Source organism: Pseudorasbora parva, chromosome 14 (assembly GCF_024679245.1).
Source record: "Pseudorasbora parva isolate DD20220531a chromosome 14, ASM2467924v1, whole genome shotgun sequence".
Taxonomy (NCBI): Eukaryota; Metazoa; Chordata; class Actinopteri; order Cypriniformes; family Gobionidae; genus Pseudorasbora; species Pseudorasbora parva.
In genome coordinates this window covers 10,606,664-10,678,752 of record NC_090185.1, presented here as the reverse complement: position 1 = coordinate 10,678,752, position 72,089 = coordinate 10,606,664, and the positions used below count along the sequence as shown (strand labels likewise).

At 40.4% G+C, this 72,089-nt stretch overlaps 2 protein-coding genes and 2 long non-coding RNA genes across 7 annotated transcripts in view; 1 reads left to right on the top strand and 3 right to left on the bottom strand.

Annotated features, from left to right (window-relative positions):
- Positions 1–10,492, bottom strand: part of LOC137040087 (uncharacterized) — a 16,917-nt gene extending 6,425 nt beyond the window's left edge. Inside the window, exon 1 of the long non-coding RNA XR_010897835.1 lies at positions 10,191–10,492. This is a non-coding gene — a long non-coding RNA (uncharacterized lncRNA). The remainder of the gene's footprint in view (positions 1–10,190) is intronic.
- An 11,613-nt stretch (positions 10,493–22,105) lies between these two features.
- Positions 22,106–30,134, bottom strand: LOC137040091 (uncharacterized). The gene is made up of 4 exons (XR_010897838.1): positions 29,905–30,134; positions 29,697–29,810; positions 23,654–23,715; positions 22,106–22,503 (listed from the first exon to the last, which is right to left on the bottom strand). It is a non-coding gene; the product is annotated as an uncharacterized lncRNA (long non-coding RNA).
- Positions 30,135–43,569: 13,435 nt separating this feature from the next.
- LOC137040079 (uncharacterized) lies at positions 43,570–58,618 on the top strand. Of its 4 annotated transcripts, none has more exons than XM_067415496.1 (5): positions 43,570–43,738; positions 46,820–46,962; positions 54,926–54,998; positions 55,526–55,855; positions 56,415–58,618. In XM_067415496.1, exons 3-5 carry the CDS (start codon positions 54,950–54,952, stop codon positions 56,849–56,851), a joined length of 816 nt encoding a protein of 271 aa, XP_067271597.1. In that variant the 5' UTR covers positions 43,570–43,738; positions 46,820–46,962; positions 54,926–54,949; the 3' UTR covers positions 56,852–58,618. The 4 variants fall into 4 exon arrangements, with proteins under 4 accessions (XP_067271597.1, XP_067271596.1, XP_067271598.1 ...); XM_067415495.1 differs by having other exon boundaries at positions 43,570–43,758; XM_067415497.1 differs by lacking the exon at positions 43,570–43,738 and adding an exon at positions 45,124–45,567.
- Positions 44,038–49,558, bottom strand: LOC137039714 (CD48 antigen-like). The gene is made up of 6 exons (XM_067414988.1): positions 49,536–49,558; positions 48,584–48,960; positions 47,010–47,297; positions 46,797–46,919; positions 46,646–46,707; positions 44,038–45,109 (listed from the first exon to the last, which is right to left on the bottom strand). The coding sequence occupies exons 1-6, from the start codon at positions 49,556–49,558 to the stop codon at positions 45,062–45,064; spliced, it is 921 nt and encodes a 306-aa protein (XP_067271089.1). The 3' UTR covers positions 44,038–45,061.
- Positions 58,619–72,089: the final 13,471 nt, after the last annotated feature.

Below are 72,089 nucleotides of genomic sequence, written 5' to 3'. Positions count from 1 at the left end.
CAAACAGAATAAAAAAAACATTGTTTAAAAAAAACGTTAAAAAAAAGTTAAGCTCTTCATCGAAATGTCTGATCTGATTAGACTGTCTAGCTAAATGACTCAATCTGCTTCACAATCTGGTGTGTGAATCTTTTGACCCTCCTACTTGCATACCATACACATGCTCTGAGCAGGTTTTGAACATGGGACTATTTATATCCATATATATATGACCACATGAACTGATATGACTTTCTTATTTTTTTTGCTATTGACTAAATTTGTTGAAAGATATAATTCTGTTCAATATGTAAAACTAGAATAATATTGTGTGAGATCGAGAATATCTCCTAGTGATTTAAAAATGGTTGCATATATTCAGTTTATTTAGTTGTGTGGGAAAACCAACAAAGTTAAAAAAAAAAATATCTGCCATCTCACAGTACCAGTTTTGCTGAAGTTCAGTTTTTGAGTCATACCTGAAACCTCTGCGGTCGTCTTGTCATTTGATCTTTTGTTGGACAAACTTGTTTGTGAGAAACAATGGTATTTTGAGCATGTGTCTAGTTTGGTGAGGGCCTCTTCCTGCTTCTGCACAGCTCTGACTCTTTACAGAAGCTTTGAACAAAGATGAAAAACTATTGTTGACAAAGACAAGCAGGTATCGATTCAGCCTGGAAACAGCTCAGTGGGAGGGGCTTGTGCTCCAAGTGGGAGGGGCTATAGCAGCTGCAAGTAGACGGAAATCTCCAAAAGGTTAACTACACTAAAAAATAAATGTGTTGGTTTAACTTAAAAAAGTAAGTAACCTGGTTGCCTTAAAATTTTGAGTTCATTGAAATTAAAAATTTCAGTTGATACAATGAAGTAAATTGGTTTAATAAATAGAAACTCAAAATATTATTGTATCTGAACCACAAAAAAAATTGATAAATCATAGAAATAGCACAATTTGGCTTGTTTCACTGCACCATCACAAATAAAACACTCCCAGTTACCCAATATGCTTATAAAATCTTTTAATAATATTTGAATAAAAGTTGTCAATTCTCAAAAATGTTAAGGCAAACAGGTAACTTATTTTTTAAATAATTTGTTACAGTGTATATGCAGTGATTGTCACGGTTGGTTGAAGACGAGGAGGAGTAGGAAGAGTGCAACAAAGGAGATGAGGGTTCAACACAGACTTTACTTCAAACATTAACCATACGTACAAACAATAACCTTAACCGCAACAATAACAATAACCGACGAAGGACAGAACAGAATGGGGAGTATAAATACACAAGGGAGATGAGGGAACTAGTTAGACACAGGTGGGGAAGATAAACTAGTCAGTGACAAACGAGCACAGGTGAAGACGGAATAGAATATAATTGTGACATTACGCCCCCCTCGAAAAGCCGCGTCCTCGCGCCGTGAAGAAGAAGATTATACAACAAAAGGGGCGGAGGCTTCGGTGGAGGGCGTGAAGCTGGTGATGGGCAGAGTTCTGGAGCAGGCGGGCACGAATACCATGTTGGCGCTGATGGTGGGAGGATCCAGGGCGGAGTCCTGACCGTCAGGGTGGATGGAACCCTTGGACCAATCGGCGGAGGTGGAACCATGGTGAGGTGAGGAACCGGCGAAACCGAGCGGCCGACTGACCAGGGCGACATTGTAGGCCTGGAAGCCTGGTGCCGAGCTGCTGGCTCACGTGACTGAGGCGGTGACGTGGATCCCGATGGCCAGATCGACGATGAGGCAAGCGAGGCTGATGGGGAGGCTGGTGGAAGGGAGGAGCCTGCTGACACCGGAGGGGTGCAGAGTGAGGGTGTAGCCTGAATCCCGAAAGTCAGAGGCTTAGGCTGAGCGTCGACCGCCGGAGGCCGACCTGGAGAGACAAGGGAGCCCAGTGGTGTTTCGGTGGAGTAGGAGTTGAAGCAGGGGTGAGTCCATCATCTTTACCTACTTGGAGGGTCGCTTATTCTGTCACGGTTGGTTGAAGACGAGGAGGAGTAGGAAGAGTGCAACAAAGGAGATGAGGGTTCAACACAGACTTTACTTCAAACATTAACCATACGTACAAACAATAACCTTAACAGCAACAATAACAATAACCGACGAAGGACAGAACAGAATAGGAGTATAAATACACAAGGGAGATGAGGGAACTAGGAAGGGAGGAGCCTGCTGACGCCGGAGGGGTGCAGGGTGAGGGCGCAGCCTGAATCCCGGAAGTCCGAGGCTTAGGCTGAGCGTCGACCGCCGGAGGCCGACCTGGAGAGACAAGGGAGCCCAGCGGCGTTTCTGGGCAGACGGGCCGCGGAGCCGATGAAGGAGCGGTGAGCTGAGGCGATGGTGATGGGCTGACAGGTCGAGATAGAGAGATGGGCCTGGAGGCCTGAGGTGTAGCCGGGGCCTCAACTGCTAACTGGGCTGGTGGCAGGAAAGCCAGAGACGCGAATGAGCCGCATGGGATGAGCGGCGGTGGCAGAGTCGAGGAGCCAGATGACACCAGTAGTGCCCACGGATCCAGGGGGCTGGCCACAGCCAGCGATGGAGATGGGATGAGGAGAGACGAGGATACAGGCAGAGGATTACCAGACGGGACTGGAGAAGAAGACGATGCTGATGATGATAGGGTGGGGACTAGGGTGGGAAAAGGATCCGCGGACCACCGATCTAACAGATCTATGTCCGCTCCCAGCTCTGAGTTGGACTGACTCGCCTACATCAAATCCGCGGCCTTCGTGTCCTCCCGCTCCTGACTAACCCCCATGGACACTTTGGGATCACTGGCTGCAGGCGAGAGGAATGGGGAGGAATGCAGTATGGGGAGTATAACTATACAAGGGAGATGAGGGAACTAGTTAGACACAGGTGGGGAAGATAAACTAATCAGTGACAAATGAGGACAAGTGAAGAAGGAATAGAACATAATTGTGACAGTTATAGAAAGACAACAAATTATGGCGGCACAATGAACAACGCCGCCATGATATCAAACCCCCCTTATGGAAGAAGAAAGCCATCATATTTACAGCTGTGACAATGAGAGCTTATCAGGATCAAAAAGTTGCTCAAAAGTATATATCCATCCATCCATTATCTTCCGCTTATTCGGGGCCGGGTCGCGGGGGCAACAGTCTAAGCAGAGACACCCAGACTTCCTTCTCTCTAGCCACTTCCTCCAGCTCCTCCAGGGGAACCCCGAGGTGTTCCCAGGCCAGCAGGGAGACATAATCCCTCCAGCGTGTCCTGGGTCTTCCCCGGGGCCTCCACCTGGTGGCACGTGCCCGGAACACCTCCCTGGGAGGCGTCCAGGAGGCATCCGAAATAGATGCTCGAGCCACCTCAGCTGGCTCCTCTCGATGTGAAGGAGCAACGGCTCTACTCTGAGCTCCTCCCAAGTGACCGAGCTTCTCATCCTATCTCTAAGGGAGTGCCCAGCCACCCTGCAGAGAAAGCTCATTTCAGCCGCCTGTATCCGGGATCTAGTCCTTTCGGTCATGACCCACAGCTCATGACAATAGGTGAGAGTAGGAACGTAGATTGACCTGTAAATCGTGAGCTTCGCCTTACGGCTCAGCTCGGTACATCGCCCGCATTACTGCAGATGCTGCACCGATCCGTCTGTCAAGCTCCCGTTCCATCCTTCCCTCACTTGTGAACAAGACCCCAAGATACTTAAACTCCTTCACTTGAGGCAAGAACTCTCCACCAACCTGAAGTGAGCAAGCTACCCTTTTCTGACTGAGAACCATGGCCTCGGACTTGGAGGTGCTGATTCTCATCCCAGCCGCTTCACACTCCGCTGCAAACCGTCCCAGTGCATGCTGAAGGTCCTGGTCTGATGTTTCCAACACGACAACATCATCTGCAAAGAGCAGTGATGAAATCGCTTGGTCCCCAAACCGGACACTCTCCGGCCCTTGGCTGCGTCTAGAAATTCTGTCCATATAAATTATGAACAGAACCGGTGACAAAGGGCAGCCCTGCCGGAGACCAACATGCACCGGGAACCAATTTGACTTACTGCCGGCAATACGAACCATGCTCTTGCTCTGGTCGTAAAGGGACCGAACAGCCATAGGCAGAGGGCCCCGGACCCCATACTCCCAGAGCACCCTCCACAGGGTGTCACGAGGAACACAGTTGAATGCCTTCTCCAAATTCACAAAGCACATGTGGACTGGTTGGGCAAACTCCCATGAACCCTCCAGCACCCTGGAAAGGATATAGAGCTGGTCCAGTGTTCCACGACCGGGACGAAAACCACACTGCTCCTCCTGAATCCGAGGTTTCACTATCGGCCGAATTCTTCTCTCCAGTACCCTGGCATAGACTTTCCCAGGGAGGCTGAGAAGTGTGATTCCCCCTGTAGTTGGAACACACTTTCTGGTCCCCCTTCTTGAAAAGAAGGACGACCACCCCAGTCTGCCTGTCCATAGGTACTGTCCCCAACCTCCATGCGATGCTGCAGAGGCGTGTGTGCCAAGACAGCCCCACAATATCCAGAGACTTAAGGTACTCAGGGCGAATCTCATCCACCCCGGCACCTTGCCACCGAGAAGCTTATTAACTACCTCGATGACAGCCAGGCCCGATAGGACTCCTTCTTCAGCTTGACGGCATTCCTTACTTCCGGTGTCCACCACCGGGTTCGGGGATTGCCACCTCGACAGGCCCCAGAGACCTTACGGCCAGGAGCTCTGAGTGGCCGCGTTGACAATGGAGGTGGAGAACATGGTCCATTCTGACTCAATATCTCCAGACTCCCTCGGGATCCGGTCGAAGCTCTGCCGGAGGTGGGAGTTGAAGATCTCTCTGACAGGGGGTTCAGCCAAATGTTCCCAACAGACCTTCACAGTACGTTTGGGTATGCCGAGTCTGTCCAGCTTCCTCCCCCTCCATCGGATCCAACTCACCACCAGGTAGTGATCGGTTGACATCTCCGCCCTCTCTCTTCACCCGATTGTCCAAGACATATGGCCAGAGGTCAGATGAGATGACCACAAAGTCGATCATCGACCTTCAGCCTAGGGTGTCCTGGTGCCATGTGCACTGATGGACCCCCTTATTCTTGAACATGGTGTTCGTTATGGACAAGCCATGGTTAGCACAGAAGTCCAATAACAGAACACCGCTCGGGTTCAGATCAGGGGGGCCGTTCCTCCCAATCACGCCCCTCCAGGTGTCTCTGTCACTGCCCACGTGGGCGTTGAAGTCCCCCAGTAGAACGATGGAGTCTCCAGTCGGAGCACTATCCAGCACCCCTCCTAGAGACCCCAAGAGGGCCGGGTACTCTGCACTCCCATTTGGCCCGTAGGCACAAATGACAGTGAGAGACCTATCCCCGAATCGAAGGCGCAGGGAAGCGACCCTCTCGTTCACCGGGCTGAACTCCAACACATGGCGGCTGAGCTGGGGGGCTATAAGCAAACCCACTCCAGCCCGCCGCCTCTCACCATGGGCAACTCCAGAGTGGTAGAGAGTCCAGCCTCTCTCTCCAGAAGTGTGGTTCCAGAGCCCAAGCTGTGTGTGGAGGTCAGCCCGACTATTTCTAGTCGGTATCTCTCAACCTCACACACAAGCTCAGGCTCCTTCCCCGCCAACGAGGTGACATTCCACATCCCTAGAGCCAGTTTCTGTGTCCAGAGATCGGGTCGTCAGGGGCCTCACCTTCGACTGTCGCCCGTTCCACTTTGCACCGGCCCCTTATGATCCCTCCTACAGGTGGTGAGCCCACGGGAGGGTCGAAATTCATGCCATAGATTATTTAAAAGACGTCCAAGAGTTTAGCTTGAGGCTCTGTGGCAAGCAGGGTGAGGCTGAGAGCCATGGGAATGGAGCATCACATGGCCTTGAGTTTCTCATGGAGGTGCAGGAGGATAAAAGAAGGAGCGATGACAGTGAAGGATGAGAGAGGACAAGGAATCCCATGTCTCTAGCTAGTAGCCTATTCTGTATTATGTAACTGTTACACTGAAAATACAGTGCATGCAGAAAAGTCCTCATCGTTTACGCGTCTTTTACCCTCATGCCATCCGAGATGTATACGACTTTATTTCTTCATATGAACACAGAAAAATAAATAATCTCTGCTAATGAAAACTCATTTGGGTTCCTTAAAGTTCAAACAGCATCATACAGCAATAAGTACACGACCCCAGTGGATGATTCAGTGCATTCTGAAGTGTAACGATAAGTGTTTCTAAGGAAAAAAACAATATTTTATATTTAAATGTATAAATTTAGACTATTGCTTCCGACAGGCAGTTGTCTGCGTATGCAATGTGCATGGGTTGAGTTCATGCTTGACATAACTTAAGGTGATGTGAGCGCGCCAAGAAACTCTGGTCACGTGGATGTTGGATGCTGTCGGTTTTAATTCTATAATGTTCACAACAGTATACAAATATGATATATGATAAAAGCAATGAGAAACAAACAAGACTAGAAGACAGAGACCAGTCTCACATGTGTTTCACATAAAACTGGCCAAAAATTAGTCAAACTGGTCAGCTAAAGGAAACACTGATCACCATAATGGTGATCAAAAAATTTCAATAAACATCAACATCTAAACCTCTGTTAATTCTCAATAAGAAGTTCTGTAGACATATGACAGATATAAAGTCAAAGGATTTAGTAATAAGTGAAGCTGGTAATGCTGTTTGTGGAGTTGTTTGATCCTCCTCTGCCGAGATCTTAGAATTTATGGATGGAAGTAGGCTAAGTTCTAGTTCTTGTTTCACTTTCCTTAAAGGGGTACTTCAGCGCTGGGAAGATGAATCTGTATTTAAACTGGGTCATCAATGCAGTAGAAATGTGAAATTATTTTTGAATTTGGTGTCTTCTAGACTGAGAAAAGACAGAAAATGTATTTTTGTCCCATGGGGATGAAAGACTACAATTCCCAGAATGCTTCGCTGCCCTGTGAGGCCATTTCCAATGCCAACAACTTCATTACTGTGACTGAGTTAGAGACACTACAATTAAAAACTGAACGTGTGTGTTCAATATAACGAATGAGTCACCGCGCGAGTATCACAGCACTGAGCACTAACTGCAGGAGTGATGAGAGCTGAGGTAATCGCGACTACACTCGCGGCATACATTCACAACGCGAGTTCAGTCTGGCGCGTTTCAGTTCATGCCTTTGCAAGCTTAACTTTCATAGAAATGAATTTGAGAAGTTAAAAGACTTACATTGCTCACCATAGCTCCGTTTAAATGATCCTGTCTGCAAGCTGAGCTCTCCCTGCAAGCTGAGTGTAATCTCCCATCCCCCATGCGTGGGTTCAAAACATGCGGAAATGGCTCCCTCTGCTGGCTGTAGTCTTTAGCCTCTGGGCAAACATTCCTCCTATGATGCAAAAATCGTCATTTTGCATCATAGGAGGAATTTTTCCAGAAATAAAATGCATAAATCTCTCGTCTCAGGGAGATATGAGAGGGGAAAGCACAATAATTTGAATATTCTCCAGGGTTTCTACTGATACAAAGCCATATGCTAATCGCTGAAGTAACCCTTTAAGTGAATTTGCTCATTATCATCAGTTTTCTTCAATAATGCTCAATCATCATTTAATTAATTACGTAATTATCTAATTAATTCTAACACTGCTTCAGTGTTACTTGTAACCCCCTACTAGTTCCCATATATACACAGAGCACAGACACTGATTTTGTGAACACAGGGGAAACAGTGCTATTATTAGAGAGATGATTTTTCTGCTTTGGACACTAGAGGGCGATGATGTGCTTGTTACATTTGCTGAAATATCCAGCAGAGCTTATCGTGTGTGATACTGTTACCATAACCAAGTCAATGAACTTTTTTCCCAATAACATTTAGCACAAAAAAAAGAGTCAATGACAGACAAAGGAGCACAGTGAAAGGTGTGGTAGGGTATATTTGATAATGAAAGTTGGGTCAAATACTGGTAAACCACTAAATTAAAACAGTTTGAGACATCACAATAACACCAAAATATATGATACAAAGAAAGGACAGAAACATCCTATTAGAAAATGCTGGTAAATAAAGCCAAAAGTTTGGCGTATATGATCTTGTATTAGCTCTAACATCCATTCTGGTAGATAAACACAGCATTTGATCACCGTCTTTTGGGGACATTCTCATACACAGCATCCATCTTCAATTTCTGAAAGGAAACACAAACCCAGTCAGCAAACCACTGATGCTCTGAACTACTTATGCTAAGTTTCTCTCTGAACAACTTTAGTCTTTTAATAACAACACCTTATTAATGCAAATCTTAATCTACTGACAAACTTGTTTTGAAAAACTACTACTACTAACAGATGCTAACATGGAGCAGCAAAAGGAAATGACATCAATCATGACTTTAAACCGTTAAATCATCAAACAGTTGAAGTTCTGAAGGTTTGTCACAACAGCTTCTGCTCTGAGAATGATTGCCTTTTGCAGCACGTCTACAAATCAACCAATGGCTGCTAAAGCTGCATTCAGCTCAGATACTCATGAACCGCAGAGACACTGCAGCTCCAGGACACACTTCAGCACGGGTGACATCTCTGTGTCCTACTTTCTGTCCAATGACAATCTACTGGTATAAAACTGACTTTTAATTTTGGGTTATTTATTTGGGTTAGCTAGGCCACAGACCACGGGCTGGCTAGTGTAAAGATCCTAATTTTTACATGTAGGCTAAGCTCTAACATACAATTCGTAACACCTATGTAAACTAACAACGTGTCATGATTCAACAACTCCACTGAATATTAAGATCTAGTTCAGTCAAATGATACACACACTCGGAGTAGTCAGGAGATCGACTGACCTCTTTTACCGTGACATTTTTAATACAGTATATTGTGTAATGATCGCTGCCGTTTGTTTTAATGTTTTGACTGTATGCACCTCTACTTTATCAGTATCTGGTCTGGCGACGGGTCACTGTATCCAATCTCATGGGTAGTCATCATTTCTTGTCGACTCCATTTGCATAAATTAGATTTTGTTGACAGTCATTCTACCCTGTAATGGTGGAATCCGGCCTACATCTTGTTCATATTAATGACGTCTTTTATCACTGATCATCGCGGTTAGATGCAAAAACCACATAAAAAGTAGAATATGCGTAACAAGACTGAATTTATTCTCATGTATTGGTTTTCATTGGTTCTCTTTTCTAGGCAGAGATCCGTGGAGTAGAGAGTCTACAGATAAATCCATTGTTTCTGCCCCTGATGTGAGAACTTATTTAGTTTTTTAAAATCACGATTAGATTAGTATCTAGATTAGAGTACAATCGAGCTTCCCTCGAACACAACCGTCTGCCATTTTCAATTGGTAACATTTGGCTTGGCTTATGTATGACTAAAGTAAAAAAATAAAGAGAAAAGTCAGAATATTAACAGCAGAAAGTCACCATATGGGAAGAAAAATGCAATGAATGGTGACTGAAGCTTTCAGATAACATCCAACCTAAAACATTTTTGGATGAACACTATAATAATTGATATATGATAAAATATTACCATTACTGAAAAAATGCAATCAGTTTAGCAGAAACATTTTGTGTGCTTCTAATTTTTGATTAGTGTTTTTTTTTTTTTTGTTCTGCAAAAATGAAAATAAACCAGCAAATCGGACAACACTGAGGTGCAAACAGTACATATTTTTAGTGTGAATAGCATTAAAAATGCTTAAACTGTCCTCTTTTTTTGTTTCTCCCTACTAAAGGTAATAATAATGACAGTTGGGTCGATAAACCTGGCCCCACGTCTGTTCACTGACCGTCTGTTCTGCAAACTTCAATCAGCACACTTCAATCAAACTGACTGACTGCAGCAACGTCTTGCAACATCTTACCTTTTTTCGTGTTTTTGGTTTACACAATGCTGAATCAGTTCTGTCGTCCACCCGGGTCTGAACTGCATTAACAATAATCAAAGACAACCAAATATATCAAAATGTGTCTTAAAAGATATTTATATACCGATTAATTTCTTGTTCTCCTGACCTGTTTTTCTACATTTCTTGCAGATGTAGAAGATCACAATGACTGCGACTACAATCATTAGAGATCCAGCGACAACGGCAGCAGAAGAGATCATCACTATCAGAGAGACTGAGACTGGAGGATCTGACGGAGAGCGTGTTGTGGTGATAAAGAAAGAGACATTAATGTAAGTGAATGAGTACATAAACACTAATATCAGCCGTGCTGCCGTACCTGTACATGTGTGACAGAGTTGAGTGATGTTGGGATGTCTGGTCTGGTTGCTGATGGGATTGTTCAGCACACAGCTGTAGGTGTTTTTATCCTGATATTCCACCTCCAGAGGTAGAGAGAGACTGATGCTGAGATCAGACACACTGATGCTGGACAATAAACTGTTTCCTTTGAACCAGGAGAGAGTCACATGACTCACATTCAACACCGAACACACCAGTGAACAATTTGAGGATGATGAAAAACATTTTGAAGAGTTACTGATGATGATAGGAACCGGCAGATGAGCTGGAAAATATAATATGAGCGATTAAAGATAAATGTACAATCTAGTGTTGTAGGTCATGATTGAACATTTCATTATGTAGGTAAAGAGACATTTAGATTTTAGTACAAATTAAGCTCAGTCAGCAACATTTGCGATGCATATTGATTACCACACAAAATGATTATGACTCGATAATGAATAAAGAATAAGAAATGTAGGTTACAATGAGGCACTACAATGGAAGTCAATGCAATGGGGTCAGTCAGTGAACACTAAAAGACTGCTTATGAACTGTGTAAAAGTTAAATTCCTAACTTTTGTCGCTTGACAGCTCAAATAGTTTTGAATTATTGTATGTGTTTTCATGAAATTCAGGGTCCCTGCACATTTTCCAATTAAAATTTCCAAACCTCGCTGTCGATTTTCAGACCATATTTAACATAAAATCGTTCATCTGGCATTATTTTCAGCTTTATATTTATAGCATATATCACATCTGTAAATATTTTATTGTATTTTTTTATTTTTATTGACTTGCTCGTAGTGTCAACATTCAAAGCCCCTTAAAAAAATAGACAGATTTTTGCATACATTCGAAACACTATTCAAATACGTACTGGAATTGTGTGCATGCTTATGCATTATAATTTCTAGTTTTATTTATACAACTTGTTTCCTTTGTGTGTTACTGCCTTCTTACTAGTATGAAAACATGGATACACATGAATTAATAGACCTTTTTTGTTAAAAATTTGGTTATATCAAGGCCTAATGTCTAATTTAATGCATTATCTGTGGCGGCGGAGAAACCATGACATGAAATGAGCACATGGCACAATTTGCCAAGTTCAAGGGTCTATAAAAAAGACTGGTGCAGTAAAAAAGTGTTTAAAAAGTGGCTTTTTGTATGTCATAGTTCAAGGACTTTGGTCTGCTTTAGCGCATACTCTGTGGCGGACAAGGAAAGAGCTGATGGGAGAATATGTGGCTCAGTGCGCATTGTCCTATATGTAAAGTTTAATGGTTTCTCATCTGCACACAAATATATATTTTTATTTCTCTTTACTTTCTATTTATAAGCTCTGTAATACAGTACTAAGAATATATTTACATCGTAATTTTTTTTTACCTTATTAACTTCCATTGTGAGCGGCTTGATTTTTTTCTTTTCTTTTCTTGACGAGTCAAAATCATTTTTTGTGTTAATCAACCTTACGCCACAAATGCTGTGGATTAATCTTAATTTGTTGAGCCAAAGATTATTTGAATAAAATAAGAATATGTGAGCATTTGAGCAAATGACTCACCATAGACAGAAACTCTGAATGTTTTTGATGATAGTCTTGCTCCAGATATCTGTAGTTTATAAACTCCAGCGTGTTCAGTTGAGATGTTTGTGATGGTCAGAGATCCAGTTTGATTGTCCAGCTTCAGTCTGTCTCTGAATCTCCCATCAGGACCGTTATATGTGGAGAAGAATCCATACTTTTTAACGATTTCAGCAATAGTGTACTTTTCAGCTCCATATACCCAATGTATATTATTGCCATCAAGTATTTCAGGAACATCATTGTGTAAATTGACAGAATCTCCCTCTGTCACTGACACTGAATGTATTTCATTTATTTCGGCCCCAAACACACCTGGAGAACATGAAGAGGTTTTCAGATTAATGCTCGTGTTGCTTTAGAAAGCCTGAGATCAGTTTGTAACCTTTAACAAAGATACCAAACATAAATAAAAGTATATCAACAGACATATGTTTGTGAATCAATAATTTGATATTTAATCTGCTTGTAGAGCTAAATAAATACGTCAAGTTGCAAGTTAATCACAGCCAAGTAAAACTGGTTTAAGTTTAATTCTGCTGGGCACTTTCATATCTGGCGCATTATAACGGACTCACTGAAAAAGGGCCTGAATCTTTTTTTCTGATTTAATGACAACTTTTTTTTTTAACTTAATTGACTTTCTGATAAAGATATAAATGAAGCTGTAAAAATGTATTCGTGACTTACCAATCAGATACCAACAGCACAAACTGAACACAACAAACGTGTGAAACATTTTCTCCAGCGTTCAGCGTTAACTCTGATCTAATAAGACGATCCTCTGAGAGCACTGAACATGGGGTGTGTGAATCCTCCCACGAACGAGTTTGACCACCCTATTAGTTCATATGCACACTCATTACACGTGTTATGATTTTATTTATATTCTTATATATGTTCTTCTGGCTCTTAAGACTTACCTTTTTAATAATCTAGAAAAAATGTTTAAAAAATGTAATATTAATTGTTTCTGAACGGTAGTTTCTGACTGTGTCAAATAAGAAAAAGTAGAATAGTTGAAAATTGTATTACTCAACCAATTCAATTTAAATAAAAAAAATAAATCTTATGGATTGTAAAATGGTTCATTCAATCATCAATCAAAAATCATTCAATTGTTGCAAAAGCCAAAAGCTATCCGCCATCTCACATTATTGGGGATGTGCATGATGCAGCTCATCTATTGAGTCAAACTGAAACCTGCTGCGGTCAGTTTCTTCAAAAGGTTTGATATTTCGGGTGGACGTGTAGCTTGTGCATAAGACAAAGGCTTTTATTTTATTTTTATTTTTTTGATGTGTGTTTAGTATGTAGGTGAAGAGTTTCTATAGTCTTGCTATTGACCCTCACAGTCACAGTCTAACTTCCCTCCTACAGCTTTAGTCAACTAAAATTAATCCTTGGGGTCAGATTTACTAAACAGCGCAAATTAGCGTGAGAGCATAATTCCAGAAAAGCACAAAGGAGAGTGGTCAGTTCTAGGTATAAACTACTGACAACACAGAAATGAATTAACGTTATGCCGAATTCTGACCTCTGACCTGAGCCGATCAGTTAGCGACTTTGGGGTTAATAATTTCATTTAAATTGCCTACTCTCCTCACATACATGTTGTGCCTGATAGGGAAACTCCTACAAATGCAAATGCAGGTCAGCCGCAAAAATAACCCCGTCCACACATTTTCAGCGCTATTTTATCACTGCGTGTCTTTAGTAAATCCTGATAGTGGTTTTGTAATGCCAAAAGAGGGTTTGTGTTGGCGAAATCTGTTAGTAAATCTAGCACATAATGTTTTAAAAATGTACCATTTAAACTATTTGTTAAGGGATGTGGCGGAGGGGGCGTGGTTCCGTGAGGTCTGTAGCGGGAGAGAGGGACTAGGACCGAGCGGGGAGAAAGTAGTCAAGTGCAAATGACTAACACCTGTGTCTGATTGCAGTTATTGGCGCGGAGAGACGGCTTTTAAAAGGCAGCAGAGAAAGAGGAGAGAGAGAGAGACCAGGACTGGGACTGCTACTGCTAAGCTTGACACGGGACACTGAGCAGTTAAATGAATGGAAGCTGACGAGCTGAGAAACGTTGCCTACCGAGTTTTGAGTACATGAAAGAGAAGCGCCCTTGTGCGTTGTTCATGTTAAAGAGTGTGATAAATAAAAGTGTGCAGTCCCAGTCTCGCCGACCCCATCTTCTTCCTTCCAACACATTCACGAACCTTGTTACGCTGGTGCTGAAACGCGGGAAGGAAGAAGATTGCCACCGCCATGCAGACCCCGCCAAAGACGCCACTTGCAGACATTGTTCAATCGCTCGCCAGTCTTCACCAGGAACATCATCAAGATCTGCTGGCCGTGAGGGAGGAGCAACAGAACCGCCGTTCTCCACCTCTCGAAGATGGGGCCGAGGATGATCCGGAGGCATTCATCGACCTCTTCGAGAGGTCCGCCAAGTCCCGGGGATGGCCCCAGTCAGATTTGCCGATGAGGCTCCTGGCATTGTTTTCCGGGGAGGCGCAGGTAGCTGCCCACCAACTGCCAGTCCACAATCTCCTGGTGTACGAAGATCTGAAGCGTGCTATTCTATAACGGGTCGGCCGGAGCCCAGAAAAACATCGTCAACGGTTCAGAACCCTGACCCTCGACGATTCCGGCCGGCCCTTCGCATTTGCGCACTAGCTCTGGGACTCCTGTCGCAAGTGGCTGATGGCCCATGGAAGCGACCTCGAGGATATCATCGACCGAGTGGTGCTGGAGCAGTTCATCGCGCAGCTTCCCCGAAAGACCGTGCAGTGGGTCCAGTGCCACCGCCCGACGTCGCTAAACCAGGCCATCCAGTTGGCGGAGGATCAGCTGGTGGCGTGCCACGGGGTCGGCGAACCCCTTCCATCTGCCTCTCTCTGGGATGCCGCCTAAACCAGCACTGAGATGGAGGATGGGCGGAGCCAGTGAGATCATGGGGTCAACCCGTCCGGCAACGAGGGATGGGGCCACCGCGGCAGACCCGTATTCCGCTGCTGCCGCTGCCGCACTCTCTCCGCGCCAATCGACTGACCTACTTCCAGCCACTAGGCCGCGGGGAAGCCTGGGCCGGCTTGTTGGCCTTGTTATTCACCAAAGCCTGATTCACTCTAAGGCATTGGGTAACAGCCGCACGGTTACGGTGAGGTGTGTGCACGGGGAAGTGGTGAACTATCCGTTAGTGCCAGTGGATATTCAATTGCCGGGACAAAAACAGTGTTGAGGTTGCAGTTAACCCCCACCTCCTGCATTCGCTGATCCTGAGTACCAATTGGCCAGTGTTTAATCAATTGTTGGGGCACTTATGTGCGGATGTCTCTTGGGGGAAAAGTGTGCAGCGGAAAGAGATGGTTGCTCAGGTGGGAGAGGTGGATTTGGGACCCCGGGAAGCTGTTCCCGCGGAATCGAGCGATCTGGAGATGCCCGTTCTCACAGATCGCGATGATTTTCCCCTGGAACAGTCCCAGAATGAATCGCGGAAAAATGCGTTTTCACAGGTCCGCTCCATCAACGGCCGCCTCCTTCCCCCTGACCAGCCTCGCTCTTATCTGTATTTTGCAGTGATAAAGGGTAGGTTGTATCCGGTGACCCAAGACGCCCAGACCATTAGAACGGTCTGCACGCGGGCATCGCTTTGCATAAGTGTTGGTAGACTATGCAACGCGATACCCGGAAGCAGTGCCGCTCCGCACTATTTCGGCGAAAAGTGTGGCAAGCGCGCTGTTTTTTCCTAATCTCCCGGGTGGGAATCCCGAAAGAGATTCTCACCGACCGAGACACGGGGTTCATGTGACGGACAAATCCGTGAATCATACGAATTGTTGGGCCTTAAATAGATTGGCACCAGCGTCTATCACCCACAAACAGACGGGCTGGTGGAACGTTTTAATCACACGTTGAAAACTATCATTCGTAAGTTCGTTCCCGAGGACGCCAAAAATTGGGATAACTGGCTAGAATCTCTGTTGTTCGCTGTACGCGAGGTCCCGCAAGCCTCCACGGGTTTTCCCCCTTCGAGCTTCTCTATGTCCGCCAGCCTCGGGGGGTGCTGGATGTCCTTAGAGAGGCTTGGGAGGACAGACCTTCCGTGGGTAATAATGAAATTCAGTATGTCCTGGACCTGAGAACAAAACTGCACACGTTGGGGCGGCTATCAATGGAGAATTTGTTACAGCCTCAGGACAGACAAAGACAGCTGTACAACAGAGTGGCTAGACTGTGTCAATTTGCACCAGGAGATAAAGTGCTGGGATTACTCCCCACTTACAGCTCGAAATTACTCGCAATGTGGCAAGGGCCTTTTGAGGTCACACGGCGAGTGGGTGAACTCAACTATGCGGTGGTGTGATCAGGTAGGGACGGAGCACGTCAAATCTACCGCCTAAACCTCTTAAAAAATGGTTAGAGGCAGAGTCGGTGATGCTGGCGACGGTGGTGAGTGGAGAGGAGGATCTCGGGCCAGAATCAGTTCAAAAGCCTCGATCCCTCGCTCTGGCCCCAGGGGGGATCTCCTCTCACCCTCGCAGCTCACCGACGTGAGAGTTTTACAAACAGATTTTGCGGACGTGATCTCGCCCCTACCGGGTCGTACCGACCTCATTCAGCACCACATTGAAACAGAGCCAGGCGTGGTTATTCGCAGCCGGCCGTACCGTTTGCCAGAACACAAGAAAAAAGTAGTTCAGGCGGAATTAGAGGCAATGATGGATATGGGGGTAATAGAGGAGTCCAACAGCGATTGGGCGATCCCGATAGTTTTGGTTACAAAACCTGATGGCTCAGTCCGGTTCTGTGTGGACTATCGAAAGGTGAACGCAGTGACGAATTTGATGCTAACCCAATGCCAAGGATTGAAGAGCTGCTTGATCGGCTAGGGACCGCTCGCTTTTATTCGACACTGGACTTAACAAAGGGATATTAGCAGATCCCCTTGTGTCCAATGTCCAAAGAGAAAACCGCTTTCACCACGCTGTTTGGATTACACCAATTCGTCACGCTTCCTTTCGGCTTGTTCGGGGCTCCCGCAACCTTCCAGCGTCTGATGGACAGAATTCCCCGGCCGCACAATGCGTATGCTGCTGCGTACTTGGATGATATAATCATCTACAGTGCGGATTGGCAGTGGCATATGCAGCACTTGCGGGCTGTCCTGAAGTCGCTGAGAAGGGCGGCGCTCACGGCAAACCCAAAGAAGTGTGCGATTGTGCGGGTGGAAGTAAGATATCTGGGCTTCCACTTGGGTCATGGGCAGGTGCGTCCCCAAATTGACAAAACGGCAGCAATTGCGACCTGTCCAAGACCTAAGGCCAAAAAGGAGGTTAGACAGTTCCTGGGGCTAGCGGGATATTACAGAAGGTTGGTGCCTAATTATTCGGACCTTGCTAGCCCGCTGACTGATTTAACTAAAAAGGAGGCACCAGATACAGTTCAGTGGACGGAGCGGTGTCAGCATGCTTTAACCCAGATAAAGGCCGCTCTGTGTGGTGGACCGCTCCTAATTTCTCTCTCCCCTTTTCTCTACATACTGACGCATCGGACAGGGGTTTGGGTGCCATCCTGTCCCAGGAGGTGGAGGCTGAGGAACGGCCGGTGCTGTACATCAGTCGGAAGCTCTCTAAGAGAGAGACGATGTACAGCGCCATAGAGAAGGAGTGTTTGGCCATTAGGTGGGCCGTCCTCACCCTTCGCTACTACCTCCTGGGGCGGGAGTTCACCCTCTGTTCTTACCTCTAGGGTGTATTTCTATGAGAGTAAAAAACACATAGACATACGAATCCATATTGAACACAATGGCTTGTGGCGACACACTGATGTCTTAAGACACAAAATGACCGGTTTCTGCGAGAAACCCAACAGTACTTGTGTTATTTTTTTAGGTCATTAGACGAATCTCATCTAGTATTCCCAATGCCGTTACTTCCGTAGAGTAAGATCAAAAACCTGTCTCGATCATGGATATACAGTCTTGTTCAAAATAATAGCAGTACAATGTGACTAACCAGAATAATCAAGGTTTTTAGTATATTTTTTTATTGCTACGTGGCAAACAAGTTACCAGTAGGTTCAGTAGATTCTCAGAAAACAAACAAGACCCAGCATTCATGATATGCACGCTCTTAAGGCTGTGCAATTGGGCAATTAGTTGAAAGGGGTGTGTTCAAAAAAATAGCAGTGTCTACCTTTGACTGTACAAACTCAAAACTATTTTGTACAAACATTTTTTTTTCTTCTGGGATTTAGCAATCCTGTGAATCACTAAACTAATATTTAGTTGTTTGACCACAGTTTTTTAAAACTGCTTGACATCTGTGTGGCATGGAGTCAACCAACTTGTGGCACCTCTCAGCTGTTATTCCACTCCATGATTCTTTAACAACATTCCACAATTCATTCACATTTCTTGGTTTTGCTTCAGAAACAGCATTTTTGATATCACCCCACAAGTTCTCAATTGGATTAAGGTCTGGAGATTGGGCTGGCCACTCCATAACATTAATTTTGTTGGTTTGGAACCAAGACTTTGCCCGTTTACTAGTGTGTTTTTGGGTCATTGTCTTGTTGAAACAACCGTTTCAGCATAGGGCAACATGACCTCTTCAAGTATTTTAACATATGCAAACTGATCCATGATCCCTGGTATGCGATAAATAGGCCCAACACCATAGTAGGAGAAACATGCCCATATCATGATGCTTGCACCTCCATGCTTCACTGTCTTCACTGTGTACTGTGGCTTGAATTCAGAGTTTGGGGGTCGTCTCACAAGCTGCCTGTGGCCCTTGGACCCAAAAAGAACAATTTTACTCTCATCAGTCCACAAAATGTTCCTCCATTTCTGTTTAGGCCAGTTGATGTGTTCTTTGGCAAATTGTAACCTCTTCTGCACATGCCTTTTTTTTAACAGAGGGACTTTGCGGGGGATTCTTGAAAATAGATTAGCTTCACACAGACGTCTTCTAACTGTCACAGTACTTACAGGTAACTCCAGACTGTCTTTGATCATCCTGGAGGTGATCATTGGCTGAGCCTTTGCCATTCTGGTTATTCTTCTATCCATTTTAATGGTTGTCTTCCGTTTTCTTCCACGTCTCTCTGGTTTTGCTCTCCATTTTAAGGCATTGGAGATCATTTTAGCTGAACAGCCTATCATTTTTTGCACCTCTTTATAGGTTTTCCCCTCTCTAATCAACTTTTTAATCAAAGTACGCTGTTCTTCTGAACAATGTCTTGAACGACCCATTTTCCTCAGCTTTCAAATGCATGTTCAACAAGTGTTGGCTTCATCCTTAAATAGGGGCCACCTGATTCACACCTGTTTCTTCACAAAATTGATGACCTCAGTGATTGAATGCCACACTGCTATTTTTTTTTAACACACCCCTTTCAACTAATTCAACTAATTGCCCAATTGCACAGCCTTAAGAGCGTGCATATCATGAATGCTGGGTCTCATTTCTTTTCTGAGAATCTACTGAACCTACTGGTAACTTGTTTGCCACGTAGCAATGAAAAAATATACGAAAAACCTTGATTATTCTGGTTAGTCACATTGTACTGCTATTATTTTGAACAAGACTGTATATGCTCGCATAAAGGATTATTAGGAACACCTGTTCAATTTCTCATTGATGCAATTATCTAATAAACCAAAGTTAAATTCAATCAACTGAATGTCAGAATGGGGAAGAAAGGTGATTTTAAGCAATTTTGAGCCTGTCATGGTTGTTGGTGCCAGACAGGCTGGTCTGAGTATTTCACAATCTGCTCAGTTACTGGGATTTTCACGCACAACCATTTCTAGGGTTTACAAAGAATGGAGTGAAAAGGGAAAAACATCCAGTATGCAGCAGTCCTGTGGGTGAAAATGCCTTGTTGATGCTAGAGGTCAAAGGAGAATGGGTCGACTGATTCAAGCTGATAGAAGAGCAACTTTGACTGAAATAACCACTCGTTACAACCGAGGTATGCAGCAAAGCATTTGTAAAGCCACAACATGCACAACCTTGAGGTAGATGGGCTACAACAACAGAAGACCCCACCGGGTACCACTCATCTTCACTACAAATAGGAAAAAGAGGCTACAATTTGCACAAGCGGACACTAAAATTGGACAGTTGAAGACTGGAAAAATGTTGCCTGGTCTGATGAGTCTCGATTTCTGTTGAGACATTCAGATGGTAGAGTCAGAATTTGGTGTAAACAGAATGAGAACATGGATCCATCATGCCTTGTTACCACTGTGCAGGCTGGTGGTGGTGGTGTAGGCCCCTTAGTGCCAATTGGGCATTGTTTAAATGCCACAGCCTACCTGAGCATTGTTTCTGACCATGTCCATCCCTTTATGACCACCATGTACCCATCCTCTAATGGCTACTTACAGCAGGATATTGCACCATGTCAAAGCTTGAATCATTTCAAATTGGTTTCTTGAACATGACAAGGAGTTGACTGTACTAAAATGGCCCCCACAGTCACCAGACCTCAACCCAATAGAGCATCTATGGGATGTGTGGAACGGGAGCTTCGTGCCCTGGATGTGCATCTCACAAATCTCCATCAACTGCAAGATGCTATCCTATCAATATGGGCCAACATTTCAAAAGAATGCTTTCAGCACCTTATTGAATCATTGCCACGTAGAATTAAGGCAGTTCTGGAGGTGAAAGGGGGTCAAACACAGTATTAGTATGGTGTTCCTAATAATCCTTTAAGTGAGTGTTTGTGTGTATATATATATATATATATATATATATATATATATATATATATATATATATATATATATATATATATATATATATATATATATATATATATATATAATCATGTTACAAAGATATCCGGCGACTGTAATTATTTAGTGAAGTTTGGTGCTTGATCCATGGTAATAATAAGGGCATGGGCATGGGTCAGAAACCACAGGCTGACTTTGATGAAGTATTTTATTTATTCTATATAAGACAATTGTAGAATTAATTTACTTAGAAGTGGTGTGAAGCCTCATGGCCTACAGGACACATGGGAAGTTACACGGGAAAGAATGGGATTCTATCTGAAGTTGCTTGCAGTTGCAATCTGCACCGATAGTTGCTCTTTGGGTCATTCCTGTTATACAGTGACTTTTCTGTCTCTATGATTTTCTTATAATTTTCTATAAAATATGTTTCTAATATAACATTTACATTATTAACATTTTGTGATAACTATGCATACCTTACGGGGTGGCATATCTTCATGGCCAGTGTCTGAACAATGAATCTATACCATAATTATTTCTTTAGTCCATGAGCTTGAAAAATAATAGTTAAACATGTATTTTAAACATGTTAAACGTGTATTTTGGTAGAACGTAATACAAAATGAAAATCATATATGATTTATATAAGTATAAATACTTTTTTTCCCAACACCAAAATGTACTGCATACCAGGAATGACCTCTTTAATGTTCAAAGAGAAAACGATAGCTGATGTAACTGTGACGAAAATGGGAGTATTTGGAAGATTCCCAGAAGAGAAAGGGAGACCTGCGTATGAGATCATTGTTGGTTATAGACTGTAAAAATGTGTGAGCTGCCAATGAGATGATCAGATGTTCAGCTGGCATCCCACTTTGTTGTTACTACAATAAAGTTAATATCTTCTGAAGCCTGGAACTTCGACTCTGAGAGATTTTCTTCAAATGCAAAACTGAAGGGACATTGAGACTTAGAATTTCCACAACAACTTCTGCTGACAAACCGCTTAAATAAACAGAGAAGGCGTTTGGATGATCCATGTTGTAAGTATTTTTGCTACAGCCGCTCATCGCCTGAACACTTTAACAGTGTGAAGCTGCAGACTCGATAAACCTACAGATGCCCTGAACAGCCATGGATAATATTTTTTTTTTTCTGTCTTGTCGTGATCAGGAGTTAATTTTCTCGGTATCACGAGTTCATTTTCTTGTGATCTCAAGACAACAAAAGTTGTTTTATTGTGTTATTATTTTCTAAGTTACACAACTGCGCCAACAGGTGGCAGTATAGAACCAACTAACTGATGGGATGCTCGCGACACCATTAAGAAAACACTTCTCCACTGGGTAGTTTTGCAGAGTTAGACATGGGACAGCAGGCGGCAGTTTCGCTGGATCATTTAATCACTTGATAGAAGACAAAAGATACAAAAAATAAGCTGCCTCTTTAAGAATGAATCACCATTCTCTCCCATTCAGTTACAATACAGAAGAGGACACATAGTAAACAACAATAATAATAATTTAAAAAAAAACATATGCAAGAAAATAGTACATAAACAAAATAAACATAAACAAATAAGCTGCCTCTTTGAGAATGGATCACTATTTTCTCTCCCATTTAGTAACAATGCAAAAGGGGAAGAAAAGGAGACATAGTACAATTTTTATTTTATTTTTACAAATCACATTATACAAGAACATTTTATAAAACAGAAAAAAAACATATCATTTTTTGTTAGAAAAATATCCATATTTAAACCTTCTTAAACGATAATCACTGGTCGTACGTGCGTACACAATTATGTTCGACTAAAAGAATAAAGTCCATTATAGGATCATTTTCATTTTTGGATGAACTATTCCTTTAACAGTCAAACATATTTTTTCCAATGGGTCAAACAATGCTGACTTCTCTCATGGCGACACATGAATGCTCCACATGACTCCCTTCTTCAACTCTCTGTAAAAACAACAACAAAAAACAAGATATAATACTAATACAATTATTATATAAAAAATATGGCATCCTGAAGATTGATTGAGAGTCATGTAAAATCATGTTTTTGATTTGTTAGTTTTTTACTAATAACAGTAATGGAATATTATTTGATAAAATATTTCACTTCTTATTACTACTAAGCTAATATGAAGCAGATTGAGATTGAGTTCTCACTAATTTTGCTTCAGGGTCGAATTTTGTGCCAATGCAAAATAGCAAAAAGTTTGGTCGGGCCAATCACATCGTATATAGAGTCGGTGGGCGGAGCTTAACATAATGACGGCCGAGTTGCGTTTGCGTGCTTCTAGTAAACACAGAAACTGGCGAACGACGGTCTTTCGAATCAGCTTTGTCCGCGACTCTGGAAGACTTGGAGTTAAGCTTTTCTCTGAGAAAAGAACAAAGAACGGCACTGAAGTCATTCTTAAAAAGGGAAGATGTGTTCGAGTATTGCCGACCGGATACGGCGAATGTTTAATCTTTCAACTTGCTCTGTTTCACCTTTCGTTGCTCTGGTTGGTGTAGCGCTATCCTATCGCGTGCAGAGGGAGTTTGAAAGACAACCGTTTATCCCGCCCCTCGGATTGAGCTGTCAATGGTGAGTTTCCAGACCAAACATCTTAATGTGGGTCTGGCTTGTCAGGCAAGTCTCACCGTACGTCTACACGTCTCCCAACAACGTCTTCGACATTTACTCCTGGTCTTGCACCGTGACCATCTCAACAATGTGGAAATATACAAAGTGGGCCATATTCTTTGCCTATCACCAGAACCAAAGGTTAACAAAGGTGCCCATGTTGTGGGCACCATCCCTTAGGAAGTGGAAGCAATGGCGCCTGAGTCAAACATGACGGCGCACTTTCATCGAAGACTTGCGCATCGTCCACCTACCATGAGATGAAGCAGAGACATTTGCAAATCACCGAGCAGACTGGAGGTCGCTTAGCACCCAATGTGCCACACTGCAGATGGATCTCATTTTCAGTACAAGACTTTTATACTATCTGACATGATTCTGTTGTGTGTAAGGTGTGTTTTACAGACAAAAACCCAAGCGCACACCACAATCTCACTCGCTGCTAAAATAATACAAAAACTAAAGGCATCTTACCTGTCTGCGTGCATTTCCCGTGTTGATATAAGTATATGTTACTTCAACATCAGAAGAATGATCTGTTCAAATAATAATGGTTAATTAAATATAATTTGACATTACAGTGTATGCAGTAATTATACTTAGAACAATATACTTAACACATCATTTTTTTTAAACTCAACAAATTAAATAGTCATCTTTACACATGTAAGATTGTGTTCGTAAACTAGAGAAAGCGATTTTATAATTGAAATAATGTAGCTAAGCATTTTACAGTCTGTTTTAATGCAGTTTAAGATTAAGACATGTAAAGAATGTAGTCCAGTGACATTATATGCACTCGTTCCTCACCCGTAAGACCTCGGTTCATCTTCAGACATAGTTTAAGATATTTTATATTTAGTCTGAAAGCGTATCCAAGTGTATGCACACTATACTGTCCATGTCCAGAAAGGGAATAAAAACATCATCAAAGTAGTCCATATGAGACATCAGTTAGTTAATTAAATGGACTGCATTTATGGTAAATGGACTGCATTTATATAGCACTTTTATCCAAAGCGCTTTACATTTTGCCTCACATTCACCCATTCATACACCGACGGCGATGTCAGCCATGTAAGGCACCATCAGCTCGTCGGGAGCAGCTGGGGTTAGGTGTCTTGCTCATGGACACTTCGACACTTGGTCAGGTGGAACCAGGTCTCGTTCCGCCACCACCAGGTGGAACCACCAACCTTCTGGTTTGTAGACAACCTACATGAACCACTGAGCCACTGCCGCCCCAGTAGGTAGGGTCATAAGTCATAATTAGAATCTCTTGGAGCATCGAAAATACATTTTGGTAAAAAAAATAACAAAAACTAAGACTTTATTCAGCATGGTCTTCTCTTCCGCGTTTGTTTTCAAACCTCAAATAAAGATTCAAACGGTTATGAATCAACGGATTGATTCATGATTCGGATCGCGTGTCAAACTGCCAAACTTTGTGGAACGACATTAGGGTGAGTCATTAAAGAGTTGATGGAGGGTGAAACACTCAGTTTCAGTCTATCTCATGTCAATCTTGATTACCTATAGAGTAGTATTGCATCCTTCATATCTCCGAAAAGTCCGAAAAGAAATATAGGCTGTACAGAGTCTTTCCGGAAAAACCCGAGCGCCTGGAGGCGTATCGTGTGGGTGGAGCTAAAGAATGACGAGCGAGCACAAAGCGGTGACGGCCTCAAGCGTGGAGGAACCCATCGCTATCTCAGCTAATACAGATTTAATCCAGAATCAGATTCGGAGGCTGAAATATATTGAACAGGAGAAACAGCAACAGCAGGACGTCCGTCTCTGTGGTATGTACTGTATTTAGTGGCCTGTCAACATTTGTGTGTGTTTACTCACAGTTTATGAGAACTGTGCTGAAGCGTTGAAGTCGCTTGATGTCACCCATAGGAATAAAGTGGAGCACGGCGCGGACTATAATGACAGAAGTGTTCACGGACGAGTGGATTTGCAGCTGAGAGAGTGTTTATGGGCGTGCATTACCTCTCTCGCTCTAGTCACGCGCGCGCGCACCCTACCGGGAGAAGAGCCCGTACGGCCCATACAAGGACCTCCCGCTCTATTAAAGTCAAGCCGAGCCATACTCGAAAACTCTCCGAAACTTGTGAGAAAAAAAAGTTAAAAAAAGTCTAAATGACACAATATGAACCATGGGCCATCGCTAGGACCTTTTTAAGGGGGGCTGCAGCTTCAATTTATGCCTCAGCCCCCCTAAAAAAATATGTGATTCGTTAACATTTAAAACATATGAAAGTGGCAGGAGGTTTCGGCCCGTCTGTGTGTGTTCTTCAATCTGCTGCGGCGCAGAGCAGAGCGCACGTCATAAACAGAGGTGTGTGTGTGTGTGTGTGTGTGTGTGTGTGTGTGTGTGTGTGTATAAATCCGTTCGCCGCTCGTCAATGTCAAAAAAATATTTGAGAAAACCAATCAAATCAGAGAAGGCGGGCTTTATGTTCACACAGAAACTGCTAAGGTTCAGCGCGAATTTTAGCAGCGCAACTCAACGATGTCAAGTGAGAGAAATGTAAGTGACTAAACTAAACATTCATGTTTGACCGCTGCTGCTTTAAGTCAGAAAACAAAAAGTTAAACAACAGACAAAAATATTCAGGCAAATTAACAAAACTTTTGTCTAATTTCATAATTTTGAGAGGAAAACATATAACCTAGCTAGGCCTTTATTAACAAGCAAGAAATATTAACAAAGCCATTTTCATCAGATTAGGCATATTGATAATGAATGTGTATATATTGTAAATTAATATAATTCCATTTGTAACCTTCAGTAAAAAAAAAAAAAAAAAAACATTCAGCCTGTATTGGGCATAAGATTGTGTTTATATTGTGCATTAATTTAATAAACTTAAACTTTAATAAACAGAATATAAACGTGTCTAAGAACATTATTCATAAAACATATACATATCAGTATGTTATGTAAACCATATGTTTATTTTATTCTCTGACGAAAATGGAAAAACTATATCAGTCAAAGCTCAGCGTTATGAGAGGAAGAGACAGGGCAAGATAAAAACAGAAAAAGAGAGATGTGGAGATAAGAAAGACAAATAATCTACTGCCCAGTGACATGGTATTCAAGCTATTGTTATTACATTTTTGGCCTTCAGAACATCTTAAAATGCACATAGCCTATGTAGATCATAGAAATAAAACATTTCTCGGGGAACCATGCCCCCCAACCACCCTAACATTTGGGATATCAGGTTATAAACATGTCAACATTATATGGTACGATTAATGCATGTAGGCTACAATATGGCCATGCAATAAGGTATTAATATTAGCTTTATACATAACAGCCAATAGCCTATGCACTGCAAAAAAAAATTATATATTCAATAACTTATGACAACATATGTTTTTATATTTTTTTAACTCATCAAAATAAGTTAAGAAATGTTAAACTTTTTTTTATTAGTTAAACAAGATGTAACTCATTTTTTAAAGTCAGTTTAACATAATTTAAGTTGAAATAGCTTAAACATCCAAGTCAATTGTACTGCAAAAGTTCAAAATTTGCCTTTTTTTACAATGTTGGTATGAATGTTACTAGTTAATAGCGCAATTTGGACCCTAAACTAAAGTGTGATGTTTTTTTTTTCTTCTTTTTTTTTTCCATAGGCTATACCCTCACTGGGGGCTAACCCCCTAAAATGAAAATCCGAGAAACGCCCCTGATATGAACAGCCATCAGCAGGGGCACTAATACGATCACTTATATACTGCTACGTGCAACAACAAAACAAAAAAACCCTGAGGAAGACGAGTCGGCCTACTAGCCAGTTTGTGATTGGTCCCCGGATTTCCGGAATCAAATCGCGGCAGAATGGCTAGCAGAAAACGTGAGGAGAAAGGTGGATGGGAAAAAGTTAAAGAAGAGAGGGCCATGTTTGTACAGTGTAGTACATAGTACAGTGTCTGTTGCGCACGGCTGGGGCGAATAGCCGGATGATGGGCCTATTTGGGAGAAAGTCCAGGGCTGTTTTTTAGCCCCAGTCCGTCCCTGGTTACATATCTATAGCAACATTAATGCCTGGCTCACACTACAGGAGTTTAAAAATCCTATCAGATTGTAAAATCTGGTTGCAGTACACACTTCAGGAGAATCTCAGCAGATTTTCTTAACTCAAATCTTAAACATGCTCACACTACAACAAGATATGAAAATCGAGGAGCATCACACATTACAAAATATTATTAAGATTATCGTGCCAGAGAAAGTGTGTCACGTGATCTACGCAGCAGATCGTAAGCATGAAAACAAAATGGATCAGCCTACTGTAGCATGAAAACTTGCTGTATCAATAATGATAATTTGTTGTGAAAAAACCCCAGAATAAACCAGTGTGGATTAGAAAATGGTTGGGGAGACAGGCTCAACTTGGATTTCTTCAGCGAGAAATGGAGGTAATTTTATTGACCTTATTTGATCCTGTCGTTCTGGCGCTCGTTGTGTGTGTGTGTGTGTGTTTGCAATGTATTTTCCCCCTCGGGGCTTGCCGTATAGAGGTAGTGCATGCGCACTTACTGTACTGGAGTGTAGCGGGTTTTTCAGGCTAGTTATTACGCGTGTGACCGAGAATAAAGTGAAGGAACGTTCAGACGACTGTCATTTATTGTTTTCTTATTTCTGAGTATTTTAGGCGAACCCTGCACGAACGCTATGTCACACTAATGTGCTAGAATGTTTACCGTTATGTTTACCGCTGCCTAGTTCAAAAGCGATCGTCACCTGTTACAGTGTAGAGTTGTTCTGTCAAATGAAAAACAAGAAATGCTGATACTCTAGAAATCTAGACGCACCCTAGCGGCAGCAAATTTAATCTGCCCGCGAGTGTCGTCTAGCAACTCTCAATATCCTTCTGAGCTGTAATCGCTTAACTCTGGTCAGGCCAATCACATCGTGTATAGAGTCGGTGGGCGGGGCTTAATATAATGATGGCCGAGTTCCGCTTGCGTGCTTCTAGTAAACACAGAAACTGGCAAACGGCGGTCTTTCGAATCAGCTTTGACCGCGACTCTGGAAGACTTGGAGTTAAAGGGGGGGTGAAACACTCAGTTTCAGTCAGTGTCATGTCAATCTTGAGTACCTATAGAGTAGCATTGCATCCTGCATATCTCCGAAAAGTCTTTATTTTTTTTATAATTATATAAGAAAGATGCGCTGTTCCAATCTTTCCGAAAAAAGCCGAGCGGGTGGGGGCGTGTCGTGTGAGCGGAGCTAAATAATGACGTGTGCAGCAGCGCGCTGTGTGTTGAGTCGAGTCCGTCATCCCTAACAGCGGGAAAAAAACTTTATTCAAAATAAAAATATGTCTTTTAATCAGATACAGCCATACATCTATGATCCGGAATCAGACCCAGAGGCTGCAGTTGAACAGGAGCAGCAGCAAAAACGACTAGAGCAGGACGTCTCTATGTGGTACAAGTTATACACTAACTATATAATATGCTTAGCGGCTTGTGTTATTTACATATTTATACTTGAATTATATCGTCGTATTTTTGTCTTTGAAGGTGTACATGTGGGAAGTGCAGTTGTGCACGTGTGTTTGTGTGTTTACGCGTGGTTTGTGTAGACAGTAAGCGGACTGGTTTTGCGCGGCAGGCTAAGTTAGTGTTTACATAGAAAGACACGGAATAGTAGCGCATTTGAATGAAGAAGCGCGCTTATTTAGTTCATTTTTTAGTTCAGTTCTTTTTTGGTGACATTGTTATGTGCACATCACCTGTGCCGCATCCTACAAGCCAGCGCTTTGATGGGCGTAGCCTGTTGCTTTCGCTCTCTCCCTCTCTCTCTCTCACGCGCTTCCGGTAGAATTGTCCGTACGGCCCATACAAGGAAATTCCGCCCCCATTAACGTCAAAGGGGACGCATGATCGCAAAAAACTTGCCGAAACTTATGACTAACCGGAAGTAGTATTTTTGACAAAGAAATACTCCCATCAAACGTCCACCTTAACTTTTGAAACTTTGTCTATGTTTAGTATGGGATTCCAAGTCTTTAACAGTGTAAAAAGATCAGTATGCATGAAACAGCATTTCACCCCCCCCTTTAAGCTTTTCTCTGAGAAAAGAACAAAGAACGGCACTGAAGTCATTCTTAAAAAGGGAAGATGTGTTCGGAGTTTAGCCGACCGGATACGGCGAATGTTTAATCTGTCAACAAGCTCTGCTTCACCTTCGTTGCTCTGGTTGGTTGTAGCGCTATCCTATCGCGTGCAGAGGGAGTTTAAAAGACAACCGTTTATCCCGCCCCTCGGATTGAGCTGTCAATGGTGAGTTTCCAGACCAGACATCTTGATGTGGGTCTGGCTTGTCAGGCTAAGTGCAAGTTGCTTTCAGTTAAAAAAGTTTAAACATGCATTTAAATCTGGATTATTTTAAGCCTTGACTGTGAAACCGGGGGAAATGCAATTCAATGATAATTAGGGCTATCAACTGATTAAAATATTTAGTTTAAAAGCTGTAGGTAACACTTGCCTTCTTGGACTTTTTTTCTTTGGTTTTTGCAGATGCAGAAGATCCCGACTGCAACAACAATCAACAGAGATCCAACAGCGGCAACGGAGATCAGCACTATCAGAGAGTCTGACACTGGACAAAGTGAAGGAGAGTGTTGTGATGTAAAAGAACGACAGTCATTAAGTGAATGAGTACATAAACACTAATATCAGCCGTGCTGCCGTACCTGCACATGTGTGGCAGAGTTGAGTGATGTCGGGATGTCTGGTCTGGTTGCTGATGGGATTGTTCAGCACACAGCTGTAGGTGTCTTTATCCTGATATTCCACCTCCAGAGGTAGAGAGAGACTGATGCTGAGATCAGACACACTGATGCTGGACAATAAACTGTTTCCTTTGAACCAGGAGAGAGTCACATGACTCACATTCAACACTGATGATGAACACACCAGTGAACATGAGGATGAGGATGATGATGAACAGTCTCTGCTGATGACAGGAACAGGCAGACGAGCTGGAGAACATGTGAGAAATCTGGATAAATCTAATCAACAATCATATTTTGGTTTTGTGTGTTGAGTAAGTGTTTAGTGTGTTGATAGTTAGTGTCTGATCAACAGTGGTGTAAAGTAACGAATTACAAATACTCTCCTTACTGTAATTGAGTAGTTTTTCTCAGGAATTGTACTTTTTAAAGTAGTTTAACAGTGTACTTTTACTTTTACTTGAGTAGGCTACATTTTAAGTGCTGTATCGGTACTTTTACTGCGCTATTTTCCCTAAACCTGCCGTCCTACATTATATTTATTTATTTTCCTGTCAACGTGATTGGCTAAGACGAATAATCAGTCATGTGTGTTCATGCGTCACGCGCGTGACTTTCGTCAAATTAACCATAGCGACCAGTGTGAGAGTGAGAGGCACGTGAGCTTTATGAAAGGGGTTAAGTGCAGGCTACTGTATGATGACTGCAATCGTCAAATTGCCTTAAACAATTACTACAAATGGACCTCAGAATATTACATTTTCTAATACATGCATAAATAGTCTGTATTCTAGCGCTGTACAAGCTCGCGTGCCATCTGCTGGAAACTCTTCATTTAGCTCGATTGTTTGCCAGTCTTCTTCAAAGTGCAAGGCATTAACTGATGGTCACTGCTAGATCTTTGTCCCTTACGTCAATTTCGTTTAACATGTAAACACAAACCTGCTTTCTGTCAGCTTACTGATGTGTAATGTAACAGTTAATGTGTTCTCACATGGCGATTTAAAATTGATGGCCATGCATATAGCAAATATCTTTTATGAAACATCAGATTTATATTTAAATCAGGTTTTTTTTTTTATTCCAAGCAAAAATAATCAGTGGTGAAAACCATTTACTCGATGTTACTCGATTCTGATTTCTATTGTTTTTACAGAGAAAACGTCCATTGAAATTAAAGCACGAATGCGTCTTGAAAAGAAAGATTTTTTTAATACATTTTTTAACGTGAAATTGTTAATGTACAAAGCTTTGCAACGTTTTTTAATTAACTGCAAGAAAACCTCTACAGAATGGTTGTCATAAATGTTACCAGATTATTGGTTGATTTCTAAAATATTACAAGGCTATATTCTTAGTGCCAACAGTCAAAAATAAAACTAAATATTTAAAAAAATATTGAAATATTTTTTGGTGACATCATGTTTTTGTTCTTACTGAGAATCTTCAATTAAAGAGTAGCTACATTTTTAATTAGCAGGGTATAAGGTGGACTAACATTCATAGCATAATACTCACTACTCTTGAGTACTTTTAAAACGGCTACTTTTTACTCCTACTTTGAGTAGTATTTAGTTCAGGTACTTTTACTCTACTTAAATTACATTTTTTGACAAGTAACAGTACTTCTACTTGAGTATGCTTTTTCAGTACTCTTTCCACCACTGCTGATCAATGATAAAACATTTCAATATGTAAATTGGTAATTAAAAGTGAATGTAGAGGGCAGGATCGGTGATACTCACCATAGACAGAAACACTGAAAGTTTTTATTAACAGTTTAGCTCCCAACATATGTACTTTATAATCTCCAGAGTCTTCAGTTCTGGTGTTTGTGATGGTCAGAGATCCAGTTTGATCGTCCAGCTTCAGTCGGTCTCTGAATCTCCCATCAGGACCATCATATGTGGGTAAGATTTGCTTCCTTTTTTTAATTTTAGCTATGATGGAGTTTTCAGCTACAAATTGCCATGTTATATCGTTGTTACGTATATCAGCAATATCAGTGTATAAAGTGACAGAATCTCCCTCCGTCACTGACACTGACTGTATTTCATTTGTTTCGGCTTCACACACATCTGAGAACATGAAGAGAGACCGATTAAGGCTCCTGTTTTACAAAGCCGGAAATCAGATGTAGATTAATTGTTTAAGTATAAACTGAAGAAAATCCAGAGCAGCAGCAAACACACAAACGCAGATTGAAAGGTAAAAAAATTGATCATAAGTACTTTTTAAACTCCACTAGCGAGTAAATATCAATGTGTGAAGTTACATAAATTCTTTAAAAACATGATAAATACAAAGTAAAAGTTTAATTCTGTTGGATATATTCAATACATTCTTTTTGAGAAATTGCTGTGAAGAACGTGCATTTGTTATCTTTGAGTTTACGATACTGAAAATCACAACAACAACAAAACGCGTGAGATTTGAAATTTGATTTCTGAGCGAGAGACGTTTATAGTCACGATAGAACGCCTGGGAATTTTCACCTAAAATTCCAATTAAACACAGAGACCAGAATTCAAAGTAAACCTATTGATCTGGTGCATATAAAAGTAGAAAATAAAGTCATCTGAACTGAAGCAACAGCTTTATTACCCAGAAACGGAGAGAAATGAAACCATAAAATGCTTTTTTTAACTTACCCATTTGACTCCAGCAACACAAACAGAATAAAAAAAACATTGTTTAAAAAAAACGTTAAAAAAAAGTTAAGCTCTTCATCGAAATGTCTGATCTGATTAGACTGTCTAGCTAAATGACTCAATCTGCTTCACAATCTGGTGTGTGAATCTTTTGACCCTCCTACTTGCATACCATACACATGCTCTGAGCAGGTTTTGAACATGGGACTATTTATATCCATATATATATGACCACATGAACTGATATGACTTTCTTATTTTTTTTGCTATTGACTAAATTTGTTGAAAGATATAATTCTGTTCAATACGTAAAACTAGAATAATATTGTGTGAGATCGAGAATATCTCCTAGTGATTTAAAAATGGTTGCATATATTCAGTTTATTTAGTTGTGTGGGAAAACCAACAAAGTTAAAAAATATCTGCCATCTCACAGTACCAGCTTTGCTGAAGTTCAGTTTTTGAGTCATACCTGAAACCTCTGCGGTCGTCTTGTCATTTGATCTTTTGTTGGACCAACGTGTTTGTGAGAAACAATGGTATTTTGAGCCTATTGAGGGCCTCTTCCTGCTTCTGCACAGCTCTGACTCTTTACTCTACAGAAGCACTGAACAAAGATGACGACCCAGGTGGAAAAGGCGCGATATTTAATGTATTAAAAATATACTTGAAATGCAGGTAGTATGCTTTTAATACATTTGTATTTCCAACATGCTTATTTGAAGTGCATTAAAAATATACTGAATTGCATTTTAATATATTTTAAAAATGTGTATTAAAAGTACATTGGTAATAAATATATGCTTAAATATACTTTAAAAAAAGTTGTAGTGTATTTATGCAATTTACAGCTCTGGAAAAAATAAAGAGACCACTTAACATTGATTTATCTTATTTTTTTTCTTAATAATACTTATACAATGCAATATTAAATATGTAGCATATGCATTTATCATTTTTATATTTTCAACATTGTTTTCAAAGTTGACAATATATATATATATATATATATATATATATATATATATATATATATATATATATATATATATATATATATGTGTGTGTGAAATTCCCACAAGGATTTTAACATCATATTATTAGAAATGCATCATAAGCACCGGTCTATACAGAGAACAGTGATCATAAATTATAAATCTTTAATAAAAATCCCTGTTTTCACTTGTGTTTAAATTCAAACCACACATAATTAAACCTGATTGATTCCAGGGCCTCTGATTGGTCCTCAGAGATTCTATTTATCAGATGCTGTGCGTTTGTGCGTGTTGCTTGAATGCGAAAATAAAAATCTAAATTTAAACGCGATGTCTCTTCAGAGGACTTGGAGGAAACCATGTGATTCATATGGATTACTTTGGCAATGTTTTTTAGTTGTTGTTGTTGTTTTTTGCAACAAGCTTTTTGAAAGTTTTCTTCAAGCATGTTGTCTTTCATCGAAAAGAGTAACGTAACGGTTACATCTCTCATTATTTTTTTGACTCCAGGTAAGATTGGTATTTACTTAACGTTACTTTTCGTGCCGGTTGTATTTCTGACACAATATGTAATTGTAACAGCACTTCTTTTTTGTTTTCAGCTAACGTTAATAGCTACATTCAATTTGACCATCAGAGCCAAGCTTTTCAAATCTACATTTAATCGAAGCAGACACGAAGAGTTGAAGATACTGCCCACAGGAGTTACTAGTAAGTTTTAGTTGCTTTTTAAATAAATAGCTCACTGTTCAGTGTTTTCCTAGGCTGCTATGCATTTGCTAGCTAACAGTGATAACAGTTAACATGATACCAGCCATAGACAGTAAAAGAAATGGACAGAGCTATCCCATTGACTTCAACGGTGGAAAAAAGAGGCCAATCAGAGGCACTCACTTCCTGATGGCTGGCTCAGACTGAGCTTGACGACGTAGATGTGACGTGAGCCTCCTGTCTTACCGTTGTAGGTCTTCTAGTAGTTGTGGAAAGTGAAATCTGAATCACTTCGTTTAAATGTTTTGTCCCGTTGCTTTTGGCTCACTATGGGCTTCTCTCCATTCTTCTCTCTTGACTTTATCAGACTTTAAGTTTCCACGTCCCCCCGACTGTCTTATAGACAGTAAAATATTGTTTCTGAGCGTCTCCTCAGGTCTATACGGTAATTTCTCAACTGTGCGACAGAGTCGCGTTGGTTATGACGCAATCGTTAGCCTATTTTTACAAAAACAGCTTCTGTGGGGTGATAGTGTAAGATACAAGGTAACGGAGCCTTTTATGCATTGTCGTGTTTCTTTAGAAATAAACAATGGACAAATGGAGTCTTTAAACGTCTCAGATGTAAAGTTATTCACTGTCAAAGTGACTCAAAAATGAATGGGAGTCAATGGGATGCTAACAGCAGGTGATGGCTTGGTTAGCAATGGCAGCCCCTAGGGGTGGAACGCTTTCCGAGCGCTAGATTACCCCCTTGATACCAGCTAATGTTAGATATCTAGCAACTTCAGCACTGGGTAATCATAATGTATAAGGTCCCTTTGTAAAGACTTTGATGAATCTGTTTAAAAGTGATGTGGTGATATTTTTCTGTCTTAAAACAACTATAAAATGCATCAGCAGAAAATATAATTAAGTCATTTTAACATGTAAGTTACAAGATTACATTAAATGACAACTCCGGTGAGAAATGAACCTAGGTGTAATTAAAAGATGGTTGCAAGGTAGATCGTTCTCTGGGATGCGTTTTCATGAATATAGAATGTAAAGAGTTTTATTTTTAAAAACAGATTAGCTTATAACACTAGTCTATGGGGCACAGGGTAGTGAAAGTAAATCGCTAGTTAATACCACTAACAAGGCTCAAAATAGCCTCACACTAACACGGTAGCATAATGAGGGTCCCTACATGCAAACCGAAACATTGAGAACTTAGTAAGAGTACAAACAGTTTAATAAGAAGATGCTTTATAAAGTCCGTTCGCGGACAGGCGCCATCTTGGAAAACAGTCTCGACTCATCAAGCGACGAGATCTCTGCTAAGTGATGAACTGTGACTTGGAATCTCATATGGTCCGTTGTTTCCGGAAGAAAACACTGAACGCGACAGAGAAAATAAATAAATAAAAATAAAAATGTCCATGTTATTACATTACACAAACTTAATTCCTATCGACCAGCTCACTTAGAACAGCGCTCGTGGATCGATTCGTTGAGACTCTTTTCCAAGATGGCGCCTGTCCGTGAACGCGTAATGCACTATGTTTATAAAGTATCTTCTTATTAAACTGTTTGTACTCTTACAAAGTTCTCAATGCTTCGGTTTGCATGTAGGGACCCTCATTATGCTACCGTGTTAGTGTGAGGCTATTTTTAGCCTTGTTAGTGGTATTAACTAGCGATTTATTTTCACTACCCTGTGCCCCATAGACTGGTGTTATGAGCTAACCTGTTTTTAGAGATAAAACTCTTCACATTCGATTTTCATGAAAACGCATCCCAGAGAACGATCTACTCGGTAACCATCTGTTAATTACCCCTAGGTTCATTTCTCACCGGAGTTGTCCTTTAACATTCTTTTTATTTGCAAAATGTAGTTGTTTATTTCTGATTTCCTGAGAAATGTGACTTCATTGTATGTATTGAGGTAAATGATCTTTGAAAAGTTTGAAATAACTGTTATGAACATAAATGTACTTCGTCTTGAGCTGACAGCTAACTATGGCAACATTAGATTGGCGTTGATGTTTGTTCAAGCTTGACAACGTACCTTTTTTATTTTCTAAAATATATTTTTAATTACAGATAAGTACAAAGATTAAATTGTAAAACGGGATGCTTATGAGTGTTCATCTGAAACTGCTGAGGATGTGAATGGTTTTTATTATATTATCCAACAGGTTCATTGTACTCAGCATTCTATAATTCTTAAAAATAAAACAAATCATTCATCACCATCTGCTTGTATTTTATCAAATATTAATTCATTTATTTTTCTCTTCAGGTCAGCTGCTATAGAAGACAGAGTGCAGAGACAAGCGAAGAAGAGAGTAGTAAGTATGATTTAATCTCATGATCACCTCTGGTGTAGAGATTATGAATCAGGCCTAATGGAGGGTGATTTGTTAAAGGGTTAGTTCACCCCAAAAAGAAAGTTTGGTCACTAATTTCTCACCCTTATGTATTTCGACACCTGTAAGAGCTTTCTTCATCTTTGGAACACAAATTAAGATATTAGTGTTGAAATCCGATGGAAAGGCATCCATTGGCAACAATTTCATTTCCTCTCTCAAGACCCATAAAGGCACTAAAGACACTAAAGACGTTACAAAGCCCATCTCACTACAGCGGCTCTACAATAGTTTTATAAAGCGACGAGAATTTAGTTTTTGTGCGGAAAAACAAAAACAAAACAACTTGTATAGTGATGGGCCGATTTCGAAACAAAGCTTTGAACCGTTATGAATCAGTGAATCGATTCAGATCGCATATCAAACTGCTAAAATCACGTGACATTGGCGATCTGAATCATGACCCTTTAAGTCTTGATAGGAAAATGATAGCAGCTAGCTCCAAATAGCTCATTTATGTGCTTCCTTTGAGTCAAATCTGTCTGTTATTTTTATTTTATTTATTAATTTTTTTGGTAAAGCCGCAGGTCACTTGTCATAGTTGTCCTGGCATGCAGCATTTTGTACAACTTCTAATTTCCTTAAATATCTGCAACAGAGGTGAAGCGTGCATGTCATTATGACCACAACAGACCAAGGTTATTATAGTTTTGCTTTTTGAAATTAGTTTTTATTTTATTATCGTTTTCAATTTTGCTACAAATTTGAGTTTAGTTTTAGTTAGTTTTATAAATGGTTTTGCTAGTTTTAGTTTAGTTTTTATTTTGCAAATACATTTCTATTTAGTTTTTATTTATTTAGTTTCAGTTTTAGTTTTAGTAATTATAGTTTAGCAGAGTTACCATAATGAAGTATAGAGTTTAATCTTACTAAACATCCTTAAGTGAAATAACTTGATAAACGAGCATTATTGTTTATACCCAGGACGGTCTTACAAAACATGCATAAAGTTGGGTCTTCACCTTTGAGCAAAAAAGCTTGAGTCAAACTATGACCTATACAAACAACGATCTGGAGATTAAAAATGAAAGAAATTATATTTTGATATTAAAAAATTATATTTGATATTTTTGACATAGGCTAATACTCAAAGGATCTTTCTTAAAGAACCAAATAAATGCAACGCAAAGTATAAAAGTAAAAATTATAAATTCCAGACAAACTCATTCATAACAGATTAAATATTGTTAAACAATTAAAAGCTTATTTTAATTTCTTCAGTAGTACAATGTAGGCTAGCAGTGTAAGACCACAGCTAAAGTCATCTGAATACAGCCAACACACACTGTTGTACTGTGTGTGTGTGTGTGTGTGTGTGTGTGTGTGTGTGTGTGTGTGTGTGTGTGTGTGTGTGTGTGTGTGTGTGTGTGTGTGTGTGTGTGTGTGTGTGTGTGTGTGTGTGTGTGTAGGGGGACCAATGTCCTCACTTACCTAGTAAAATATTATGATAACTGACTTGTGAGGACATTTGACTGGTCCTCACTAGTTAAAAAAGCGTAAAAATCGGCCAAAACATGTTTTTATTTAAATCTATTGTTCTGCACGTTCTTGGGATGGGTAGGTTTAGGGATAGGGATTGGGTTAGGGGATATAAACTATCATTAACCTGATATAAAATCAATGGAAGTCCATGCAATGTCCTCAATTATATAGTGAAACAAACGTGTGTGTGTGTGTGTGTGTGTGTGTGTGTGTGTGTGTGTGTGTGTGTGTGTGTGTGTGTGTGTGTGTGTGTGTGTGTGTGTGTGTGTGTGTGTGTGTGTGTGTGTGTCCTGGTATTCCCTACTTTGTGGGGAAATGTCTCCACACAGATAATAATATTTTAGTAGTAAATGATTATGATAACACTATTATTTGAGCCTGTCAATATTATGCAAACATGAAATTTCAAACGTACAGTAGGCTAGTACTTGCTTCTATAGTTGCTGACTTTTGCGCCTGCGTCTCTCGTCGCGTAAGAAACGGCATTCTAAAACAGTGAGCTTAAGTTAAAAGAAGTTCAACGTGCATCTCATTACCTCGTGTTATTTCCCATTTCACTGCCACGGACGCATTGATTCTTTGTGAACTGCCGTTTAGGACTAGCGATGTGTTGCCTGTCTGCACGCGTCCGTCACAGGACAGCGGTTAATCTCCTCCTCAGATCACTTCACGCGCAGTAGCGCAATATACAGACACTCCCTCAACACAGTCAGATTTTCCAGCACATTAAAGAGAGCTTATTAACAACGAAAACGAATATTTATTTTTGCTAATTATTATTTTATTTCAGTTAGTTTTTTAGTAAGAGTAGTTAGTTTTGTTTAGTTTTAGTTTTTTTTTTATTCAGATTTTTTTATTTTATTTCAGTTTACGAAAATGTTTTTTGACCAATAGTTTTAGTCTTAGTTTCAGTTTTCGTTTACGAAAATAACCTTGCAACAGACACATTCATGGGAAATATAGGTTTAAATAAAACACAATAAAGTGGCACAGGGGTAATGCTGGCGGGCCGGAAATTTTCTCTAAAGTCGACGGCGGGGAAGCCCGTGGATATACGCGCATTCCGCCCGTCGAAGAATCCATTGTAGCGCATCTCTGCCCTTCATCAGCCTCGCTGAAGCCGGGCGCTTCCCTGCCATCGAAGCCCTGCCGTCTGACAGCACACATCGCGGATAAGGCTTACGCCGCCTCGGGCGAGGCGATCTCTGCACTCCACACTATGGCGGTGCTCCAAGTGTTTCAAGTTCAGCTCCTGAAATCACTGGATGAGGGGCAGGCGGAGTCTGACGCGTTCAAGGATCTACGCGCGGCTACGGATTTCGCGCTGAAAGCCACTAAGAAGACAGCCCAGGCTATCGGCCGGAGTATGGGCTACATGGTGGTACTCCACCGTCACCTGTGGCTCACTCTCACCGAGCTGAAGGACGCGGATAGGAAGGCGTTGCTCAATGCGCCAATATCTGCCAACGGCCTCTTTGGGGATGCTGTAGAGGCGATAGCGGAACGCTTCTCTGAGGCACAGAAGCGTTCCAAAGTGATGAGCCACTTTCTCCCGCGTCGAGCGGCAGGGCAGCCCCCAGCCCGCAGTAGATCGTCATCCGCATCCAACCGGCCACCTAAGCGGGCCCCCTCTACTTCCGCTTCATCGGCGCCGGACCCGGAACCTTCTGCTCGTACCAAGACCCCCTGGCAGAGGCCTCCGAAGTCAAGGCACAACTTCAGGAGGGGTGGCCGTTCCGGAGGTGCTCCGCCGTCGGAGCAGAAGCCTCGTTCCTGACGGGACGGCCCAGAGGAGGAGAGTGCTGGACGGCGAGCCCGCCGCAAAGCATCTGAAACATTCCCACAGGGTCCCCTTGGCGGTTGCAGGCGACCTCAAAAAAAGAGCTTTTTTCTCGTCCTCTACCGACAGCTGCGTCTCGCACTCTAAGCTCAGACGAGAGGCGGCCGATAGAATTTGTCCCGCAGCCCCACCGTGTAACGGGCGGTGCTTCCGCCCTAATTTTGAGCGCGATACCCCCAGGCAGCGGTTCGCTTGCGACGCCCTTCGCTTACATGCGTCTGCGTCTATGAAAACAGGCGTTCACCGGAAGGCTCGCGCTTGCCGGTAAGCGGCAATGCACGACCCTCACGGCCAGGCATAGCGACCATTTGTCCCGGGAATTTTCCGAACGTGGCCTCGATATGCGGCAACGTCGCTTGGAATGCAGAGGGCGAGGTTATTCGCCCCCCTGCGCCATTTCGCGATCCCCTCCATTTAAGATTGGTTACGGAACACAATTGAGTGCGGATACACACTTCAGTTTCGGCGCAGACCACCCCGTTTCAATGGCGTGGTTACGTCGATAGTGTCGGTGCACAACAAACCAGTGCTGAGACAAGAGGTTCTCAATCTCCTCGCGAAGTGCGCGATAGAAGTGGTTCCGCCTGGCGAGAGAGAGAGTGGATTTTACAGCCGTTACTTTGTCGTTCCAAACAAAGGTGGTGGCCTCCGCCCGATTTTGGACCTGAGACCCATCAAAAGGGTGTTATACAAAAGTGCTTTCAAAATGACAACACTGAAGCAGATCCTCGCCCAGATCCGGCCCGGGGACTGGTTTATTTCAGTGGACCTGAAGGAAGCCTATTTCCACATTCAGATAGCCCCGCGACACAGGCGCTTTCTGAGATTTGCGTTCGAAGGCACAGCCTATCTATTCACGGTAATGCCATTCGGGTTAGCCCTGGCCCCCTGCACGTTTTCAAAATGTGTGGACACAGCGCTTTCCCCCCTGAGAGCCAGCGGGATGCGTATACTCAATTATTTAGACGATTGGCTAGTTTTGGTTCGTTTAAAGGATGTGCTCAACAGCCACAAAAATGTTCTGCTCCATCACTTGGAGAGCTTGGGCCTCTGCGTGAACATGAAAAAGAGCGTGTTATCCCCCAGTCAATCGATCTCGTATCTCGGGGTGGAACTGAACTCGGTCACAATGAAAGCGCACCTCGGTCAAGAGCGCGTCCTGGGTCTAATGTCTGCTCTGAACACATTCAGTCTGGGCTGCTCCGTGGCACTGAAGGAGTAACAGAGGCTTTTGGGATGGATGGCGTCGGCCGCAATGGTCTGTCACCACGGTCTGCTTTTCATGCGGCCCCTTCAATTGTGGCTAAAAAAGTGAGTACCGAGAAGAGAGTGGAAAATGGCCCGTGCCCGCGTTGTGGTCACGCGCAAATGCTCGACCGCGCTGAGACCGTGGCGGAATCCGGACCTGTACCTACGCAGCGTCCAGCTAGGAGTGGTGACGCGGCGGAAAGTGGTCACGACGGACGCATCGACAATGGGCTGGGGAGCCCATTGCGACGGCGTGCCAGCGTCAGGCTTGTGGACGGAGACGGAGAAAACTTGGCACATAAATCGCCTGGAATTGAGAGCGGTCCTATTGGCTCTCCAAAGTTTTTTCATGCTAGTCCAAGGGCACCACGTGCTGATTCGTACAGACAACACATCGGTAGTGTTGTACATAAACCTCCAAGGCGGGGTACACTCGAAAGCCCTGCACGAGCAGGCGGTTCACCTATTGCTGTGGGCCGATCGCCATCTGCTCTCCATCAGAGCGGCGCACATTCCGAGGTACCTGAACAGCGGCGCGGATATGTTGTCGAGGGACGGGCTCCCTCAAGGGGAATGGAGACTGCACCCCGGGACAGTGAGGCTGATCTGGGAACGGTTCGGGATGGCAGATGTGGACTTATTCGCGATGGAAGAGAACGCGAATTGCCCTCTGTTTTTCTCCCTGTCTCGCTCTTCCCTGGGCGGGGATGCACTCACGATGCAGTGCCCGAACACCCGCCTATATGCGTTTCCCACCTTGAAAATTTTGCTGCAGGTGCTGCACAAAATCTGGAAGCTGATTGGAGGTAGCTCGCCAAGACGTAGGCTACTTTGCATCTAATCGAGTGAGCTAATTTAGACTGACTTAGAATTTTTTATTTACGAACAAACGTCACTGTAAACATGCAAATGTAGGGTTGTCACAGGTAGGCCTACAGGTAGGCTACTTTAGTACGACTTGGTAGTGAAATAAAAAATAAAAAAATGACGATACCAGCATTTCTGTATTACCGGTTGTACCGACTCTCGAGTAGCCTATATTCGGTACACGCAGCTTTCGTGTTAATCCAAGCGCAGGGCTCCAAACTGTAGCCGAATATATAGTGTCTGTGAATATTAAACTGCAAATTACTATTTAAATATTACTCCTGCAAATTCTGCGTCTCTGCGTGAATAACAGGCGCAGATGCGAGGACGCGCCAACACGCGCACACACACACACACACACACACACACTCGCGTGTCTCTGCCGTGTGCCACTATGAGGACACACGGACGCATAAACTGTCACTTCATGAGAATTTAACGTTTCATTAAGTAAGCTGTCATATGAACACAGACACTCAAAGGTCTTCACGGCAACCCGTCATAATAAAAGTTTGGTTTAACATTGAGAAATTGACAGAATATATTAGGCTACTGTTGCAGCCTATACCGTAGATGTAACTACATCTCTATGTAATAATAATACGTCTCTACTACTAATAATAATTATGCCTAGATGGTTCCTTATTTTTCACTTGATATTTTATGTAAAACAATGATTACTTTTTAAACAGCATATGGCCTTTAAATGTTTAAATGTATGATTCACTTATAATAATTATCATCATAAATAATAAACGTTTCAAATTTAATTGATTTTTTTTAAATAGGAAAAAAAAGAAGAAGAAAAAAACATTTTGCTGTGGTACCAAAATTGGTACTGAATACTTGAACTTTTACTACACTCTTTCAGGAGTTTGGATTGTTGTTAATATGAGAATTATGATGCATTATTTAAGAGTTTTAAGTATTATAGAACATATAGTAGCCTAGCTCTTGGCGACTTTCATTTTTAAAAAGTAGCTCTCAAATGAAAAAAGGTTGGAGACCCCTGGTCTAGGCATCCCAATCAACGACATTTGTATGGCGGCTGGGTGGTCTTCACAGAATACCTTCGCCAGATTCTACAGTTTGGACGTGTGCTCAGTAGCCTCTCAAGTCCTGGCGGTAGGTCCGAGCCCTACTCTGCCTTCGGCTTCTAACGGCTAGACATGCAGGTGGTTTCGACCAGGTCTTATAGTTGGAATTCGGGGGGCGGAGCGGAGCTGCAGCGAGAGTGAGAGTTGCAACTTCACTGGCGTTGTGCAATAAGATTTCAGTAATGTAGGGAAGAAGGGAGTCCCCAAGCGTCAGCTTCTGACGCCATGTCTCGTTCCCGTCTCTCAGGGAACCGAGGTTACGACAGTAACCGGAGACGTTTTTTTCTCCTTTGACGGAACTCACACATACACACACATGGTTGGATCAGATCGTGATCTAAACCAATCAGAGACAGAGATGGGGTGGGTCTTTGCCTCTGATTGGCTGTGGTCCAGACTCCTGATAGTCCTGCTCTGCTGCGAGTGAAAATTGAAATTGCGACCTGCAGCACTAGGAAGTCAAACAGTGTCAGCAAACTAAACGCGGCGGTTTGTGAGTTTATTTTACTGAAGGTGTGTGTGTGAGTGAGAGCGAGAGAGCGCACGTGTGTGTGTGTGTGTGTGTGTGTGTGTGTGTGTGTGTGTGTGTGTGTGTGTGTGTGTGTGTGTGTGTGTGTGTGTGTGTGTGTGTGTGTGTGTGTGTGTGTGTGTGTGTGTGTGTGAGAGAGAGAGCCTAAACTTCTTCACTGTCATGACAACCGCTAGCTGTCAGCGTTAGCTCAGGCGGTGCAAGAATCAAAACATCGTATAGATGTTTTAACTAAGCTAAAAAAAAAAAGTCTAACGTAAAGTAAAAGAGTCCTATGCGCACATCGTCAAACAAACCACCAAAACAAAATTGTTGTGTGTACTCTTTTGAGTTTTGACGCCGTTTGTAATCTTCCTTTGAAGATTGGAAACGAGACTGGCAGATCGTGCTGCAACATTTCCCTCAGATATGGATATGGTAACGTTAATGCTCAACGTTAACCTTATTTGGCGTCACTACTGTGATTGTTTATTGCTATATTATATTCTAAATATAATCTCTTTGAGAACGATATTTGCTGATATATCTACTGTCCTAACTGAAACGCTTAGTTGTTAATTTGTTGTGCCTGCTGCAATGTTACTTTCTGGCTCTTTGAAAAAACTTTCCTGCGGTGATAACTTACCCATAATAATTAATAATTTCATTATAACTTTTGTTCCAGCTGGCCCAATTTTATTAAGAAATATAAAAAACTATAGTCTACTGGAACCTACTAGTAATATAGCAGGCAGAGGAAATACAATTTTTTTGTATTTTTATCTATTATGAGTTGTATTTCATTGTTTTTTTTTTATTATTAATTTATAACGCTTTGTTAAAACCGTAGTTTTCTAATGTTCAAAGCATCGTTTTCCTTGATTTAAATTCCTGTGTAATTAACTGCATATATTATGTTGTCATTTACAAAATTTATATGAATTTATATGGAGCGTAATAAAAAGGTGACCTTGAAATTGGTATTACATTTTTGGGTGCACCTAAATTTTGTGCTGGTGCACCTAAATAAAAAAGTTAGGCGCACCAGTGCAACCAAGGCAAAACGTTAGTCTGGAGCAGGTATATTTGATAATGAAAGTTGGGTCAATTTCCAAATGTTTTATACTGGTAAACCACCAAATTAAAACACCAAATTTGAGACATCCCAATAACACCAAAATATATGATGCAAAGAAACAGGACAGAAACATCCTAGCAGAAAATGCTGAAAAATAAAGCCAAAAGTTTGGCGTATATGATCTTGTATTAGCTCTAACATCCATTCTGGTAGATAAACACAGCATTTGGTCACCGTCTTTTGGGGACATTCTCATACACAGCATCCATCTTCAATTTCTGAAAGGAAACACAAACCCAGTCAGCAACCCACTGATGCTTTGAACTACTTATGCTAAGTTTCTCTCTGAACAACTTTAGTCTTTTAATAACAACACCTTATTAATGCAAATCTTAATCTACTGACAAACTTGTTTTGAAAAACTACTACTACTAACAGATGCTAACATGGAGCAGCAAAAGGAAATGACATCAATCATGACTTTAAACCGTTAAATCATCAAACAGTTGAAGTTCTGAAGGTTTGTCACAACAGCTTCTGCTCTGAGAATGATTGCCTTTCACACAAAAGCAACAGCAAACACACTTGTTGCAGCACGTCTACAAAGCAACCAATGGCTGCTAAAGCTGCATTCAGCTCAGATACTCATGAACCGCAGAGACGCTGCTGCTCCAGGACACACTTCAGCACGGGTGACATCTCGGTGTCCTACTTTCTGTCCAATGACAATCTACTGGTATAAAACTTTAAAAGATTTTTAATTTTGGGTTATTTATTTGGGTTAGCTAGGCCACAGACCACGGGCTGGCTAGTGTAAAGATCCTAATTTTTACATGTAGGCTAACTCTAACATACAATTCGTAACACCTATGCAAACTAAAGACGTGTCATGATTCAACAACTCCACTGATTATAAAGATCTAGTTCAGTCGAATGATACACACACTCAGAGTAGTCAGGAGATCGACTGACCTCTTTTACTGTGACATTTCTAATACAGTATATTGTGTAATGATCGGTGCCGTTTGTTTTAATGTTTTGACTGTATGCACCTCCACTTTATCAGTATCTGGTCTGGCGACGGGTCACTGTAGCCAATCTCATGGGTAGTCATCATTTCTTGTCGACTCCATTTGCATAAATTAGATTTTGTTGACAGTCATTCTACCCTGTAATGGTGGAATCCGGCCTACATCTTGTTCACATTAATGACGTCTTTTATCACTGATCATCGCGGTTAGATGCAAAAGCCACATAAAAAGTAGAATATGCGTAACAAGACTGAATTTATTCTCATGTATTGGTTTTCATTGGTTCTCTTTTCTAGGCAGAGATCCGTGGAGTAGAGAATCTACAGATAAATTCATTGTTTCTGCCCCTGATGTGAGAACTTATTTAGTTTTTTAAAATCATGATTAGATTAGTATCTAGATTAGAGTACAATCGAGCTTCCCTCGAACACAACCATCTGCCATTTTCAATTGGGAACATTTGGCTTGGCTTATGTATGACTAAAGTAAAAAAACAAAGAGAAAAGTCAGAATATTAATATACTTTTTTTTGTTCTGCAAAATGAAAATAAACCAGCAAACCGGACAACACTGAGGTGCAAACAGTACATATATTTAGTGTGAATAGCATTAAAAATGCTTAAACTGTCCTTTTTTTGTTTCTCCCTACTAAAGGTAATAATAATGACAGTTGAGTCGATAAACCTGGCCCCACGTCTGTTCACTGACCGTCTGTTCTGCAAACTTCAATCAGCACACTTCAATCACACTGACTGACAGCAGCAACGTCTTGCAACATCTTACCTTTTTTCGTGTTTTTGGTTTACACAATGCTGAATCAGTTCTGTCTTCCACCCGGGTCTGAACTGCATTAACAATAATCACAGACAACCAAATATATCAAAATGTGTCTTAAAAGATCTTAATATACCGATTAATTTCTTGCTCTCCTGACCTGTTTTTCTACATTTCTTGCAGATGTAGAAGATCACAATGACTGCGACTACAATCATCAGAGATCCAGCGACAGCGGCAGCAGAAGAGATCATCACTATCAGAGAGACTGAGACTGGAGGATCTGACGGAGAGCGTGTTGTGGTGATAAAGAAAGAGACATTAATGTAAGTGAATGAGTACATAAAAACTAATATCAGCCGTGCTGCCGTACCTGCACATGTGGGGCAGAGTTGAGTGATGTTGGGATGTCTGGTCTGGTTGCTGATGGGATTGTTCAGCACACAGCTGTAGGTGTTTTTATCCTGATATTCCACCTCCAGAGGTAGAGAGAGACTGATGCTGAGATCAGACACACTGATGCTGGACAATAAACTGTTTCCTTTGAACCAGGAGAGAGTCACATGACTCACATTCACCACTGAACACACCAGTGAACAATTTGAGGATGATGAAGAACATTGTGAAGAGTTACTGATGATGACAGGAACCGGCAGACGAGCTGGAAAATATAATATTAGCGATTAAAAATAAATGTACAATCTAGTGTTGTAGGTCATGATTGAACATTTCATTATGTATATAGTTAAAGAGACATTTAGATTTCGATACAAATTAAGCTCAGTCAGCAACATTTGCGATGCATATTGATTACCACACAAATAATAATGACTCGATAATGAAAAAAGAATAAGAAATGTAGGTTACAATGAGGCACTACAATGGAAGTCAATGCAATGGGGTCAGTCAGTGAACACTAAAAGACTGCTTATGAACTGTGTAAAAGTTAAATTCCTAACTTTTGTCGCTTGACAGCTCAAATAGTTTTGAATTATTGTATGTGTTTTCATGAAATTAAGGGTTCCTGCACATTTTCCAATTAAAATTTCCAAACCTCGATTTTCAGACCATATTTAACATAAAACGTTCATTATTCTGGCATTATTTTCAGCTTTATATTTATAGCATATATCACATCTGTAAATATTTTGTTGTATTTTTTTTTTATTATTGACTTGCTCGTAGTGTCAACATAGAAAGCCCCTTAAAAAATAGACAGATTTTTGCATACATTCGAAACAATATTCAAATACGTACTGGAATTGTGTGCATGCTTACGCATTATAATTTCTAGTTTTATTTATACAACCTGTTTCCTTTGTGTGTTACTGCCTTCTTACTAGTATGAAAACATGGATGCAGATGAATTAATAGAGACCTTTTTTGTTAAAAATTTGGTAATATCAAGGCCTAGTGTCTAATTTAACGCATTATCTGTGGCGGCGGAGAAACCATGACATGAAATGGGCACATGGCACAATTTGCCAAGTTCAAGGGTCTATAAAAAAGACTGGTGCAGTAAAAAAGGGTTTAAAATTTGGCTTTTTGTATGTCATAGTTCAAGGACTTTGGTCTGCTTTAGCGCATACTCTGTGGCGGACAAGGAAAGAGCTGATGGGAGAATATGTGGCTCAGTGTGCATTGTCCTATATGTAAAGTTTAATGGTTTCTCATCTGCACACAAAATATATTTTTTATTATCTTTACTTTCTATTTATAAGCTCTGTAATACAGTACTAACAATATATTTACATCATATTTTTTTTACCTTATTAACTTCCATTGTGAGCGGCTTGATTTTTTTTCTTTTCTTTTCTTGACGAGTCAAAATCATTTTTTGTGTTAATCAACCTTACGCCACAAATGCTGTGGATTAATCTTAATTTGTTGAGCCAAAGATTATTTGAATAAAATAAGAATATGTGAGCATTTGAACAAATGACTCACCATTGATGGAAACATTGAATGTTTTTGCTGATAGTTTTGCTCCAGTTATCAGTAGTTTATAAACTCCAGCGTGTTCAGTTCTGATGTTTGTGATGGTCAGAGATCCAGTTTGATCGTCCAGCTTCAGTCTGTCTCTGAATCTCCCATCAGTGCCTTTATATGTGATGAAGTATTTATATTTTTTAACGATTTCAGCTATAGTGTACTTTTCAGCTCCATATTCCCAATGTATATTATTGCCATCAAGTATTTCAGTAACATCAGTGTGTAAAGTGACAGAATCTCCCTCTGTCAGTGACACTGACTGTATTTCATTTGTTTTGGCCCCGAACACACCTGGAGAACATGAAGAGGTTTTCAGATTAATGCTCGTGTTGCTTTAGAAAGCCTAAGATCAGTTTGTAACCTTTAACAAAGATACCAAACAAAAATAAAAGTATATCAACAGACAGATGTATGTGAATCAATAATTTGATCTTTAATGTTTTATCTGCTTGTAGAGCAAAATAAATACGTCAAGTTGCAAGTTAATCACAGCCAAGTAAAACTAGTTTAAGTTTAATTCTGCTGGGCACTTTCATATCTGGCGCATTATAACGGACTCACTGAAAAAGGGCCTGAATCTTTTTTTCTGATTTAATGACAACTTTTTTTTTAACTTAAATGACTTTCTGATAAAGATATAAATGAAGCCGTAAAAATGTATTCGTGACTTACCAATCAGATACAAACAGCACAAACTGAACACAACAAATGTGTGAAACATTTTCTCCAGTATGTTCAGCGTTAACTCTGATCTAATTAGACTATCCTCTGAGAGCACTGAACATGGGGTGTGTGAATCCTCCCACGAACGAGTTTGACCACCCTATTAGTTCATATGCACACTCATTACACGTGTTATGATTTTATTTATATTCTTATATATGTTCTTCTGGCTCTTAAGACTTACCTTTTTAATAATCTAGAAAACATGTTTAAAATGTAATATTAATTGTTTCTGAACGGTAGTTTCTGACTGTGTCAAATAAGAAAAAGTAGAATAGTTGAAAATTGGATTACTCAACCAATTCAATTTAAATATAAAAAATAAATCTTATGGATTGAAAAATGGTTCATTCAATCATCATTCAAAAATCATTCAATTGTTGCAAAAGCCAAAAGCTATCCGCCATCTCACATTATTGGGGATGTGCATGATGCAGCTCATCTATTGAGTCAAACTGAAACCTGCTGCGGTCAGTTTCTTCAAAAGGTTTGATATTTCGGGTGGACGTGTAGCTTGTGCATAAGAGTGGCTTTTTTTTGTCTTTTTTTTTGATGTGTGTTTAGTATGTAGGTGAAGAGTTTCTCTACTCTTGCTGTTGACCCTCATAGTCACAGTCTAACTTCCCTCCTACAGCTTTAGTCAACTAAAATTAATCCTTGGGGCCAGATTTACTAAACAAATTAGCAAATTAGCGTGCCCAATTCCAGAAAAGCACACATGAAAGTGGACAGTTCTAGGTTTGAACTTCTGAAAACACAGAAATGAATGAATGCAGACGCAGTCAGTGTTGTGCCGAATTCTGACCTCCTGCTATTACCCTTCTGGTAGGTTTAAGAGTAGGTGTGGGGGAGGGGTTAGGATTAGCCAATCAGGTAGCGACTTTGGGGTTAATAATTTCATTTAAATTGCCTACTCTCCTCACATACATGTTGTGCCTGAAAGGGAAACTCCTACAAATGCAAATGCAGGTCAGCCACAAAAATAACCCTGTCCACATGTTTTCAGCGCTAATTTATCACAGCGTGTCTTTAGTAAATCTGATAGTGGTTTTGTAATGCCAAAAGAGGGTTTGTTTGTGTAATCTGTTAGTAAATCTAGCACATAATGTTTTGAAAATGTACCATTTAAATTATTTGTTAAAGGAATAGTTCAGCCAAAAATGAAAATGTGATGTTTATCTGCTTACCTCCAGGGCATCCCAGATGTAGGTGTGTTTGTTTCTTCAGTCGAGCACAAATGAAGATTTTTAACTCAGCCGTTGCTTGTATAATGCATGTCAATGGGGTTTATTTCTATGAGAGTAAAAAACACGTAGACTTATTTTTTTACGTCATTAGACGAATCTCCTCTAGTATTCCCAATGCCATTACTTCCGAAGAGTAAGATCAAAAACCTGGCTCGATCATGGATATATACACTCGCATAAAGGATTATTAGGAACACCTGTTCAATTTCTCATTGATGCAACTATCTAATCAACTAAAGTTAAATTCAATCAACTGAATGTCAGAATGGGAAAGAAAGGTGATTTAAGCAATTTTGAGCCTGTCATGGTTGTTGGTGCCAGACGGGCCGGTCTGAGTATTTCACAATCTGCTCAGTTACTGGGATTTTCCCGCCCAACCATTTCTAGGGTTTACAAAGAATGGAGTGAAAAGGGAAAAACATCCAGTATGCAGCAGTCCTGTGGGTGAAAATGCTTTGTTGATGCTAGAGGTCAGAGGAGAATGGGTCGACTGATTCAAGCAGATAGAAGAGCAACTTTGACTGAAATAACCACTCGTTACAACCGAGGTATGCAGAAAAGCATTTGTGAAGCCACAACACGCACAACCTCGAGGTGGATGGGCTACAACAGCAGAAGACCCCACCGGGTACCACTCATCTCCACTACAAATAGGAAAAAGAGGCTAAAATTGCACAAGCTCACCAAAATTGGACAGTTGAAGACTGGAAAAATGTTGCCTGGTCTGATGCGTCTTGATTTCTGTTGAGACATTCAGATGGTAGAGTCAGAATTTGGCGTAAACAGAATGAGAACATGAATCCATCATGCCTTGTTACCAATGTGTAGGTTGGAGGTGGTGGTGTAATGGTGTGGGGGATGTTTTCTTCGCACACTTTAGGTCCTTTAGTGCCAATTGGCCATTGTTTTAATGCCACCGCCTACCTGAGCATTGTTTCTGACCATGTCCATCCCTTTTTGACCACCATGTACCCATCCTCTAATGGCTACTTACAGCAGGATAATACACCATGTCACAAAGCTTGAATCATTTCAAATTGTTGAATGAGTTCACTGTATTAAAATGGCCCCCACAGTCACCAGACCTCAACCCAATAGAGCATCTTTGGGATGTGGTGGAACGGGAGCTTCGTGCCCTGGATGTGCATCCCACAAATCTCCATCAACTGCAAGATGCTATCCTATCAATATGGGCCAACATTTGAAGGCGAAAGGGGGTCAGACACAGTATTAGTGTGGTGTTCCTAATAATCCTTCAGGTGAGTAATTTTGTGTCTGACCACCTTTCGCCTTCAGAACTGCCTTAATTCTACGTGGCATTGATTTAACAAGGTGCTGAAAGCATTCTTTAGAAATGTTGGCCCATATTGATAGGATAGCATCTTGCAGTTGATGGAGATGGAGATGCACATCCAGGGCACGAAGCTCCCATCCCACCACATCCCAAAGATGCTCTATTGGGTTGAGATCTGGTGACTGTGGGGGCCATTTTAGCACAGTGAACTCATTGTCATGTTCAAGAAACCAATTTGAAATGATTCAAGCTTTGTGACATGGTGCATTATCCTGCTGTAAGTAGCCATTAGAGGATGGGTACATGGTGGTCATAATGGATGGACATGGTCAGAAACAATGCTCAGGTAGGCCGTGGCATTAAAACAATGCCCAATTGGCACTAAGGGACCTAAAGTATATATACTTATATATATTAAGACCTATATATATATATATATATATATATATATATATATATATATATATATATATATATATATATATATATATATATATATATATATATATATATATATATATATAATGTTACAAAGATATCCGGCCACTGTAACTATTTAGTGAAGTTGGGTGCTTGATCCATGGTAGTAAGTAGGCCATGGGCATGGGTCAGAAACCACAACCCCATTGCTAAGCTAAGTGTTTGCTCGTAGACAGGCTCACTTTGATGAAGTATTTTATTTATTCTATATAAAACAATTGTAGAATGAATTTACTTAGAAGTGTTGTGAAGCCTCATGGCCTACAGGACACATGGGAAGTCACACGGGAAAGAATGGGATTCTATCTGAAGTTGCTTGCAGTTGCAATCTGCACTGATAGTTGCTCTTTGGGTCATTCCTGTTATACAGTGACTTTTCTGTCTCTATGATTTACTTACTCATAATTTTCTATGAAATATGTTTCTAATATAACATTTACATTATTAACATTTTGTGATAACTATGTATAGGGTGGCATATCTTCATGGCCAGTGTCTGAACAATGAATCTATACCATAATTATTATTTCTTTAGTCCATGAGCTTGACAAATATGTAAACCAAACTGTTAACTGGAGCCGTTGACTTCCATAGTATTTTTTTTCCTACTATGGAAGTCAATGGCTCCAGTTAACTGTTTGGTTACTGACATTCTTCAAAAAATCTTCCCTTGTGTTCAGCTGAAGAAATAAGTTCATACAGGTTTAAAACAACTTTAGGGTGAGTAAAGGATGACAGAATTTTCATTTTAAAGTGAACTATCCCTTTAAACATGTCACTATTTTGGTAGATCGTAATAAAAAATCAATCAATCAATCAATCACCTTTATTTATATAGCGCTTTTACAATCACGATTGTGTCAAAGCAGCTTCACAGTGTCAAACAGGATAATATTGCGACAAAATTAGATTTGGCTGTACAGTCGTACTGGAGAAAACAGTGATGTTATCAGCTTATTTTAATTTATCATATAGCAACAATGTTGGCAGATCAGTATTTACGTTTATAGAATTAAATAAGACCTAATTCATACATTTTATTTGTATAATAAGTTGAATAACATTAATCATATTTTTAGTGTTCCCAAATGAGCAAGCCAAGCCAAAGGCGACAGTGGCAAGGAACCAAAACTCCATCGGGGCATGATGGAGAAAAATAAACCTTGGGAGAAACCAGACTCAGTCGGGGTGCCAGTTCTCCTCTGGCCTATTAACACACCGTGTAAGATTAAAAATGAAAATCATATATGATTTATGTAAGTATAAATATTTTTTTCCAACACCAAAATGTTAGGTACTGTATACCAGGAATGACCGCTTTAATGTTCAAAGAGAACACGATAGCTGATGTAACTGTGGCGAAAATGGGAGTATTTGGAAGATTCCCCAGAAGAGAAAGGGAGACCTGCGTATGAGATCATTGTTGGTTATAGACTGTAAATGTGTGAGCTGCCAATGAGATGATCAGATGTTCAGCTGGCATCCCACTTTGTTGTTTCTACAATAAAGTTAATATCTTCTGAAGCCTGGAACTTCGACTCTGAGAGATTTTCTTCAAATGCAAAACTGAAGGGACAGAATTTCCACAACAACTTCTGCTGACAAACCGCTTAAATAAACAGAGAAGGCGTTTGGATGATCCATGTTGTAAGTATTTTTGCTACAGCCGCTCATCGCCTGAACACTTTAACAGTATGAAGCTGCAGACTCAATAAACCTAGGCTACAGAAGCCCTGAACACTGAACAGCCATGGATAATATATTTATTTTATTTTTCTAGCCACTTACATGTGTTTTATTGGTCCAGATTGAACGCGTTGAAGACCTTTCGTGATCGCTATAATTTGTGCAGTACTGTGCAGCAATTAATTTAACTAATGTTAAATGGTCTAATGTGATTTTGCAATAGCATAAACGTTCAACTCATTATGATGTCCCTGTATTTTTGTTTGCACCTTTTTGTGCATCTTTAAGATGCCATTTTAATCAACCGTTATTTTGCCACATTGTGTGTTACTCAATGTATCGCCTAAATGTGAGGCAGGCTAGCCTATGCAAATATGTGTAATTGCAGCCTAATTTATTTCAATGATACTAATTAAAACTACTGTATTTTGTACATTTCTTTGTAGCAAACCACACACACACACACAACCAGTCTCAAACAGCATCCAGAGGTTTTATATCAGCTGGATTTGTTTGTTTTTTTAGAAATATGGAGTACTGTACCTCTTAATTTAATATGGCTAGAAGGCCACACATGTTACCAGTCACAGCCTACAGGATACTATAATAACAAACAAATTATATAATGTCATTTCAAACGAATGAGGAAAATAAAATGGACAACTTGTTGTCTCGAGGTCACGAGAAAATTATGTTGATATCACGAGAAAACTACGTTTGTTTATGTTATCTTGAGATCACGAGAAAATTAACTCGTGAGACGTCATCACCCATCTCACTGGCCATAGCTTCCGTAAACAAACCCCGCCCGCCCGGATCTGTTTATAAAGTCGAACTGAACAGTTGTTTTGTTTGTTTTTACCACAGAATCTACATTCGTTTTTCGGAGAAATGATGATGAACCTCTTTCCTTTCGTCCCAGTGTGGGTTTTCCACCTTGGTAAGTTGTTACTGGTGAACGATAAAACTAATGTGAATGTGACTTATTCTATTTTTGGTAACACTCGACATACGCCTATTCGTTTGTTTCCTTATTTACTGTTGATGATTTAGTTGTTGTTGACGCTAAGAATTTTGGATGACACTTTGTCAGTGCGAATTGAAACTAGTTTCGATTTCGTTTAAAAACATAGGCTAACTATTACCGTAGTTTTCCAGTATCTACACAAACTCGTTTAAATTGTGCAAGTCGTGTAAACAGATGTAGCCTATTAAAAAAAGAGTTAATGGCGTGCCTTTTATAACTGTCAAAATGCACTTTTTTTGTTCCTGGGTTTTCTCAGTTTGCAGTTCCCTCTTGATCTATGTTTACTGAACTGTTGTTGTACTAGTCGTTCATCACATGCTGTGTAGAGTGTGGAAATTTAACCCTTTATCAAATTTATGATGTAAAAGCTTATAATCAAACTTAAATTGTCCTGATGTCCTCATTTTTTGAAGTGATTTAATGAACTCTTATTTTTTCAGGTGCATCTGGTGTTGGTTCAGGTGAAGTGTCAGTGAAGGAGGGAGATTCAGTCACTTTATACACTGGTGTTGAAACAAGCCATCAAGAGAAGATTAAATGGTATTTTAATAACCTCCGCATCGCTCAAATCAGTGGAGACCTCAGTAAGATCTGCACAGATGTTCAGTGTAATGAAGGTACTGAGAGATTCAGAGACAGACTGAAGCTGGATAATCAGACTGGGTCTCTGACCATCACAATCATCATATCCACCGACACTGGATACTATAAGCTACAGATCATCAGCAGCAGCAGATTCAGTGAAACGATCTTCAATATTACTGTCCATGGTGAGTCATTTAATGAATGTTTAAAGACATAGATTATAAATATTTGATCACAATGTGCTTCTTATAGTATAAGGGATTTTCAGTGCAATGTTTGGTTTTGTTTTCAGTTTCTGGGGACTTTTAGGTTGTATTTTCTTGATTTTTTTCTATGTTTCGTTGTCTGATGCATAGCCTATGATACAATGGAATTGGAAACACCTTTAAAATTTGTCATCTGACTGGTGAAATTCTACAGGATTTTAGGGAGATTTGTGTGGTCCGTGTCACGTGTTTAATCCTCTTTATACAAGAAGCAAGCCATTGTGTCTGTTTAACTGTGACTCAGGGCTTGACACTAAAGGTGATTAGTCAGTCAGGGTGGCCCTTGGCCAATTAAAGCTGCTGTGGAGTCCATACCTTCTGCTGTCAGTCCCAATGCTGTTCTTGAGGGAGATGTCTTCCCTATTTGTGGGGCAACCATTTTTTATCCAGTTAAAATTCCCTTATTACACTCAATTAATATTCTGTTCATGTTGTTGTTTTTTATAACAGAAAAACAATTTTTTTATTTGTGTTTCAGATGTTGCTGGTATAGAGATGGGTAAAACGAAGACCATGATGGTGAAGGAGGGAGAATCTTTTACTTTTGATCCTGGTGTAATAAAAACCCCAAATGATGTGATGAGATGGTATTTTAATGATGTTCTCATCGCTGAAATCACTGGAGATCAGAGTCAGATCTGTGCAGATGATCAGTGTAAAGAGAGATTCAGAGACAGACTGAAGCTGGATCCTCAGACTGGATCTCTGACCGTCATGAACACCACAACTGAAGACTCTGGAGTTTATGAACTAAAGATCATCACCAACAGCAGCAGCATCCGCCGTCAGCGCGTCATCAGAATTCATGAGTCTGCCACTAGTGAGTGTAATGCAGTTAATTTCCCCATGTGCAGGTACTTCAATCTATTTGTTTTCATTGCGACCGGTCTGAATATTAAAGGGGTGATGAATTGAGGAATCAACTTTCCCTTGAGCTTTTGATATATATGAAAGATCATGGTAATATAAGAATATCCTGTTTCAGAGCTGAAAACGTCCTTGTTAGTCAAAGAAAAGCTTTTATAGACAGCAGGCCCAAAAAATGTTAGTGTGGTTCATCCTTACGTCATCGCTCGACTAAACACGCCTCTACAGAATGTCTAATCCAGTAGCCTCGTCCACCAAATCATCGGATCGCGCTAGCCAGCAGCAACATGCTGAAGAAGATAGCAAGATATTGTGGAGTCGCTGCATAAGCTTCCTTTGGATCTTAATATTAGGAAAGTGTGATACTTCATTTATTTTTAATGAAGTTCCAGCTCATGTGGGGAAGACCGTTTGTGTGTTCGGGTTTGTAAACAAGCTTCCCAAACCCAATAGAGCAAACAAGCATATGGCGAATGTTTAATCTATCAACTAGCGCCGCTTCACCTTGCTCTGGTTGGTTTTCGCGCTACCTCGGATTGAGCACTGCCAATTGTGCGTTCCCAGACCAAATATCTTGATGTGGGTCTGGCTTGTCAGGCTAGAATCTGAGAGGAATGGTGCAACAAACCTATGTGAGTAAAATGCACGTGTGCGCGCGCGGTTCACGCTTATATCGACCAATCCTGCGGGCTATGTAATACAGAAATAATATTCCAATCAATTGTGGGTGGATGAGAAATAAATCATTGTATTTGTTTGACAAAGACTTTTACGAGCCCTTTGATCGAGAGAATCATTGCAGTTGCCGCTTTCAAAACAATCCCTCCCTCATTTGAACTGATGGGATATGACAGCGGAGCTGAAGCTCATTAAATATGCAAATCTTCTCCAATCCTAGCTGTGGGCGTTTACTTCCAAGTCTCCAGTGCGGCACGCCCATCAAAACCCAGCGTTCAGGAGAGAGCCTCAAAACCACTGTAGAAAATAGCCTATTAGTTATGAAGTTTTTGAATGTAAAAACCACACAAACGTCATTAGTTGACCTCAGACAATCAGAAAAAGCCAGTTCATGACACCTTTAACATAATGCATAACATCAGTTAGTTTTTCCATGAGCAATTTTTTTAGGTGGTAAAACACCAGATGGCGCCACTTATCGGTTCACTCAATAGCTGGAAATCTTGCCTGTAGGGAAATGGTGTCCTGTATTCCTCGCTAAATAATAATGAAGTGACACTTCACATTTGATGTTTTTTCCATCTTAGTTTTGCTATGTAGCCCACACAGTATGGTTTTATGGTACAAACTGATGTTACAATGTTGTTGAATGTTTATAGCATTATTATATTTGTTATAGCAATCATTTGTTACGATTATAGCATTATATTATCATTTGTGATGACGTTTTGTGTTTTTGTACATGACACTGTATGCACTTTTTCTCTCTCTCTCTCTCTCTCTCTCTCTCTCTCTCTCTCTCTCTCTCTCTCTCTCTCTCTCTCTCTCTCTCTCTCTCTCTCTCACACTACTATATCAGTATTTTTATCTCAGCTTGTAATAAATGAGAAAAGGGGCGAAAGTAGTCTACCATTTTTCCGAAAAACTTAACCCACAAATGTGGTCTTTCAATCGCAGGTGGTATTTTGTAAGAATGTAGAACGACTTCTGTATAATAGAAACAAATATAAGCACTTTTTTTACTCTTGTTTTTATTAACTATAACTGACCATGACCTTGTTAAAATGCAACATATGTTTTCCTTTATCTTTGCAAAAAAATATTTAATAAATGTATTTGTTTCATCAAATATTTGAACCCAGCAGGACGAACTTGAATTATTTAATATATATATATATATATATATATATATATATATATATATATATATATATATATATATATATATATATATATATATATATATATATATTGACATAGACTATTTTGTTGGTATAATATAATGTAGACATGTTTAAATAAATGCTGCAACACAGAGAACGTCACCACATTTGTTGTGACTGTAGGGGGACAAAAGTGTTACATTTCTCCCGAAGGAAACTCCTGACATTTAAACCTGATTTACTTTTATACTGGAATGGATGTTACAGTGCCAAATAACCATTGATTATTACTGCAACACATGAAACAAGAAACAACTTATTTCAATAAAAGTACAGCTTCAGTAATTTACTTACTGTACTCAACTGCTTTCCAGACCTAATCGTGGAAATCCCGAAATAACCGGATTTTTGGTTGAACTATCGCTTTAATGACGCAGAAAATATAACAACATTTTACTTACATTCTATCTGTGAGCGTTAGGCGCCACCTAGCGGCCTTTAATAGTATTACATGATTATTATTTGCCTTACGTGTTAAGAATTTGAATACTTGTATTTCACCATAATTAGGCCTATATATGACTGTTCCCTTCTTATAATGTCAATTTATTGTTAATGCTGTTCTATTGGTTGTTTTCTTTGTTGGTTTCAGACCACATCTATTCAATGTCCACTATCTAAGAATGGAACGAGAAATGCCCTGTGGTCTGACTGTGCTGTCAATTACTGTCAATGCTTAATCACTTATTAAAGTCTGGACTGAATCCTTGCCTCAGGTGTCTTTGCCGACACACCAGTGTAAACACCCACCCACCTTGACTAGTGCCTAGACAGTTCTAATGAATCCTAATACACTCACCTAAAGGTAATATACTAATATTGTGTTTGACCCCCTTTCACCTTCAGAACTGCCTTAATTCTACATGGCATTGATTCAACAAGGTGCTGGAAAAAGTTTGGAAACTGATTGCCTTAATTTTCAAGTAAAGTAGCCAATTATTTTTAAGTTGGCAAAACTTAACAAAATTTGTACAGAAAACTTGTTAATGAAGTATACTTAACTCAAAATTATTAGTTGTGTTAACTGGTTACTAGTGCTTAAATATTAGAAAACCGATTGCCTTAAAATTCTCAAGTAAGCTGAACTTGACACTCAATTAAGTAAGCTTAATTGCATCAAGTTTTTCTTACTTAAACTATTCAAGTTGTGTCGACTTAATTTATCTGTGAGTTGAGGACGTGTACTCGCACACTGTAAAAAATTATTTAGAAAAAAAGTTACTTGGTTGCCTTAAAATTTTAAGTTCATTGAAATTAAAATTTTCAGTTAATACAATGAACATTTTTTTGAGATTCGACAACGTTTATTAAAATATTATTAAAAGATTTTGTAAGCATATTGGGTAATTGTGTGTGTTTTATTTCTGATGACACAGTGAAACATGCCAAATAGTCCTATTTTCATGATTTATCAATTTTTTATGTGGTTCAGATACAATAATATTTTGAGTTTCTATTTATTAAACACATTTCCTTCATTGTGTCAACTCAAATTTTTAATTTCAATAAACTCAAAATTTTAAGGCAAACAGGTTACTTACTTTTTTAAGTTAAACCAACAAAAACCAACACAATTTTTTTTTACAGTGCATGCATTGCAGCATGAATAAATTAATCATTCACAGGGCAATCGAAAGTCTGTTTTTATTATTTTTGGCTTTATTTTACCATTTTATTTGCTGTCTTTGTCAGTATAACCCCAATAATGAAAGGAAATGATCTTGTAATGGGCTTATTAAACTTTCCGTCCACTAGAGGGCGCCTATTCAAAATAAATGCGTAGTTTGATGACACCAAGTGTGAGCGCAGTATCTTGGGACATGTGGTCTTCACCTCACAGCCGGTGGAAAATAGGACTCGGGCAGAAATCATGTTCATGGATGCGGTTATTAACGTTACTGTAGTGTAAAGCAGAGCAGGACCGAGTGTTGTGGAGCTGAGCACGGCCGCTGGAGCAATTGTTATACAACACTGGGACTTTTATTATGAAGGAACGAGACAGTCGCCGGGCACCCGCACTTCCGCGTTTCCAGTCATGATTATAAGGTAAAGCAGCTCTGTTTATCATATCAGATACATTTAAGTGTGTTTAAAATGATGTTCTGACGTTCCTCTGTGCGTTCACTCAGCGCTGCTGTGACTTGTTCACACTGTTAAGAGAAAAGCGCTTCTGCAGAATAAAACCGAGGGTAACGCAGATATGACTCGATTGACAGGCGACACGCTCAAATGCTATGCTGAAACGTCCCGGTCCTTAGTTAAAATATCAATTTTCTCACAATTTACAAATAGTTGGAAACATTTGGGATATTGTAAGTACTCAACTGAACAAAATATATAACACTGGCCTAGTGGTTTTTGGCAACAAAAAAAAAATTACTGCAAAAATACTACATAGTGCACCTTTAAGTGTAACATTTTTTTTTTTTTACCATTGTTGTGTTTTGCATGCTGAATGTTGAAGTCAGTGTGCACTCAAGCATGGTCAATTGTTGGATATTAACAAATATAGAGGCATTATAGCAACACAATTAAAACTTTGTCATAAGTGTTAGCAATAAAATGTTAAAAGATCATTAATTGGCACACATTATATATATATATATATATATATATATATATATATATATATATATATATATATATATATATATATATATATATATATATATATATATATGACTGGAAAATGAGTGAATGCAACTAAGAAGAACGATGCCTGCAGAAGTGGAGGAAATGTGTGAAAAGTCTATTAAGAATTTCCCTGCCTTAACCTTTTGCCCGCCCACCTGTTTTTATTTCCTTTGGCAAAATGGTACTTAAACCAGTCAATTAATGTTTACTTGGGTTTTCTAAGTAACAAAGGCACATCATGCAAATAGTTCAGATTACTAAATTGTTCAACAAATTATTGGACAAATTAAAGTTTACTAAAAAGTCTTAGTAAGAACAGCTGTTGGATTTTACAGTGTGAAAGCATTCTTTAGAAATGTTGGCCCATATTGATAGGATAGCATCTTGCAGTTGATGGAGATTTGTGGGATGCACATCCAGGGCACGAAGCTCCAGTTCCACCACATCCCAAAGATGCTCTATTGGGTTGAGATCTGGGGACTGTGGGGGCCATTTTAGTACAGTGAACTCATTGCCATGTTCAAGAAACCAATTTGAAATGATTCGAGCTTTGTGACATGGTGCATTATCCTGCTGGAAGTAGCCATCAGAGGATGGGTACATGCTGGTCATAAAGGGATGGACATGGTCAGAAACAATGCTCATGTAGGCCGTGGCATTTAAACAATGCACAATTGGCACTAAGGGGCCTAAAGTGTGTGAAGAAAACGTCCCCCACACCATTACACCACCACCACCAGCCTACACAGTGGTAACAAGGCATGATGGATCCATGTTCTCATTCTGTTTACGCCAAATTCTGACTCTACCATCTGAATGTCTCAACAGAAATCAAGACTCATCAGACCAGGCAACATTTTTCCAGTCTTCAACTGTCCAATTTTGGTGAGCTTGTGCAAATTGTAGCCTCTTTTTCTATTTGTAGTGGAGATGAGTGGTATCCAATGGGGTCTTCTGCTGTTGTAGCCCATCCACCTCAAGGTTGTGCGTGTTGTGGCTTCATAAATGCTTTGCTGCATACCTCGGTTGTAACGAGTGGTTATTTCAGTCAAAGTTGCTCTTCTATCAGCTTGAATCAGTCGACCCATTCTCCTTTGACCTCTAGCACCAACAAGGCATTTTCACCAAGCCTGCAGTCTCCCTCTCATTTACTGAAGCTTTCGCGCCTCGATCGCCCCCCAGTGACCGGTCCCAGTATAGCCGCCCCTCTGTGTTTTCTAATGGACGCGAGACAAACTAAACAATAAAATTACACTTCAAATATTTTTTCCCCAAAGTTAGTTTATGTCAGTGAAGGCAGTTATCATCACGATGATTTCATTTCAAGTGTTCGTTTTTAAAATAAGTTTAGTTTTAGTTAGTTATCTGACGCTTTAAAAACGGGGGGTGTGACGTCATGATTGACAGCTGAGACTGACGTCTTCTCTGAGTGAAGTTGTCACTGAGGCACTAACGGACTTTTTTCGGAATTTTTGGGAGCAGATTGGTGCTTTAGCTTTAATTTCTACATTTCCATAACTGTTTATTTTACAACAACGTAATTAATTGTTCTGCATCTGCGAGAGTGTGGGCGGGCTTTTGATATCGCAGCTGTCCTTCCTCCTCTACTTCCTGCGCTCTACTGCGCAACTCCGGTCCCGAAATCGCTACTGCGCAGACTCGGTCCCAAGATGTCAGCGCCGTGCACCCTCGCCTGAAAGCTTCAAATATGGCAAGCGGAAACGGATGATGTCGAGTCGTCCATATTTTTTTTACGGTCTATGATTTTCACCCACAGGACTGCTACATACTGGATGTTTTTCCCTTTTCACTCCATTCTTTGTAAACCCTAGAAATGGTTGTGCGTGAAAATCCCAGTAACTGAGCAGATTGTGAAATACTCCGACCGGCCCGTCTGGCACCAACAACCATGACAGGCTCAATAGCTTAAATCACCTTTCTTTCCCATTCTGACATTCAGTTTGGAGTTCTGGAGATTGTCTTGACCAGGACCACACCCCTAAATGCATTGAAGCAACTGCCATGTGATTGGTTGAACAGGTGTTCCTAATACTCCTTTAGGTGAGTGTACATTAGCAATGCAATATTATTAAACATTGAAATAATGACTATGTATGTTCATTTACTGATATTTGGAGATACTGATACTGATGGTGTTATTGTCACTAAATGCAATCATGCATTTCTGGCCTTTTAAACAGCTCATGTTCTTGAGTTGATGGCGTGCCAACACTGTAAAAAAAATATTTAGAAAAAAAGTTACCTGGTTGCCTTCAAATTTTGAGTTCATTGATCTTAAAATTTTGAGTTAATACAATGAACATTTTTTGAGATTCGACAACCTTTATTAAAATATTTTTAAAATATTTTGTAAGCATATTGGGTAATTGTGTGTGTTTTATTTCGGACGACGCAGTGAAACATGCCAAATAGTGCTATTTTCATGATTTATCAATTTTTTTATGTGGTTCAGATACAATAATATTTTGAGTTTCTATTTATTAAACAAATTTCCTTCATTGTGTCAACTCAAATTTTTAATTTCAATAAACTCAATTTTATTTTAAGGCAACCAGGTTACTTACTTTTTTAAGTTAAACCAACAAAAACCAACACATTTTTTAAAAAAATTTTTTTACAGTGAACCTATTCGGACACTGGAAAAGAAAGAAGAAAACTCATCATACAGGACCAATGAGAGTATCTTTATTCCATTTTTTCCACTGCTCAAGGTAAAACTATTCCTACACAGAGGCAGAGTTTTCCATATGGTATCAGTGATTAAACCATTAGAAATCAAACCTATCATCGAAGTGTGATATCACACATTATTCAACAATCAAGGACAGTGGTTAATGTTGAACTTGAACAAACTTTTGCCAGTCTACTGGATTACATGGTAAATGTTTATTGTGAAACTGACCGTGAATATATTTTTTCCCTTTCAATTATTTTCATTGTATTGATGTAATTTACTTTGAATTGTTTATTTTATTTTATTGAAAGTGTTACTTTATACTGGACAGGAAAAATGAACCACAGAAGAGAGTTCCAGATGAAAGAAAGCTGAGCCCACCTATTAGTAATCGGCACAGACCAGTGGGAGTTCAGAGGTGTTTACCAGCTGTTGGGAATTTTTCTGGTAAGTTCGCTTTTGGCAGGCTGTTTTGAAATTGTGAAACGAAAAGAAAACTAACTTAGTTTTGTCCTGTTTTAGTTTGAAATAGCGTCATATCAGTTTGTATATCAGAGCCTTAAACTGAAGCAATACAACAAAAATCCCAAACCCTGGGTAGTAAAAGTGTGATTTAAAGCAGGGTCTTGTATGTAGGGTATCTTACATGACAGGAATGTATTGTCCGAGAAAGGTTTTCCTCAAAAGTTTATGCATTTCTGTATTCTATAATCAGTTACACATTGTAGTGTTTATTATTATGACAGCATATTGAAGAAAGAGTTGTTGAACCACCAATAACTTCAGGACTCGTAGAGCACATTTAGGAGTCTGCTTAAGCTGTCACATCCGTCTTTTCCCATTTATTGCAATACAGTGTTTAACATAAATGCAACAGCATAAAAGCAAGATGACAACATAAGTAATAACCGTAATTAAACTAAACTATATCTGTTCATGCAGCATATATTCTCTGCTCTGAAGGACAACAGTTCCCAAAAGCAATTTATAGATTACCATGATCGAATATGCTAATCAATGACTTGAAGATAACTTCATGTGATGTGGTAAGCTGATGTGGTAACTTTACATGTGGTAACTTAACGTGGTAACTCCACATCAGCTTCACAGATTAATCAACTAACTATTCAGGGACGTTCTGTCTCATTCTACATGTTGTCACTTCTCAGTTGATTCTCTCCATTATTGTCTGACTCTGGTTTGAACATAAAAGCTGAACAATTTCGGTTCTTTTTAGTGAGTCTCACTAAAGTGTAGTGAGTGTAGTGAGAGGTAAATGGAGCTGCTAACACGAGCTTTTGAAGCTCCGCCCTCTTCTGGAAAGGGATCGGGAGCAGCAGCTCATTTTCATTTAAAGGGACACCAACAAAATCAGTGTGTTTTTGCTGAGCCTCAAAAACGGTATGGGTGTCAACAATAATCGATTCGGCGATGCATCGCGATGCGGGGCATGAACGATTCAGCATCGATGCGGCAAAGTGCCATAATCGATTATGTCACTGTTTATTTTCTGGCGGACGATAAAGTTGTGAAGTTTCAAATACTTCCGGTTCCGAGAGAATAACAACAACAACAAGGAAGATGGCTGAGGCGGAGGGAGATGACCGCGATAGACGGGTTATTAAAAACGCGCTAACGACCCGAGGTGTGTAGGATTGTACGTATATTTTTTTTGCACAATAATCAATGAATCTATAATGACGAAAAACGCCGCAATTCCCCTTTATTCCACAAGGTGGCAATGTCTGATACGCAATGATGAAGTGACGTTTCACTCATAGTTACCTCTGACAGAAAACGAAACAATAATTATAATCTGCAAAACTTGAAATGGCTCAGTGATTTACTTCAGAGAGCAAGTACTAAACACGATCATATGTTAGTGTCACTGTCTCTTGATGATGGATGTGGTCAAGAAGCTGTCAGTGATCAAAATATTGATTTTGAAGACATTGAAAATGAGTTTGGAGAATATGCTGGAGATCGCGAATATGAGGCAGATGCTGAATATACTGGTAACGAGCTCTGAAGAGGTCATATGATGATGGTATTAAACATCTGCTCAAACTGAATCCTTCCAAGCTCCAAAAGGTAACGAAATAGGTTTTATTTTATTCTTCTGTAGCTGTTACTCTAAAATCAGGAGTTTTATATATTATCACGACAGCTAGAGGTCTACCCATGTTAAAGGGTTACTTCAGCGATTAGCATATGGCTTTGTATCAGTAGAAACCCTGAAGTATATTCAAATTATTGTGCTTTCCCCTCTCATATCTACCTGAGACGAGAGATTTATGCATTTTATTTCTGGAAAAATTCCTCCTATGATGCAAAATGACGATTTTTGCATCATAGGAGGAATGTTTGCCCAGAGGCTAAAGACTACAGCCAGCAGAGGGAGCCATTTCCGCATGTTTTGAATCCGGCATTGGGGGATGGGAGATTACACTCAGCTTGCAGGGAGAGCTCAGCTTGCAGACAGGATCATTTAAACGGAGCTATGGTGAGCAATGTAAGTCTTTTAACTTCTCAAATTCATTTCTATGAAAGTTAAGCTTGCAAAGGCATGAACTGAAACGCGTGCCAGACTGAACTCGCGTTGTGAATGTATGCCGCGAGTGTAGTCGCGATTACCTCAGCTCTCAGTTAGTGCTCAGTGCTGTGAGACTCGCGCGGTGACTCACTCATTATATTGAACAGACACGTTCAGTTTTTAATTGTAGTGTCTCTAACTCAGTCACAGTAATGAAGTTGTTGGCGTTGGGAATGGCCTCACAGGGCAGCGAAGCATTCTGGGAATTGTAGTCTTTCATCCCCATGGGACAAAAATACATTTTCTGTCTTTTCTCAGTCTAGAAGACACCAAATTCAAAAATAATTTCACATTTCTACTGCATTGATGACCCAGTTTAAATACAGATTAATCTTCCCAGCGCTGAAGTACCCCTTTAAATATAGATCTGGGTCGCTAACAACCTGAATATGTAAGAATGTTTGGTGAAACAGTCATGCATTTAAGGGTTAATTGCATTTTATTTAATTACATTTTATTTTATTTAATAACTTTTATGTCAAAGATACAGGAGACACATAGCAGCCAATACAATCTGTTGTTTAATATCTGCTTGTATTGCCTCATGACTGATGAAAAATTTGCTTTGTGTGCAGTAGAATTTTGATGCATCACAATGCATCGTAGAATCGAATCGAATCAAATCGTTACCTGATGAATCGTAATCGAATCGAATCGTGAAGGAAGTGCCAATGCACACCCCTAAAAAACGGACAAAATTATATTGTATGTCGTATGTTTTGAGCTAAAACCTCACATATACACTCATCATCTGAAGGGACATCAGAGACTCATTGTATATCTTGTAAAACGGGGCATTATAGGACCCCTTTAAAATCACAGTTTGATTTGAGAGAATGTTCTGTCAGACACTATGATGGATTGAGTCACCATTGCATGTGTAAACGGTTTAGTTTCACATTAGCAGGAATGGAAAAAGGCCTTCGACCACATGTTATTCACACCTCCAACATGCCCTCTCAAATGCACTTCAACCCCACTAAAGGTTCAAAAATGGTACATGTTGTATTTTCAAGCAACAGACCAAAAACCACAGCAGGTTTCACTCAGACTCTCAAACTGAGCTGTTTTTTATACCATGTACTAAATCCAAATGCCAGATGAAAGTGACTTGAAAAGTTTCATCATTTTACACAGACAATGTCATATTCTGTGTGATTATCTTCTTTAGCTGTCTGTAAAAAAAACAAAAAAAAAACAAAAGATACAAAAATGGAATTACATAAAAAAAAATAGACATACAATTATTAACCTTCTTTTTTTGTAAATTCATAGTTCAGATTCAAATGCATAAACAAGAGCATAAATGTGGTTTACCCAGGCTAAACCAAACACTGTGCCAAATATTGTGTTATTTTTAGACAAAGAAAAGAACTGAACTAATTATATTGCCCCAAATGCTTTACAGTTTGATTGGAAACACCAATTATTGACATCAACAACATTCTCTTCTGTGTATAATGACAGGGATTACAAGGAGAGGGTGAAATATGAGGACATTGGCCATGCCCCCACATTTCAAAATGCTTATAAATCATACAGGGTTAATTTTTTAGAAAGAAAAAAATGCAGAATGTTTCCTGTGATGGTTTAGGGGCATGGGCTGTGTGTGAGTGAGTGAGTGTGAGTGAGTGAGTGAGTGAGTGAGTGAGTGAGTGAGTGAGTGAGTGAGTGAGTGAGTGAGTGAGTGAGTGAGAGAGTGAGTGAGAGAGTGAGTGAGAGAGTGAGCGAGAGATTTAAGAGAGTGAGCGAGTGAGAGAGATTTAAGAGAGAGCGAGCGAGTTAGTGAGTGAGTGAGAGAGTGAGCGAGAGATTTAAGAGAGTGAGCGAGCGAGTGAGTGTGTGAGCGAGTGAGAGAGTGAGTGAGAGAGTGAGTGAGAGAGTGAGTGAGAGAGTGAGTGAGAGAGTGAGTGAGAGAGAGAGAGTGAGCGAGAGATTTAAGAGAGTGAGCGAGTGAGCGAGTGAGAGAGAGATTTAAGAGAGTGAGCGAGCGAGCGAGCGAGTGAGAGAGTGAGCGAGAGATTTAAGAGAGTGAGCGAGCGAGTGAGCGAGTGAGTGTGTGAGCGAGTGAGAGAGTGAGTGAGAGAGTGAGTGAGAGAGTGAGCGAGAGATTTAAGAGAGTGAGCGAGTGAGCGAGTGAGCGAGTGAGCGAGTGAGCGAGTGAGTGAGTGAGTGAGTGAGTGAGTGAGTGAGTGAGTGAGTGAGTGAGCGAGCGAGCGAGCGAGCGAGCGAGCGAGCGAGCGAGTGTGTGACCGAGTGAGAGAGTGAGCGAGAGATTTAAGAGAGTGAGCGAGTGAGAGAGAGATTTAAGAGAGTGAGCGAGCGAGTTAGTGAGTGAGTGAGAGAGTGAGCGAGAGATTTATGAGAGTGAGCGAGCGAGCGAGCGAGTGAGAGAGTGAGTGAGAGAGTGAGAGAGTGAGTGAGCGAGAGATTTAAGAGAGTGAGTGAGAGAGTGAGTGAGAGAGTGAGTGAGAGAGTGAGAGAGTGAGAGAGTGAGTGAGAGAGTGAGAGAGTGAGTGAGTGAGTGAGTGAGTGAGTGAGTGAGTGAGTGAGTGAGTGAGTGAGTGAGTGAGAGAGAGAGTGAGAGTGAGAGTGAGAGTGAGAGTGAGAGTGAGTGAGTGAGTGAGTGAGTGAGTGAGTGAGTGAGTGAGTGAGTGAGAGAGCGAATGAGCGTCAGAGTGAGAGAGTGAGATAGAGTGTGAGTGTGAGTGAGCGCGTGCGTGTGTGATCATCATATAAAGCACAAAAATACGTGGAAATAAAAGTGAACTCACCAGATTCTTTGCATTACGTTTGTGGAATGTTGGATTAGCGTAAGTGATCTCTTCACTATCTCTATTCTGAACAGATTCATCGTCAACATCTATAACAAATAAAAATATAGATTAAAGACAATACATCCTTTTATCAATTCTTTCTTAAAAGCTGTATAAGAAAGCGTTTGAATTCACTTTCAGCTTTTCTATGTTTCCAGCAGATGCAGAAGATCCCGACTGCAGAGACAATCATCAGAGATCCAGCAGAGATCAGCACTATCAGAGAGACTGGAGGGTGTGAAGAAGAATGTGTGTCAGGTGCTGTAATCATAAAGAATGAATTCTTCAGTCAGATCTACAACAGAAGACAGAGATCAGGTCAGTGAATAAACACACACATTATATCAGCTGTGCTGCCGTACCTGCACATGTGTGGCAGAGTTGAGTGATGTCGGGATGTCTGGTCTGGTTGCTGATGGGATTGTTCAGCACACAGCTGTAGGTGTTTTTATCCTGATATTCCACCTCCAGAGGTAGAGAGAGACTGATGCTGAGATCAGACACACTGATGCTGGACAATAAACTGTTTCCTTTGAACCAGGAGAGAGTCACATGACTCACATTCAACACTGATGAACACACCAGTGAACAATTTGATGAAGATGATGATGAAGAACAGTCTCTGATGATGACAGGAACAGGCAGACGAGCTGGAGAACGAGGAAATAAAATGAATTTGGATAATCTTGATGAAAAATGCCTAGTTTAAAACATTGAGTGATAATAACAGTTATTGAGTGTTTGTCATCTCACACAGTAAAATATTAAATATTTTTACAATCTTAATAGTTCAAGTAAAATAAAACAAGAATATGTGACCATTTGGACAAATGATCTCTACTCACCATAGACAGAAACTCTGAATGTTTTTGATGATCGTTTCACTCCACTTATCATTAGTTGATAATCTCCAGCGTGTTCAGTTGAGATGTTTGTGATGGTCAGAGATCCAGTTTGATGATCCAGCTTCAGTCTGTCTCTGAATCTCCCATAAGTGCCGTTATATGTGGAGGAATTGTTGGCCTCTCTATTGATTTTAACTATCAGAGAGTTTTCAGCTCCAAAAACCCACAGTATGTCATCCTCATCAGGTATTTCAGTAAGATCAGAGTTTAGCGTGACAGAATCTCCCTCCAACACTGAGGTCTCAGAACCAGACACACCTGGAGAACACGAATAGTTTTGATTATTTTGTTATGAAACCCTGAAATCAGCATTTACAGTAAATGCGAATCAAAGAACAGCAGAGACACAAAATATTAAAGATCACTTATATGAAGAGAGAGAGATGAGCATGAGCGTTCATCTCTAATGTGTTTTAAAGTTATCTCCTGGAGAGCAAAATAAATGTGTGATGTTTCATCTCACAGGTAAAACAAGTTTAATTCTGCAAATCATTTTCAACCATTTCATAGTTGTCTATGTAGGACATTAACACAGGATATAAAGTAAATCTCATCAGTTTGATCTGATTGATCGAAGAAAAGCAAATGCAAAAAACAGTAGAAATAGATCATGTAATATTAAAGCATAAAGATGTTTTTATAACTTACCAAGACGCCCTCTGCACAAACAGAAGAAAACAAGCATGTGGATCATTTTCTTCAGCGGGTCAGTGTGAAAACCTTTACCTAAGACTGCTAGAAACACTCAAGCTGGTGTGACTCCTCCCACGACAGAGTTTAACCCTTCTAATGCACACACACATGCTCTGTATATATCATATACAATTACATACTAGACATACTAAAACTAATAGTATTAAATTACATACTAATTGTATACTAATTGTATTTTTTAATCACTTAACACTCATACATATAATAGTAGTTGTCTGACTGTGCTAAGTAGCTTACGTAACAGCAAAAGACTGTAATATTGTGTAAATCTTCCTAAAATTCACGGTAACATTTAGCTTATGGACCTTAAAATGGTTCACAATTATTTAAATGTAGCGAATGATAAACCAGGTTACTTCATCTGCATCCCTCAATGCCGGTCTTACAGAGGTGAGACAATAACAGCTCGACGTCTGACTCAAACTGAAACTTGGGGTCTGATTTCCTCAGAAACATGGTGTGATCTGTTGGGTGGGCAAACAACTTATGCAAGGGGCTTTAGTCAGTGCCGTGTTAAGCCTTTGCGGGCCCTGGGACACCCCCCAATCCAAAAATGTATTAAATCTGCAATCAAACAAAAAAACATATAAAGACACGCACGTTATACTCGTCAAAAAAAAATAAACTAACACAAAGTAATATCCCATAGTATTTGTATATTTTTTAAACAGGTCATGTACATTAAACAATATTATCGAATAGCGAGCTTACTAATCAGAAACAGCCCCGGGAGGGGTTCTGGCAAGATCACAGACCAATCACGGCACTTGCATTGTTACATTTTTGGAGAGGTGCGTGTCAGTTTACGTCGTAGGGTACGCGCGCAACACACAGCCTACTTCGTAGCTACGTTGACACTCGACGCAGAAGTTTAAATTGGGCTTTACGTTATGCATTGCTCTGTCACTCTGATTGGTTGTTGGTCTATCCAATTGAGGTCTTTCCTAGTTCTACTATATTCTGACTAGAAGTGAGTATGACCACATCAGGCTAGTAATTTTGGTTTGTAATACTCACTTTTTTCTAGG

Excerpts from the sequence above, each read along its gene's own strand:
- LOC137039714 (XM_067414988.1), bottom strand. The coding sequence starts at position 49,558 with ATGTTTTCTAGATTATTAAAAAG. Across the intron at positions 46,920-47,009 it reads ACTCTGCCCCACATGTGCAG|ATCCTCCAGTCTCAGTCTCT; the intron begins GTACGGCAGCAC and ends GCTCTCCGTCAG. Across the intron at positions 45,110-46,645 it reads AACCAAAAACACGAAAAAAG|AAATTGAAGATGGATGCTGT; the intron begins GTAAGATGTTGC and ends GTTTCCTTTCAG.
- LOC137040079 (XM_067415496.1), top strand. The coding sequence starts at position 54,950 with ATGATGATGAACCTCTTTCCTTTCGTCCCAGTGTGGGTTTTCCACCTT. Across the intron at positions 54,999-55,525 it reads AGTGTGGGTTTTCCACCTTG|GTGCATCTGGTGTTGGTTCA; the intron begins GTAAGTTGTTAC and ends TTATTTTTTCAG. Across the intron at positions 55,856-56,414 it reads CTTCAATATTACTGTCCATG|ATGTTGCTGGTATAGAGATG; the intron begins GTGAGTCATTTA and ends TTTGTGTTTCAG.